Below are 72,089 nucleotides of genomic sequence, written 5' to 3'. Positions count from 1 at the left end.
AAGAAGATATTCCCAAAACTGCATTCAGAACTCGCTATGGGCACTACGAGTTTGTGGTGATGTCCTTCGGTTTAACAAACGCACCTGCGGTATTCATGGACCTAATGAATAGAGTATGTCGACCCTATCTAGACAAGTTTGTAATCGTATTCATCGACGATATCTTGATCTACTCGCGAAGCGAAGAAGAACATCGCCTACATCTACGCCAAGTGCTAGAGAAACTAAGAGCGGAGAAGCTTTATGCTAAGTTCTCTAAGTGTGAATTCTGGATTAGAGAAGTGGATTTCCTTGGACATGTGGTAAGTGAGAAAGGCATACATATGGATCCCTCCAAGATCAAGGCAATCGAGAATTGGTCAGCACCCAAGACGCCAACTGAAATTCGACAATTCCTTGGGCTTGCTGGCTACTACCAAAGATTTATACAAAACTTCTCCAAGATTGCGAAACCACTCACCACCTTGACGCAGAAAGGTGTGATATTCAAGTGGGAAAATAAACAAGAAACTGCTTTCCAAACGTTAAAACAAGCCCTATGCAGCGCACCGATCTTGTCTCTCCCAGAGGGAACCGAGGACTTCGTAGTGTACTGTGATGCTTCGAATCAAGGCCTCGGATGTGTGCTCATGCAGAGAGGGAAGGTTATCGCGTATGCATCAAGACAGCTTAAGACGCACGAGGTTAATTATACTACGCACGACCTGGAATTAGGAGCAGTGGTATTCGCTTTGAAGATCTGGAGACACTACCTCTACGGCACGAAATGCACTATCTTCACTGATCACAAAAGTCTTCAGCATATCCTCAATCAGAAAGAGCTCAACATGCGACAGAGGAGATGGGTAGAGTTGCTGAATGACTACGAGTGCGAAATTCGTTATCATCCGGGCAAGGCCAATGTAGTGGCCGATGCTTTAAGCAGGAAGGAGTACTCGGGCCGCCGAGTAAAATCCTTAACAATGACAATCCATTCCCACCTGACCATACAAATCAAGGAAGCTCAACTGGAAGCTTTGAAACCAGAAAAGGTGGCAGGAGAGACATTAAGGGGAATGGATAAAAACTTAGAAGTCAAGGATGATGGAGCACGTTATATCATGAACCGGATTTGGACACCGAAGTTCGGTGGACTCCGAGATGTTGTCATGAATGAAGCACACAAGACTCGATACTCCATCCATCCCGGGTCGGATAAGATGTATCTGGACCTCAAGAAATTATACTGGTGGCCGAACATGAAAGCTGAGATTACTACCTATGTGAGCAAGTGCCTGACTTGCGCTAAGGTCAAAATCGAATACCAGAAACCATCCGGGCTATTACAACAGCCGAATATACCTGAGTGGAAGTGGGAACGAATAACCATGGACTTCATAACCAAGCTGCCTAAGACATCGGGCGGGCTTGACACAATATGGGTAATCGTAGACAGATTGACCAAATCAGCACACTTCCTACCAATAAAAGAAAACGACAAGATGGAGAAGCTGACTAGAACGTACATCAGAGAGATTGTACGACTCCATGGTGTGCCCATATCCATTATCTCCGATAGAGATAGTAGATTTACCTCACGGTTTTGGCAGTCTCTACAAAAATCATTGGGAACTAGGCTTGACATGAGTACGGCCTACCACCCACAAACCGACGGACAGAGCGAACGAACCATTCAAACGTTGGAAGACATGTTAAGAGCTTGTGTGATAGACTTCGGTAAAGCATGGGATACCCATCTACCGCTTATCGAATTCTCCTACAATAACAGCTATCATACTAGCATCAAAGTCGCTCCATTCGAAGCTCTTTACGGTCGCAAATGCAGATCACCCCTGTGTTGGGCTGAGGTGGGGGATGCACAGCTAGCTAGGGGCAAGTCTCTAATAGCACCCTCACTGGCCCTGAAATCATAAGGGAAACCACAGAAAAGATCGTTCAAATTCGAGAAAGACTGAAAGCGTCTCGCGATCGGCAAAAGAGTTACGCAGACAAACGACGCAAACCCTTGGAATTCCAGGTGGGTGATAGAGTACTACTAAAAGTTTCCCCTTGGAAAGGAATGATACGATTCGGCAAACGCGGGAAACTAAATCCAAGGTACATCAGGCCATTCGAAATCCTTGCTAGGATTGGGCCAGTAGCATACAAACTTCGATTACCTCAGGAACTCGACAAAGTACATCCCACATTTCACGTGTCGAACCTAAAGAAGTGTTTGTCTGATGAGACACTCGTAATACCACTCGACGAAATCGAAGTTAACGAAAATCTCCACTTCGTGGAGGAACCAGTCGAAATCATGGATCGGGAAATCAAACGAACGAAACAAAGTCGTATTCCCATCGTGAAGGTCCGTTGGAACGCTAAACGAGGACCCGAATTCACCTGGGAACGCGAGGATCAGATGAAACAAAAGTATCCACATCTCTTCCCAAACTCTTGAAATCCCAGTCAAAATGAAAATTTCGGGACGAAATTCCTTCTAACGGGGGGATGATGTGACAACCGTCAAATTTCGGTCAATTCAAAGTCAAACAAAGTCAACAAGTCAAACCGATCAACTCCAATAACCCTTGTATGTTAGGGTTTACGTTATGTAATCACTATACAATTCGCTATTTTAATGAGAAATCATCATTTGGAAAGTTCATGTGTTTGATTTTCCTTAGCCTTAACAGTGCTAAACAACGAACCAAAGCGATAAAACACTATTGCACAATCATCGGGATTGTGTAGGACACTAAATCATGGCTTAACGGGGTTTACGGACCTTGCGTTTCAAAGCCAAACACTCAAAAAGGTCTCAAAAGAACTCTCTCTCAATCTCTTTCACTCAATCTCTCTCTATTAGAAATCTCTCCCAAATCTCTCTCAAAAGTTCCTTTAACTTTTTGTAATCATTCGGGTCATCACGACCCTTAACCGGGTCAAAAATCACTTGAAACGGGGTAAAAACGGGTAAAATAGCCTTAAGGACCCAAAACCGAAGCTTCAGGACCGAAGCCTCGCATCCGAAGTGCTCAGGACCGAAGCCTCGGACCGAAGCCTCGCATCCGAAGCCTCAGGTCCGAACCTCGGCCCAGGACCGAGCAACTTCGCAGATTCAGCCTTTTTTCCCGGTTTTCGACTACGACTTCGTTTTAACTCCGTTTTTCATTATTTTAACGTGAGATTTTCACCCAAAACTTTATTTTATAAACTAAGGCCCCAAAATATATAAATCTCCAGGGTTTTTATAAAATATATTAAAAGAATTAGTGGTTGAACTAATTATTGAGGGAATATTTGCTTTTCCTTAATTTATGGCAAAAGCAAACCACCACCACCTCACTCTATGATTAGCCACTCTTTCCCACTACCACTTGTCTCCTTAGTGGACCTTTACACCCAATCTCCAGCTCTTCCCACGTTCTAAGAGCTGGAGGATTGATCCTCTCTCCTCATTCTCCATAAAACTCTTTCATTCTACACTTAGCAACCAAGAACACTCTCCAAAATTCTCTCATCTTTTCTCTCAACTTCAAGAACTTCAAGGCTTTCTCCAGGGATTTCTTTCTTCAATTAGTAAGTATCTTCATCATTCACATAATTATTAAACTCCATTCTACTCAAATCATTGATATCTTACACAAGTTCCATCTTATTCGGTGTTAGATTCTCGAATCATCAAGACATCTTCTTAGTGTTCTTGGGTTGAACACTTCCTCTCTCTCACTTTCATCTACTGAAACCACATAAGGTGAGTTCATACCCCTACATTTACATGTTTTTCTTAAGTTTTAAGGGGGGAATACAAGTAAAATCATCAAGAACACAATTAAACTTTTTCTAACAGATTACATCAGAAAAGATGGACGTTAATCACAGACTATTTTGGTCAACTTAAATATTTTAGTTTTCAAAAATGTTCCAGGTGCAAGTAGTTAAAACTCTTAGCTTTAAAATGGCTACTTGCACATCTCCATATGATTTTTCTACAATTTATGGTGATTTTTACAAAACTGCCTGTCATTTCAGAGGCAAACCCGGACCAGTCTGTGATTATGAACATTTTCACCTCTGTTAGAGATCACTAAAAATCATGATAAAATTTACGAACAAACTAGACTCATATTCCAAACTCTCAAAATTTGCGGATTTGGATTTAGGGCTTTGATGATTTTTCTATAAATTTTCTAAGAACAGTAACAGAAACTGTTTTCAAAGAAAAGTTGCTGTTAATTTCATTTCACCTTGTAACATGTTGAGCAAGGTGTATATCTTTATGTGATTATATGTTATTGCAATATATGACATTTTATCTTAATATTTAGACACACATCAGTTTACAAATGGATTTGGTCATATAAAATATAAAGAATAAAAAGTGATTATAATCAAAGTACAATCGATACATTCAAACATTTAATAAACTATTTTGAATATAGTTTGCATACATTACCACGTACTACCCTTGGTTGATAAACTATAATATGTATAGTTTATGATACATTACATAACATATACATTTAAAAAGGGTACATTTATACAAAGGATATTTTCATTAAGCAAGGTACGGCCATACGGTACCAAGTTTTCATAACACGTAATTCCGTTAATGACTTTGTGAGATATTTACTTCAAATTACTATTAAGTCCTGTATTGTAACCAGAGTCTCCTTGAGGGAGAGCGTGATACTTGTGTATAGATCTATATTGGGTTTGACAAACCCACACCTAAACTGCATGCAACAGTTAGACCGATAGGTCTGGGTTGACAAATGTCATAACATTTCCGACGCCTGAAGAACGTCGTTTTAGGCAACCTTGGTCATAGTATGGTTATAATAAACTCACATAAAGTATTAATAAACATTGGAATTTACGGGAACTTCATTAAAATTTAACGAGTTTATGTCGATTTAAACTTGCATTGTTTTACTATAAATATGACAAATTACTTGTACATTTCGGTCTTTGGGTTTTAAGACTACATTTACACATTAAGGAAAATATTGGATTTTCTAACACAAATACTACTTTTACAAACGAAAGGCTTTTAATAATACCAAACAAAAGCTTATGAACTCCCCAACCTTTGTGTTGACACTTTTTCAAACAACTTGTATTCTCAGGAAATCATTAAACAGGTAATCAAGTGCTTTTGAGGATGGGACGCTAAGGCGTCTACTATTTCATATTTTATCAACATATTGTAATTGATTCGTAAACATGTAATTCATACAATGATGTAACTTTTTCAATTATATATATGTTGGTTGTGTTTGCTTGAATTACTATTACAATTGTTGTTATGATACTATACATGAAGTCCTCCACCCCCGGATGTTTCCGCCATCCTTGGTTTGGGGGTGTGACACTTAAGGTTGGTTAATATATTATAAGTTCTAATATATTAATAAGGTTATTTAATTAGTATTGATCAAGAATTAATTTGGAATTAATTAAGTGATCAAAAGGAGACTAATTAAATATATGGGTTGATTGTGTAAATCATTCATTCTTATATATGTGGGCTTGTGATCCAAGATTCCTTATGTTGGACTAAGTCCATGGGGTGACCCATGGATACTCCATGGAGGTTAAAATCCATGGAGCATAAGGAATGGGTAAAGTTATAAGTTACATGGTGTAACCCTAATAGCCACCATATAAAAGAATCACATGGCTCAAGAAATCGTGCACTAATGTGTGAGTGTGAGGGCTAGACGATTTCAAGGAGTGTTCAAGTTTCTCTCAAGTTATTCCAAGTGTATTTGGTGTTGTGTGAACCATTTGAGGTGTCACACTTGGGGCACTAGGCACTCAACCTTCATGAAGACATTCTACATCAAAGAGGTATGTATTCTATCTTGTTATATTTATTATTTTGTATGCTAGGTTAGGATAATACCTTGGATGTTCATAATTGTATATATAATAGAGAAAACATAGATCCAAGGTATTTAGGGTTGCATGTACACTTAGGAGTGTTAGAATGCTCATAACCCAACAGTGGTATCAGAGCCTAGGCTTGTTTTCTTGTTATACTTGCAAAAGTAGCTGAAAAATCGAGTTGGATGCATATATTCGATTGTTTTGGCTGGAATTGGACTAGGAACATTACCCTAAGATGTTTTTGGACTTATAAACTTGTTTTTGATGTGGTAATGTTCATGCTAATCCAATTTCTAAGATAATTGTCATAATTTCAAGATTTATATTAGTTTGTATGTTCATGCTAATTTCTTGAAGATTGATGATTTGAATTATCTTGTTCTTATGAGGTTCTTAGATTAATAGAAAAGTTGTGTGAAATAGTTGTTTTCAATCCATTTTAATCTAAGAGTTGATTCCAAAGTGTGTTTTTGTAACTTGTCCTCAAGTTATATGAAAAGTCACATTTAAGAATCATAAAACTCATAAAAGTTGGCAAATGTTACAAAATGAAGAGTCTAGTTATAATTAAATGGTTTTATGACTCCATAACTTGTCCTCAAGTTATGGAGGTTCAAGAGTTTCTTCATTAAATTAAAAAAAAATGTAACCTTAATTAGTTCCATAAGTTACAATAAAAAAAAGTTATTTTTTTTATTAATTAGTTTAAAGTCTTCCATAACTTGTCCTCAAGTTATGGAACTTGAAGAGTTTTTTTTTTTTTTTTTTTTTTAATTAAAACTACTTTAAACTCATAAGTTATGGAATTAATTAGTTTTGAATAGTTTCAAAACTTGCCCTCAAGTTTTGGAATTTGAAAAGTTTTCACTTATGAATACTTTAATTCCAAGTTAGCCCTTAGAATTTTAAAAGTTAAAATTCAACCCTTATACTTTATAATATTATAAGTTAATAATATTTATATATATGTATAAGAGTAAAGTCAGTCTTACCGTTAGTAGGCCTCATTCACGAAGCCGGTCTATAAGGGGGGTATAAGGTTACTGCCTATAAAATGGCAGTTTAATGGGTGTCCACTCTCACCCACCGCTTCCTTGACTGGTGGAGGGTCGTTAGTCGAACGGGTAGGACAAGGACTATAATTCTCCTTTCATTAAAAGTATTAATGATAAATACTAAGTAACTAAACTCTTATTAATACCCAATCTTAGTTACTTAGGAAAATATGAATTTGGTGCTAACCCATGAAATTACACTTTGCACTTTGCTTAAGTCGTTAGTGGAGCGTGTGTGGTTAACCGGCACAATAACCTGGACTTAACAAGGTAGGCAAAGGGTAACTTAATATTTATCATAGTATCGGTGGAGCGTGTGTGGTTAACCGGCACACTGATTAAGGGGTAAATATTAAGGGTACCAAGTATATTTGCATGGTTATTCACACCTTGTTTTGTGATCCTCGGCATCCCAGTCACAAAACCTGAAGGGCACACTCGAGATTGAAACATGCCTTTGAACAGTTCAATGAATCTCAAAGATCTAGGACTTCCAAATCCAATTAAAACCTAATAAATTATTTCGTTTTTCATGGTGGAAATTGGTGAATCGTCATTCACCTACCTTCAAGTATTTTATAGCTTGGATTACGGCATCCCTCTTCTAAGTTATAAAATAGTTTGTTGGGTCCTAGCCTTAATATTTCATATTGGGTGTCATATTAAGGACTTTAAATCAACTATCTTGAATATCTCCCAAAAAGATGTCTGGTCTAGATATTTATGATCTTCCCAAATCTCTTGAAACAAGCTTTCCTAAATGAAGATGATGTCCCATAGATATCATACTTCTTTCACCTCCTCCAATTATTCTCCCTAACCCACAAGTTCCTAAAAAGTTTAAGGTCACTCAAGCCTTATTGGCAAGGCAAGGTCTAGGTGTGATCACATCTTGGAGATGTTGTCACATATTGACAAGCCGGGAGAGTTGGGTGTCAAAGTCTTGAGAAAGTTGGTGGCTCAACTACTTTCTAAGTCACATAGTGAGTTCTATTGGGAATCCTATGAAACAGACTAAGACAAGACCCTTAATGATCTTATCTATTTGCTAAGATCAACTTCCTAAAACGCTATGGACATTGACAATGATGCCATTGGATATCCAGTAAAGCTCTCTCTTCCTAATGGAAAGGGATCGGCCATAGTCAACTTGGTTGACCCAATGGTAAAGAGAGAGGCGAAGTCTGAGATAGTCCCATTATCAAGGTTCCATAGGTAACTATTGCCAAAGGAAGGGGCATTGGTTACGAAGCTGCCAAATTTACCTAAGGATGTTAAAGTCAATAAGTTTGGCTCTACTTCAGGTAAAGTCCATTGTCTAACTCTATTAAGTACATGCTGATTCTGATCGCGAAGATGGATTTCAATCGCATGGTTCGGTGATTAGAATTTTGGGCTATTACTTAAGAGTTATGATATTTATATTGCTTAGGAATAGATAACAACAAGGTTTTCATATGGATTGTAAGGATAAGTTTTTCCGCAAAGTTTTAAAATAAAAGAAAAAGGTTTTGATTTTATTTATTTTAAGTATCCTTACAATGGCATTTGTGAAAAGTTGTTGCTTATAAGATTCCATTGATAGCAATATTGGAAAAATGGATTTGATTATTTCAGTTGTGGTAGTGTCTAATATTACCAAATAAGGAAAGATTCTCATCACCCAAGGTTCAATTGGACCGAAACTTGGAATCATGCAAGTTGTATAGTATGATGAATGAGAACTTTCAGCTTGGAAAATTAAGACTAATTCCTTATGTGAATAAGGAAAGGACTAAGGGATCGAGTACACATTCTTGTGCACTGGTCAAGTCCACCACAAAAGATCAAGAAGACTATTCGTCATGATTTACTTAAGTTCAGTAAATATGGTTATACTTATAAGTTTAAGTATAAGTCTGTAGCATTGGAGAAGTTTCAATGTGAGACAGAACGAATAAGAAGAATCAAAGTATGGCAGAAAGATAAAAGTTTCTCAAATCTAAAAAGATGGGAGAGTACTTTAGTATCATGTTTATGATCATCTTAATGATTAAGATACCATATCACAATTGGTCCTCTAAAGTCATCTTAGTGCATTCTTATGACTAAGAAGAGGAGTCATGAATTGTTGAAATGGTTAAATCAAAAAAGATGAGTCATACTTCGTTTCAAAACAATTCTTAGAGTCATACTCCAATATTGTAACTTGAGTGACATATCTTAAAGAGGGTTTGTTAACACTAGTCAAATGTAAGAGTAAAAGGTTATCTACTCTTGTACATTTGAAATTGGTAAGTTGTGATGTTTTGGATAAAACAGAGACCAACTTAGGCCAATTGTGTAAAGTGTTAGTCTTGATAAAGAATCTGGACTATCTCTTGAATATTTGACAAGGGAGTCTTATATGTCAAGAGGACAGTGGGAGTCTTAAAGCTCTTGAAAGTTTCAAGACTTAATCAAGAATAAAACCTAAAGTCCTTCACTAGCACACGACTTGAGGTTTATAACCTATCGTGTTGAAATTTTTGTGCCTATTCAAGTTGGCTTTGCATAGGAGTTTTGAGAGTTCTCAATTGGTTGCACAACTACTTGGAAGCAATGGCAGGCACCTGAGCTGCCAAATGGCAAGAATTTAAGATTGCACAAGTTTAATCAATATGAGTTTGGATTTGTCACTAACCTTGTCTTGTGATTATGGTTTTGACAAATTCACATGGATAAGAACACATACACTATTAAATCTAAGTGTCATAAGGTTTCTCTCCGATTCATGAAAATGATGGTGATGAAACACTTTCACTAAGTAGATTTTAGCTAGATAGCAATTGTGATATTTGCATTCTCAAAGTCGTTAGTGGAGCGTGTGTGGTTTACCGACACACTAACATGGACTTGTGAGAAGTGGCAAAGGTCTAAACAATTGAGACTATGATTACGACATCCCTTTTCATAGTTCTAAAATTGTTTAGACACACATGTGAGCTATCTAAGAGAGGTGTATGATTTTGATAAAGTTTTATCAAAACAATCTAGTATCAGAAATCTGAACTTTGGTAAGAAAGTCAGCTGATTTCTGAGTACATGTCAAAGCTAGTGGGAGCATAAGTGTTACGCTAATAATCATCATGTTAGTGGGAGCATCATAATTATGACAAAGGTTGCAAGTTAGCAATGTTAATTATAGAAAACAAAAGTTTCAATTCGTGAGGTTGCAGGGGTTGAAAAAGTTGTTTTGCTATAATTAAGGGAGAGGAAATTATACTTCATTTCAATTCTAAAAGCTTAGATTGAGATTTTAATCGTATTTAATCAAGGATATATATATGAATTTCATGTTGGAATGGCTCAACATAAGGAAATTCTATATATGGGTCCATTATTTACGTTCTAAAATTCGATTATGATTACGGCATCCCTTTTCATAATCTGAATTTTGAGAACTTGGCAAATTGAAATGGAAATATTATAGCAAAAGACTGGTTTAGTCTTTATATGAGACATCATGAATCGTGTCCCATATGCTTCAGATATAGGATCGATTACATGTGCTATATTCATCCTTTCTAAAATTTTCCAAATGCCTGGGGCATTATGAAGGGAAAAGGTCTAGAATTGGATATGACTAAAATGATTAAGCAATTGTCGAGGACAATCTAAGGTTTACCAAAGATTGGTTGCTCAAGGACAGTTGGAAGTATAATGTTAATTCTGGAAGGACCACATTGACATAATCTGTAAGGTGGCAACTCTTGTTCAGAAATGATAGTCAAAATGGAATATGGAAATGTTTCAAAGTTAGAAATTATTCAATCTGTGTAAGATTAGGAAACTTAATGAAAGAAGGATGTTTCCAAGGAGCTGATCTCCTTTGGAATGCTCTGTAATGATTGTTGTCAAGTCTTTCTGACTTTGTGCATAATCATTAAGAGGATCAATGCATATAAGTTTAGAATCTAACAGATTTCAGTAAATGGCATGAATTTGGAATTCTTGCATTTGCAGTAAGGATTTGGGACTGTGAAAAGAGGATCATTGGAGTGATGTTCAATTGATCTATTAAGATCATAGACAAACATAGTATGCATACTTGGTGTATGGCATGACTAGTGTTTAGAAAACATAGTGTACATGCTTGGAGCATGGGACAACTATTGTTTTAAATTCAAGTATAAAGTTGATAAAACCGAAACAATGAATAATGAGTAATCAGTATGGTGATAAATAAAAGTGTTTATTTATATTCATAGGGTTTGATACCATATTTGATTCATTTATTCTTGTGTTTCACTTTGCATGTTTTGGCTTCCAGAATCACTAAGTCGCTCTTCCTGAATGATTAAGTTATTCAAACCATCCACAGTCGGTCATATGTTGGAAGTAGATATGAATCAAGACTGTCATGGGTTGGTTTGTAGAGGTCCAAGTTGGTGGACAAAGTGGTGCTACAACACTCATGAGTACTCATAAGTTCTGAGTATTGGATTCAACCCGCGCTCATTTGAATCACTTCATGGATTTTATCACGAGTGATCATGAGACGATAATATCTTATATTCTTCAAACCTAGAGATATGAGTTGTTACTATGAGTTGGTTATACATTGATTGCACGAAAACGCATTGGTAACTCGATGTTATAAAACGTGCCTTTGTGTATGATTCAACAAGTAGTAGAACAAGCCATGTGAGTCGAAGTTTATCCATTCCTTTTACCTTCGGGATAAAAGCGATATCTGTGGGCCCCTCGATGATTTAAAGATGATACATGTGAGTGCTTGGCCAAGCCAGGACTGATTTGATTTGTTCAATCACCAAGCCAGGACTGATTTGATTTGTTCAATCAGTCAGTCATCATGAATCGGAAATCGGGAAACAACAAATGGACAGAGAGAATGATTGATAATCCATGTCTCAGTCCATATGATATCTAGAATGGAGGAATATATGATCCCTTATCTAATGGACAAGTCATTGACAAAGGTCAGAGTTCATCGACAAGGTCAGAGTTCGCCAGAAGCTTTTGAGAGCTACGATTGCTGATCGGTTTCTGAAGTCATACGCAATAATAGTTTTAGACTTATCCAAGTGGGAGACTGTTGGATTAATGTCTAAGTCCATAACTATAATTGGTAAGACTTGACCCGACCCGGCATGGTCCATTTGGGTTGCATGGCATCATGCATTTGGATAGACTATAATGAGAGAAATAACACTTAAGGTTGGTTAATATATTATAAGTTCTACTATATTAATAAGGTTATTTAATTAGTATTGATCAAGAATTAATTTGGAATTAATTAAGTGATCAAAAGGAGACTAATTAAATATATGGGTTGATTGTGTAAATCATTCATTCTTATATATGTGGGCTTGTGATCCAAGATTCCTTATGTTGGACTAAGTCCATGGGGTGACCCATGGATACTCCATGGAGGTTAAAATCCATAGAGCATAAGGAATGGGTAAAGTTATAAGTTACATGGTGTAACCCTAATAGCCACCATATAAAAGAATCATATGGCTCAAGAAATCGTGCACTAATGTGTGAGTGTGAAGGCTAGACGATTTCAAGGAGTGTTTAAGTTTCTCTCAAGTTATTCCAAGTGTATTTGGTGTTGTGTGAACCATTTGAGGTGTCACACTTGGGGCACTAGGCACTCAAGCTTCATGAAGACATTCTACATCAAAGAGGTATGTATTCTATCTTGTTATATTTATTATTTTGTATGCTAGATTAGGATAATACCTTGGATGTTCATAATTGTATGTATAATAGAGAAAACATAGATCCAAGGTATTTAGGGTTGCATGTACACTTAGGAGTGTTAGAATGCTCATAACCCAACAGTCTTTTGTAGTATACCTTGTTCGCAGCAGTAGTCTTGTAGTTAATCTAAAGTACTGTAACTCTGTTAAAAGTTGCACTTTCGTGTTTTGTCTGTAACGCCTTTATGATCAAAACTAGTGCCTTTATTTCCGAGTGATTCCGATATTATCATACAACTTTAGTCAATTCGATCCGCACAATACCAGTTTCGTGCGCAGTCTCTTTCTCGAAATCGCCTTTCTAGCGAAGCCGTCATTCCAGAACTCCGAAGTACTCATGCATAGAGTGCCTCATGTTTCGTAACTTTCCGAAGAAACCTCAGAAAACCTCCCCGGAGTACCACTCGTACAGTACGTCAAGTTCAATACAAGGACCCTTACGGTTGATCTATCTCTGAAGAATGTATACGCAAGGGTAGTATATAATCAAGGTTCTACAGGTTTAGAATTGATGATTCCGCTTTAACTTCTTTTCCTTGTATTGATGTGAGCTTCAAGGAGAATCATTTATTCGACTACCTTTTCAATATTAATTATATACGACTCGTATACACGAGACTGTGATTGATGAACCATGTATGACTTCTAATATGAACTTCAGGATGGAGACTACTCAAGACTATGAGTGATCGTGTAGTCTTGCGAATAAACGTAGAATCTAGTCGAAGGATACTCCTGTAACCAGATCGCCCTATAGTCTAACACCTACAGAGATGCAAGAACTGTCAAGTCAAACTTAACGAACTACTCAGCAATGGAATTGAAAGACCAAGCTCCTCGCCCTGGAGAGCTCCAGTCTTGTTCTTAAAGAAGAAGGACGGATTGTTTCGTAGGAGCATCGACTAACGGAGACCTCGATGAGATTCCCATTAGAAATCATTACCCTCTGCCTCGCATAGGTGAGTCGGTTGACCAACCGCAAGGAACGAATTACCTTTCAGAAATAGACCTGAAATCCGGATATCACCAGTTTCGAGTGTTAGTGAAGGATGTCCCGATGACGACCTTCCGAACTCGATGCGGACGCTACGATTCCGTAGTGATACCCCTCGGATAAGACAGATGCGCCCTTAGTATTCATGAACTAAATGAATAGGGTATGTCATCCTTACTTGGATCAGTTCGTCATTGTCCTTGTAACTGACTTAATTATCTACTCACGTAGTAAGTAAGAGCAAAGAAGCATCCATGACTCAACTTACCCCACAAACTCAGCAACGTACATTTTACCTCTCTGCGTCTCGAACTTGAAAAAGTACCTTTTCGTCAGGACTCTTGTAATCCCACTCGACGAGATCGAGATCAACGAGAGCCTCAACTTCGTGGAAGAACCTGTAGAGATCGTGGACCGAGAGGTCAAGCAAATGAAACAAAGCCGTATCCCGATAGTGAAGGTTCGCTGGAACGCCAAGCGAGGACCTGAATTCACTTAGGGAACGAGAGGATCAGATGAAACTGAAATATCCTCATATTTCTACTTAGTTAATTGTAATTACTTATTTGCTTAAACTCCAATTTTGGGACGAAATTCCTTCTAACGGGGGGACGATGTGACAACCCGAAATTTCTATTCTGTACAACCATTCACTTTAATAGAAGTCAGAACTGTTTCTGCTAACTTTCAAGCTTTCTGGAGTCAGTTTGAGTGTTTTAAAGTTAGTACTTCAAGAGATGTCAGGAGAGAGGATGCCCTAGGGTTTATTGTGCAACAATAATGTCCCAAAACTCCAAGAGTTTGGAGTTTACGGCCTAAACAAAGGTGTTTACGGCCGTAAACCCTAAAAGAGGGTATAAATATGACACTTGGTCATTATTTACCACTTTTCACATTTTCAAGATCCAAAACCCATTTCTCTCTCAAGTATCATCCGACTTTTCTTCAAGATCTTCAACTTTGTAAGTATTTCTAGCCCTAAAAAGTTGATATCTTGCTTAATCTAGTGATCTTACATGATTCTATCCGTGAAACCAATCCAAAAGTGTAGATCTTCAAGTTTCACCAAGAACACCAAGAACACACACTAGTGTTCTTGGACTTCTAACACCTTTTCAAGCTTCTACCTAGTAAGTACTCTTACCCTAGTGTGTTATAAGGCTTGTTACACTTCTAAACATCAAGAAAACACCAAAGAATCAAAGGATCAAAGGTGTTTACGGTCCAAGAACACCTTGGACCGTAAACCCTAAAAAGGGTGCCAAAGGGTGCCCTAGTCCCTTACCAAGCCTTGGAAACTAGCCTAGACCCTTCCTTGATGTGCTTAGTACTTGAAACATCAAAATGACCATAAACCATTTGGGTTTACGGCCGTAAACCCAAAGACAAATGGTCCAAGGACCGTAAACTCCACAAAGGAGTGAAATGGTGCCCTAAACACTTCCTAAGGCTTAACCGTGAAGTAGGAATGCTTCTTATGATCTTTAAGGCTTCAAAACACAACATGGTCAAAGAACCATGAGTTTACGGCCGTAAACTCATGGGTTTACGGCCGTAAACTCATGGGTTTACGACCGTAAACTCATTGAGTGATGGTCACAAAACCGTAAACTCAAAAGGAGTTTACCCTTGAACCCCAAACTCAATAGCAATGTCCTACAACACTTAGATGCAATCCTTAGCACTTATAACACTTATATAAGGTGTTTTACATGTCCTAGGATGTCTTAACTTTGTTAATTTGTTGTTTAAACACTAATTGGATACATATATGTGTTATTATATGTTAACTAGGATCATTGTGTGTGTACAAGTCTTCACTTGACACCTAGCATCCTATACATTCCGTTCATCCAAACCACTCACTACAGGTGAGTTCATACCCCTTAATTAACCTTTTAAATGTTTATAAATGCCTTTATGGGGGGGGATACAAGTTGAATCATGCTAGTTAGTACATCAATCACATGTGATTAATAACTAGCATACAAATGGATTACTACGCTTTTAGCTGTTTACTCAGTATACTACTTCCAAAGGGCTTTCCCAAAACGTTTTTACATGTTAAAACTCTTTATCAAACTGTCTTACATACTGTATGTTTCCTTTCAAACTCTGTTACAATTGTGTTTCAAACAAAGGTTTTTCTTATACTTAAAACTATTCTTATCAAACAAACTGTTTACAAATCGTTTTAGAAACTGACATCAAGTCATCATTTCTTAGTTATTAAACTTTTCAAAGGTTTTACAAAACTTCTTTTATAATTTTATATTGTCAAATGCATGCCTATATATGTATAGTTATATAAGCAATGTTTAAAGGACTTAGGACGGCTAGCTCTCTTTAATTCCTTTTCCTCGTTTGGATGTGGCCTTAGGGTATCGGTTATTCGTCCGAATGTCGTCTAAATATTAGTTATATATCATGTATACATAAATAGACATAAAGGTTCCATCAGTCAATTCAGCACCTTTGGTAGCAAAGGCATACTTTCGGTTATACACGTATATTGCTAGTAACTATAATAGGTATAGTTAGGAGATACTACTTACTATTCCAAGTACAAGGAATCACACAAGAGTCAGTTCATTCATGAGTCTATACTAATACATTACATACTATATGAAGAGATACAATTACAGAAATACGAACACATTACATACTATATAAAGAGATACAATACTAATACATTATATACTATATGAGGAGATACTAATGCATACAATTACAAGACATATAATTACGAGACATACAATTACAAGATAGACAATTACAGAGATACGTTTACATAGATACTATTACATAGATACTATTACATACGTTTCGGGACTTACCATTCCACACCCAAGGCTGTTAGCTACAGTAGGGAAAATGCACATCAAAGGGTGTCTACGGTTGTACTGTTCAGCGAGTTTCCACGCCGTGAATATCCTCGTGCAAAAGGATACAATTTCAGTTATTATATTATTTTCCTTATTACCTTTACTTTGTGTCACATTCACATAATCGATGAGGTAGATTAGATTTGAATAATAATAGTTGTACAAGGAAAAACCTTCGCTTATGTAGAGGTGCAAACCTTCAAAGCAGTCGAGTCTTGGTAGAAGGCTACTTTCAAAACAGTCGGGTCTTGGTACAAGACTACTTTCAAAACTTCTTTTATACTAGTAGGAAATATGGGATTTTCTAGGGTTTCATACTTATACAAACTTTTCCTCAAAACAATTACAAGTCTTTTATTACAAGTTTTACTTACAAATCAATGACATTAAAATACTTATGAATTCACCAGCTTTATTGCTGATTCTCGCTTTCAAAATAACTTGTATTCTCAGGTCACAAATAGACAGGTACGACGACCAGGTTTTGTGAAGACGGAGCAGTCAAGACTCGTCTTTTATTTTGAGTAGTCATTATGTTGTTTTATACTATGAAAGAACACACTTGTAAGTAAAATTATACTATTAATTCAATGGATGATGTTGTTGCTTGTTTACTACTTTACATTGTTGTGATACATTACATGACGTCCTCCGCCCCAGAACGTTTCCGCCGTTCTCGGTTTTGGGGTGTGACATTGTAAATATTATTTTGTCTTTTTTTTTCTCTGTTTTGCTTTACAAAGACTAGTTATGTAATAGGCAAAGTTCATATGAGTTTTGAACAATGGGAATATGGTATTCCAATGTGAATTCCAATTCCAATTCCAATTCCGATATTAATTGAGTTTCTTGTTGGTATTGCTTTTCAAGGTCATCTCAAAGATGTTGTAAATCAGAACCAATACACTCGCAAAACCGACAAATAATATTGAGAATTATATGTCGATTAGTTGCGAATAATAATTCCAATTATTATTAATATGATTACCAAGTTTCTTCCAGAAACCATATCAATCCTTATCGATTAGATCTGATTATAAGAAATGAGTAGCAGCAGACGGTCCTGTTGTCGGACAAAAGTAAAGACGAAACAATAATGTAAAACCAACCTGTCGACGGATGATCTTGATCGTAGAATAACTGCACGGATCAGACTCCTGTCCTTAAAGGTTTTTACTTCGCTTCTACCGGCTGTAAGCAACAGAATAAAACCCCGGAATTTAATGTAGATTTACCAAGTTTCCAACAACATTGGAAAACGATAAACACAAAGTGAATACTTAAAAACCGGGAAGAAATCACAGAGAGAATGAGGGAGCGTAGAATTTTCGTGAGTATTGAATACAGCTCCGAGAGGGCTATATTTATAGGTATCAAAACCCTAGAAGGCAATAAAGGGGCCCCTCATGGGCCGCCCCCTAGAAACCCTAGGGCAACGACTTGCTCTCTAAGCAATCCATTTTTTGAACCTTCCAGAAGATTTCATTATGAAACATCTCAAAAATACAGTCCAAAAATTTCGTTATTAATTATTAAGAAAACCATAGTCATCAAACATCATATAAAAATCATAAGTAGTGTATCATAAAATATCATAACATCTGTCAAAACATATATCAGAGTATAACATCACAAGCTAAACAAGTGGTGTGTGCACTGCAATCATCCCGAGCTCTTCCCCTTGATAACGGAAGTACCTGAAACCAAAATTGGAAACTGTAAGCACGAAGCTTAGTGAGTCTCCTCAAACTACCACATGCCATACACGTAATCACATAATAACATACATTGGGCCTTGACCGCTATATCGGGCCCGCCCGACATTGGACCGAAGTCCGGCATCGGGCCCCGCCCGGCATCGGACCGGAGTCCGGCATCGGGCCCCGCCCGGCATCGGACCGAAGTCCGGTATACATATAACATATCAACAAGCATATAACATAAGCACATAACATAAACATACAGACATTCCTCAGGCTTGCCCCGACATCGGACCGAAGCCCGAAACATATAACACATAACATATAAGCTAACATTCCTCGGGCTTGCCCCGGTATTGGACCGAAGCCCGGATCACATAAACAAACACATGATGTAACACCCATAAATTTCAAACCAATTTAAACTTTCAAAAACAACCCAAGTTCCATTAGTTATTACAAAAAAGGTTTCCAAATAGTTTATTATCAGAGTATCCCAGAAACAGAATCATAAAAAGTGAGGAGCGGTACGATCACGCCTTTGCCTTGCCACGATCTCCTGATTTACCTGAAACAATAATCGATAAATGTAAGCTCGAAGGCTTAGTGAGTTACCCCCAAAATACCCATACACGCAACCATACTCATAAAGCAATGAACAACACACTATGGGTCCAGTCAACCATCGGGTTGGAATACCCCTGGCCCTCAACCATCGGGTTGGAATGCCAACATACTACGAGTCCAATCATCCTCGGGATGGAATACTCTCGGCCCACAACCATCGGGTTGGAATGCCCACACACCTACACATACAACAACTACTACAGGTCCAATCATCCATTGGGATGGGATACCCCAAGCCCTCAACCATCGGGTTGGAATGCGAACCTACTATGAGTCCAATCATCCTCGGGATGGAATACTCTTGGCCGACAACCATCGGGTTGGATTGCCCACATACTATGAGTCCAATCATCCTCAGGATGAAATACTCGCGGCCCACAACCATCGGGTTGGATTGCCCATATAACCAATCAAACATGTGCACCTATATCAGATAATCATATAACAGTCTACTAGACAACATACTAGCGCCCTATCATCCTCGGGATGGGATACCCTCCACTACTGCTCAATCATGTGCACATATAACAGGTAATCTCCTACCAGCATACAGACAGTCAGACCACTATAGGTCACTAAGCATAACCACATCCGATCTAACAGGATACAGATCTAACCGATCATACAAACATATAACCATCCTATCTACCAGGATGTCGAGCTAACATATCGCAATAGTAACTATCTCAAATAACAAATCAAAGGGTCGGCCTTGGTGCCTTAGACCCTTGAGTATAGTGAGGATAACTCACCTTGCACGTAGCTCGGAAGGTAGTGTCAAACTCCTCCAAATGTAGCTCCAACTCCAACACCTATATTCACCCATGTCCTTTTCTATAAATCTCTAATTTATCAAAATACCCTCAGAAGTCAACTGGTCAACCCTTGGTCAAAGTCAAAGTCAACTGTCAAGGTCAACAGTCCATGTTGACCTTAACTCGTCCAGTACTCCTAGCTACTCGTCGAGTTCCTTGCATAACTTGCCTACCCGTCGAGTCACTCGTCTGACTCGTCGAGCCCAAGGCATTCTTCATCGGACTCGCCGAGTCGTTCATACACCTCGCCGAGTCTACGACAATCTTCATCGGACTCGCCGAGCCGTTTATGGCACTCGCCGAGTCCCTTCAGTCCTTCATTCATACAAACGATTTTAAGCTGCTTCAAAGCTCCAAACAGTATATCTAGGCTCCCAAGGCATGTTGATCACGTAAAGTTGCAATCTTTACGTGCATGTAAGGTGATAATGGCTCAATACAAGCTAGAGAGAGGGTTCAAGACAAGAATGCTCACATACATGCAAAAAGGCTGATACTTTATGCCTCCATGGACCAAGACAAGTCTAGATCTGAAGTTGCGACCTCAGATCTAGTCCCAAAACCCAAAATGGATCCTAAACATGCTAAATAGCCCCAAATCATCATCCATGATTAGATCTAGAAGGGAAGAGCTCAAGGCAACGACTTGTTACCTCCAAAGTGTGCCCAAGCTGAAGTAGATTTTGGATCTACACGAATTCCTTGATTCTAGCCTCTTGATCTACAAGCTTCCTTCACTAGAATCACCTTCCAAAGCTCAAAAACTCTCACTAATGGCTCACACACAATTTTAGGGTTTACTGACTCTCAAGGGGTAACAAAGAGGCTGGGGTGAGCACATAAGGTCCTTTAAATAGGGTGCAAACCCTAAAATTTAGGGTTTTCTCTTCCCAGCACTGATTCGTCGAGTACAGCCGCTGACTCGGCGAGTCGGGTCACTTAACACGTGCCCAACACCACTCGACGAGTTAAGATACCTACTCGTCGATTCTACTCCTTTATTTACACATAACACCCCGAACTTATATTCCTGAATTTGGGATGTTACAACTCTCCCCCACTTAAATTAGGCTTCGCCCTCGAAGCCTGCTGTAGCACACAATTTCGGATAACACTCCTACATTGCAGCCTCCGGTCTCCCAAACCAGCCCAAATCTCTTCAGGCGCTACTACCGCGTCCCTTCTAAGGACAACTCCTTCCTGTCATGAACACACTTTCGTGACTTGCGAAAGTTAGATACTACTATAATTCACTAGGCTCTCTCACAAAACTAATCTATCTTCCCCTTTCCAAAACTGGCGATAACCCGAGTAACTTGCAATATTGGAAACTCATCCTGTCCCCTTCCTGAATCAAGTCCCTTTCTGCGCTGACAGGATGATGCATCCTTCAGCTTCCGGGCAACTCCCATGAACAACCAGCTATATCACATAAATGCTCATACCTGGCCCAATCAGCCTCGGGCTGGAATACCAGGTATGCCTATGACGGGTCCAGTCATCCCTAGAATGGTATACCCTCGTATCCTGACGCATGTTTGGCCCAATCAACCCTCGGGTTGGAATACCAAACACATCAGGTCCAATCAATCATAGGGTCCGGTCATCCCCATGATGGAATACCCTAGATTGGAATACCACCACATTCATAACCCATGTCTACAACCATACTCGGAATCCAAGGATTTATCCTTGCATCTCCTTCAAACTTCTCTGATTCGACACAATCGAGCACAGCTCGCCCAAATCTCGACAGTATGTCCAATCCGAACGTGCTCCTACAACAAACATAATCACACAATCTCTATGCCCACAGCCTATGACTGGAATACCATTACGTGGTCCTCAGCATAGGTCTGGATTGCCTATGAGCCCACATCATGAGTCTGGTATGCCCTCCCCGGCCCTCGGCTCATGACCGGAATGCTCCCGATGACAGATCAACACTACCGTCGTCACTTCAGTTGCCAAACACTCCGACCCTGCAGGTATCCACTTTCCTCCGCCACTCGAAGGGCCTAATCGATGCTCCTCTCATCCACAAACAATATACGATACAAAAACTACTACCACACACGAATCACGATAACTCAAACCATCAACAACATACCTACCACTACCAGCCAACCAGCACGACACTCATATCTAACCCATATCACTCCCTTCGGGTTAGAATACCAACATGTCTAATCAATTCAACTATCGAGTCGAAAATTCTCAGGGTTTGTTGGCCTACCGCCTCAATCCTACCGCTCCCTTCGAGCCTCCGTGCCTACGACTTACAGTCGGCCCGCACCGGGTATCTTGGCCTACTGCATAGAGCAGGACCGCCTCAACCCCATCCAAATGCCATAAACGATCAAGAAAAGGTCTAACCCGGTTCCTAGAACCTGAATGACAGGATATTCAAATCCCAAACCTTCCCAAAACTGACTAATACCCATTCGGATTCACTCTCAGTCCCCAACTGGAGTATTACCCGATCCAAGAAGATGAAACCTCGGAGACACTCCGAACTGATGGAATCACCAAGATCCTTTGAACTCCGTCCGACCTCTAATAACAACTTCCAATCATCCAAAATACACCGGAGTCCTCAATATACCAGACCACCTTATTGCACCCCTCTAGTAACCGTCATCCAAACTGCACCAGGCAGCATTTTCCAGAGCAAACGCCGCATCCGAGAATTTCCAATTCTCCCCCACTTAGAGCACTAACTATTGTCTACCGGCGGCGAAGCTGGTACGCGACTCAATTGTCCCTATCCGAGGCAACGAACTTCAAAGAATCCGAGCTCCTACTGATGATTTCTGAATCCCTAAATCATGGATGCTCGTCCTGGTCTGGCGATTTCTATGTCCTATCTCTTTCTCTTGAATGCACCACTGGGTCCTACCCATCTAAGATCTCTTAACAATACATTCCCCCTAGCATCTCCTATGCCATAATAACTCACGCAGAAAGAAACGGAAACTCATAATACAAATATGAACAAAAGATAGGAAGAAAGACATATCGGCCGTCACCTCTGGCGCTGTCCCGGTCTCCTCGGCCATAAGCTGATAGGCATGCCCTTGAGCCTTCGGAGGCTCTGCTCTACTCTGACCCCCGTCAGTAAGCCTCAAGGTGGCTGGTGCTGGGGCCTGCACTGGCCTGGCAGCCAAAAGAGGACACTGGGCCTTCATATGGCCCACCTGCTCGCAATGATAACAAAGTCGGACTCCAGCAGCTGGAGTCTGTTGTCTGCAGTCCCTGGCTATGTGACCTTCCTTACAACACTTGTGGCACCCAGAAGAAGACCGACAACCTCCATCATGCACCTTGCCGCACTTCCCACAAGTGCGAATCCTCTGACTTCCCTGTCGATAATCAGTGGCCCTCAACTGTTTCGGCGAAGGCTGTGACTGCATCGGGGCCTGTCTCTGCTCCCTCAACTAGAGCTCAATCCCTAACTCGCGCCGCCTGGCGGCCTCCTGCAACTCCAACAAAGTATCACATCTCTGTGTGGACACAAACTGTCTGATGTCCCTCTTGAGCATGCTCAGATACCGGGTCATCCGAGCCTGCTCCGAAGCAAACTCAGGGCAAAACATCGCCCTCTCCATAAGCATCCTGGTGATCTCCGTCACCGACTCTGAATCCTGTCTCAGCTCCAAAAACTCCTAAGCCAATCTCTCCCGCTCTACCCGCGGAACATAACGAGTACTGAACATATCCCGAAACTGATCCCAAGTCACCACAGCTTGCTGCGCGTCAGAGTATGATCCTGTAGTCAACCTCCACCAGTCCTTCGCCCCGAGCCTCAAAGGGTTCAGAGCACACCTCACCCTCTGCTCAGCAGGGCACGAACACGTGAAGAAACATCCCTCCACATCCGACAACCATCTCATAGCAACGATCAGATCCTGAACCCCGTCGAAGGTAGGGGGCTTCGTATTATCGAAGTCCCGGTACTGGAAGCCCCGTCCGGCTCCTCCCCCTGCCGCTGCTACAGCCGCTATAGCTGCCGCGGCAGCCATCTCAGTAAGAGCTACATAACGATCATCGAAGTACTCCATCATAGCGGTCTTGATAGACCCGAACATTTCCGGTAACTGAGCCCGGAACATAGCAGCAACCTCATCATGCAGGATTTCACGAATCTTGGCATCCAACTCATCTGTCCTCATCTGGCCAACGACCTCGGGTGGTACTGATCCATCCTGACCACCCTCTCTTGATCCTGATCCTGATCAGGATCCCGCCCCGACACGTCTCGTAACCACCATACTAAAAATATAAGAGGAAGATATCAGACAATCCGCCTAGATAACTGGGGACCAACTCCCTTCTAAACCCTAGGGGTTGTGATTTCCTTGCTACGTGTATGGGTCCTGTGCTTTCAGTAGTACGGGCCCATACTACCTTCCACACCTACCCATATTTGTCTCAAGTATCATCACAACACCCTAACACTATACATATACACACATACTGGTTGCTCGACCTCACCCCTAGAGGAAGGCTAAATATCACATAACTGGCCTCTCGGCCTCTCACGACTCACCCTACCACCAACTGCCACACGACCCTCCATTGGTGCCAGTTAACTATTGCATGAATACAATCACATGCCGCACGGCTTAAACAATCTTAGGCTAAAAGATTCAATCCTACAACGGTTGGACTCAGACAAGAGCTGCGCAGTAGGACCGAATCCCTTACCCTAAGACCATTTAACCCCTGTAGCATGTGACTTAGAGTATTCACCCAATAGTTAGTTCACACACGAAAGAGTCATACAACACTCGATGAAGTACTCTACATAAGATAAGGCATCAAAGGTAAGGGAGTTCTATCATACAATTCCTGAGGATCCCTATCTTATCACTAGCATGTTGTTCTAACATATTACCTAATCAAATAACTGTATGGTATTTTGGGGTCTACTTACTGGATCCGGCTGATCGTACACCCTGCATCCTCCTTTACTTATTTTGAAAACCATTTTTAGAAATCATTTTGAAAACCTTTCCTTGATTTGAGACTGGGTTCACACGAATGTTCCTCCAATTCACTCAAATCAAGGCTCTGATACCAACTTGTAACATCCATAAATTTCAAACCAATTTAAACTTTCAAAAACAACCCAAGTTCCATTGGTTATTACAAAAAGGTTTACAAATAGTTTATTATCAGAGTATCCCAGAAACAGAATCATAAAAAGTGAGGAGCGGTACGATCACGCCTTTGCCTTGCCACGATCTCCTCATGTACCTGAAATAATAATCGATAAATGTAAGCTCGAAGGCTTAGTGAGTTACCCCCAAAATACCCATACACGCAACCATACTCATAAAGCAATGAACAACACACTATGGGTCCATTCAACCATCGGGTTGGAATACCCCTAGCCATCAACCATCGGGTTGGAATGCCAACATACTACGAGTCCAATCATCCTCGGGATGGAATACTCTCGGCCCACAACCATCGGGTTGGAATGTCCACACACCTACACATACAACAACTACTACAGGTCCAATCATCCATTGGGATGGGATACCCCAGGCCCTCAACCATTGGGTTGGAATGCCAACCTACTATGAGTCCAATCATCCTCGGGATGGAATACTCTCGGCCCACAACCATCGGGTTGGATTTCCCACATACTATGAGTCCAATCATCCTCGAGATGGAATACTTACGGCCCACAACCATCGGGTTGGATTGCCCATATAACCAATCAAACATGTCCACCTATATCAGATAATCATATAACAGTCTACTAGACAACATACTAGGGCCCTATCATCCTCGGTATGGGATACCCTCCACTACTGCTCAATCATGTGCACATATAACAGGTAATCTCCTACCAGTATACAGACAGTCAGACAACTATAGGTCACAAAGCATAACCACATCCAATTTAACAGGATACAGATCTAACCGATCATACAAGCATATAACCATCTTATCTACCAGGATGTCGAGCTAACATATCGCAATAGTAACTATCTCAAATAACAAATCAAAGGGCCGACCTTGGTGCCTTAGACCCTTGAGTATAGTGAGGATAACTCACCTTGCACGTAGCTCGGAAGGTAGTGTCAAACTCCTCCAAATGTAGCTCCAACTCCAACACCTATATTCACCCATGTCCTTTGCTTTAAATCTCTAATTTATGAAAATACCCTCAGAAGTCAACTGGTCAACCCTTGGTCAAAGTCAAAGTCAACTGTCAAGGTCAACAGTCCATGTTGACCTTAACTCGTCGAGTACCCCTAGCAACTCGTCCAGTTCCTTTCATAACTTGCCTACCCGTCAAGTCACTCGTCTGGCTCGCCAAGCCCAAGGCATTCTTCATCGGACTCGCCGAGTCGTTCATACAACTCGCCGAGCCTACGACAATCTTCATCGGACTCGCCGAGCCGTTTATGGCACTCGCTGAGTCCCTTCAGTCCTTCATTCATACATACGATTTTAAGCTGCTTCAAAGCTCCAAACAGTAGATCTAGGCTCCCAAGGCATGTTTATCACGTAAAGTTGCAATCTTTACGTGCATGCAAGGTGATAATGGCTCAATACAAGCTAGAGAGAGGGTTCAAGACAAGAATGCTCATATACATGCAAAAAGGCTGATACTTTATGCCTCCATGGACCAAGACAAGTCTAGATCTGAAGTTGCAACCTCAGATCTAGTCCCAAAACCCGAAATGGATCCTAAACATACTAAATAGCCCCAAATCATCATCCATGATTAGATCTAGAAGGGAAGAGCTCAAGGCAACGACTTGTTACCTCCAAAGTGTGCCCAAGCTGAAGTAGATTTTGGATCTACACGAATTCCTTGATGCTAGCCTCTTGATTGACAAGCTTCCTTCACTAGAATCACCTTCCAAAGCTCAAAAACTCTCACCAATGGCTCACACACGATTTTAGGGTTTACTGAGTCTCAAGGGGTAACAAAGAGGCTGGGGTGAGGACATAAGGTCCTTTAAATAGGGTACAAACCCTAAAATTTAGGGCTTTCTCTTCCCAGCACTGACTCGTCGAGTCCAGCCGCCGACTCGGCGAGTCGGGTCACTTAAAACGTGCCCAACACCCGCTCCGACTCGATGAGTTAAGATACCTACTCGTCGAGTCTACTCCTTTATTTACACATAGCACCCCAAAATTATATTCCTGAATTTGGTATGTTACACATGCAAGAATCACAAAGACATCAAGCATACAAACATTCCTCGAGCTTTCTACGGCATCAGACCGAAGTCCGAAAACATATATACTACCTCGGGCTAACCCCGGCATCGGACCGCAACCCGACATATGCTAACATACATAAACGGGCCGGCATTGGTGCCTTCGACCCGTTCCTACTGGAGGAAAACTCACCTCAAATGTCGAGTAAAGTTGCTAAACGTCTATGCTCCTGCAACCGGCTCTAATCACGTCCTATACAAAACAACCCCTTAGATACCATTCCTTTCATCAAGACCCCTTCACGAGTCAACCTTGGTCAAAGTCAAGGTCCAAGTCAAAGTCAACGCTCAGTCAAAGTGAAAGTTAACAATCCAAGTTGACTCAAATCGTCGAGTCATGCCCCTGACTCGCCAAGTTCCCTTGCTACTCATAGTCGTGATAGAACAAGTCAACTCGTCGAGTCCCTTCGCAGACTCGTCGAGTACGACCTTGTACAAAATCAGGACAAATGGACACAACTCGTTGAGTCCCTCTTTGGACTCGTCGAGTTCCTCAGTCTGTTTGGACCATCTTAATGGATTAAGCCCCAAATCTTCAGATCTAAGCTTCATACTTCTCATATACCCTGAAAATGTCCTTTTAAGGGTAAAGTTTCCAACTTTACCCGTTAATACCTTTTCTTGATGGGTTTAGCTCAAACCCTAACCCCTTAGGACCTAGATCTTGGTCCACAAGCCATCCATACTTCAAACTAAAGCTTACAAACAGAGATCTAAACCCTAAACACTACATGGACATGTAGATCTTCCACCTTTCTCTACATGCATGGCCTTTTGGAGCTAAAAGGCCAAAATGATATCCTATGGCTTGCATGGGGCTTTAATGGCCATAAAGTTTGCACCTTTATGCCATGAAAGCCCTCTATAATTCCAAATCTGAAGGTATACTCACTTGGGACGTCCATATCCCAAATATCAAGCTTCTTGAACCAAAAACCCAATAAAGTGGAAATAAAGAGATCTAAGAAGCTATTAAGCAAGTTTGAGACTTGATTACTAGATAATGATGAGGAAGAAATGGACTCTCTGGATCTACTATCTTCTCCTTGAATCCTCAAGGTTCTCCTTCCTTCACAAGCTTGAAAACACACAAAGTTCACTCAAAAATGTCTCACAAGCTCCCAAATGCATTAGGGTTTCTAAAACTAAGGTTTGGGACTTGGAGGCTGGAAATGAGGCCAACAAGTGGGGATTAGGATGCTTAAATAGGGTGCAAAACCCTGAAATTAGGCTTTCATTCTGGCAGCCTAACTCGTCGAGTTGAGGGCTCTCAACTCGTCGAGTAGGGTACTTAAAACCCCACATCCATTCTGGTTTCCACTCGACAAGTTTGGGGCTCCTAACTCGTCGAGTTGCTCTACAAAAGTGAATAAATTATGATTAAATGCGTACCAGAAACCAGACGTTACAATTCTCCCCCACTTGTCTTAGATTTTGTCCTCGAAGTCTGCTTAGTCGGGAAACAACTCCAGGTAGTGCTCCCTCATCTCCTCCTCGGGCTCCCAATTCCACTCTAAGCCCTTGCAGAGCTGCCACTGCAACTTCACCAGCTCAACCCTTTTGTTCCTCAGCTCATTCGTCTTCTTTTAAATAATAGATACTGGTCTCTCAATGTAGTTCAGGCTGTCATCAACCTGTATATCATCTAGAGGCACAACTGCGGAGTCGTCCACTAAGCACTACCGCAGCTGGGAAACATGAAAAGTGTTGTGGATCTGGTTGAGCTTAGTTGGAAGGTCCAATCTATACGCCACCTTGCCCACCCAGGCTACAACCCTGAAAGGACCGATGTACCTGGGGCCCCGCTTGCCCCGCTTCCTGAACCAGATTACACCTTTCAAAGGTAACACCTTCATGAGAACCATGTCGCCCACCTGAAACTCCAAGTCTGAACGACGCTTGTCGAGATAGCTTTCTACCGACTCTAAGCAGTCTGACACCTGCTCCGGACCTGCTGGATCCTCTCAGTGGTCTTGATTACTACCTCCATACTCCCCATGACCCTATGACCGACCTCGCCCCAATAGATTAGGGTCCTACACTTCCTCCCGTAGAGCATCTCGAAGGGAGGTCGATCTATACTAGTGTGGTAGCTATTGTTATACGAAAATTCTGCTAACGGAAGATACATATCCCAACCGCCACTAAAATCCAATACACATGCGCGTAGCATGTCCTCGAGAGTTTAAATCGTCCTCTCGCTCTGCCCATCCTTCTGAAGGTGGAAAGCGGTGCTGAAGTGGAGACGAGTACCCATCTCGTCGTGAAACCGCTTCCAAAATCGGTAAGTGAAGCGAACATCCCGGTCTGACACCACCGAGACAGGCACTCCATGTCGTGCCACCACCTCATGTACGTAGATCTCGACCAGCTTCTCAGCCGATATACTCTCCTGGATCGGAATAAAATGAGCACTTTTGGTCAACCGATCCACGATGACCCATATCGAATCTACTCCACGTGCGGTCCTGGGAAGCTACGTGATGAAATCCATAGTGATATCTTCCCATTTCCACACGGGAATGTCTAACGGCTACATCTTGCCGTGTGGTCGCTGATGCTCGGCCTTAACCTTCCTGCAGGTCAAACACCATTCTACATACCATACTACGTCCCGCTTCATGTAGGGCCACCAGTAATCAGGGCGAAGATCCCGATACATCTTTGTTACCCCGGGATGGATGGAGAACCTCGAATTGTAGGCCTTATAAATCAGAACCTGTCGCACTCCACCCTAGTACGGAAGCCAGACCCTCCCATGCAGGGTCAACAACCCACAGTTGTCATAATCAAATGAGGCCACCTGGCCTACGATTCGCTCGCACTTCTGGCACTCTTCCTTCAGGCCCTCGACCTGTGCCTCTCTAATCCACTACAACAATGGAGTAATCACTGTCATCCTAAGACATATGTCTCGAATCGGAGCCGCCACTGCCTTGCGGCTCAGGGCATTGGCCACTACATTGGCCTCGCCCGACTGGTAAAGAATCTCACAGTCATAATCCTTCACCACATCTAACCACCGACACTGCCTCATGTCCAGATTCGGCTGATCCATGAGGTACCTCAAGCTCTTGTGGTCCATGTCAATGGTACAACAGGCCCCATAGAGGTAATGCCGCCAAATCTTGAGGGCGAAAAGCACAGCCTGCAGCTGGAATTCGTGCGTCGGATAGTTCGCCTCGTAAGGCTTCAACTGCCTCGAAGTGTAAGCTATCACGTGACCCCGCTGCATCAATACCATACCCATGCCTGTGATCGAAGCGTCACAATAAGCCACAAAGTCATCGACGCCCTCTGGCAAAGTCCGAATTAGTGCCTCGCATAACCGCTGTCTGAGAGTCTTGAAGGCTGCCTGCTGCTCAGGCCCCCAACGGAATGTCACCGACTTCTTGGTCAGTCGGGTCAAAGGAACAACGATCTTGGAGAAATCCTGGATGACTCTCCGGTAATAACCCGCTAGACCAACAAAATTCCGAATCTCAGTTGGAGACCTCGGAACCTCCCACTGCATCACATACTCTATCTTGGCCCGATCGACCAGAATGACCTTATGGTTGACAAGGTGCCCCAGAAACCGCACCTCGCTCAACTAGAACTCACACTTGGAGAACTATGCAAAAAGTCTCTCCTTCCTCAGTGTCTCCAGCACCTCCCTCAGGCGCTCCTCATGCTGCTCCTGAGTATTGAAGTAAACCAAGATGTCATCAATGAAGACTATCACATATCCAACATCGGTATGCACACGCGGTTCATGAGGTCCATGAACGCGGCTGGAGCATTGGTAAGCCCAAACAACATAACCACAAACTCATAGTGACCATAGCGAGTCCTAAAAGTTGTCTTTTGCACATCGTCGTCTGTGACTCGCATCTGTGATAATCTGATCGCATGTCAATCTTGGAGAACCAAGATGCGCCCTGTAGTTGGTCAAACAAATCATCAATCCTCGGGAGGGGGTAACGGTTCTTCACTGTTACCTTATTCAGCTCCCGGTAGTCTATGCACATCCGATGTGACCCGTCCTTCTTCACAAACATGATTGGGGCTCCTCATGGCGAACTAATCGAAATTTTAAATCCCTTGTCTATCATCTCTTGCAGCTGTGTAGACAACTCCTGCATCTCGGGAGGAGCCAACCGATATGGTGCCTTGGCTATCGGAGCCGCATCAGGGACTAGGTCAATCCTTAACTCAACCTGTCTCTCTGGAGGTATCCCATGCAAATCCTCCGGGTACTCTCGCACGATTGATATGTCATCGACTGTCGCCTTACCCTTATCGCAGGTATCCATGACATAGGCGACATAACCTACGCAACCCTGTTGAAGGTAGCGCCTCGCTCTCACTGCTGAACATAGAGTCGGTCCACCCTGCGGCCTCTCGCCCTGAATCACTAACCCTCTCCCACTAGGAGTCCGAACTCTCACTAGATGCTGCTCGCAGTCGATCACTCCCCCATTGGGGCTCAACCAGTCCATACCAACTATAACCTTATTCCCTCGCAGGGGAATAGGGACTAGATCCACAGAAAACTGCTCATCGAACAACTGTAGTGTACATCCTCGGTGAACCCTCACGACTTAAACGGTCCTGTCATCTGCTATCTCTACATCAAGTGGGCAATCCAGATCCCCTGGAGCCCCTACGAATCGCTTGCTGAGCACGAGCGACACAAAAGATCGGGTAGCCACCGAATCAAAAAATACAAAAGCAGATATACTGTTCACAAGGAACGATCCTAGAATGAAACACATAAACATAAGCAATAATCAACATAATTAAAGAGATAAGGAGAAGATACATACTTGTCACCACGTCGGCAGCTGCTCGTGCCTCCTCTGCTTTCAACTGAAAGGTCCTGCTCCTCGCCATATGCGCCTCTTCCCGGCCCTGACGGCCGTCTGTAATCCTCAACGTAGTAGGAGTGGGTGCTGCCACATGTCCTGTCGCTGCTAAACTCGGGCACTAGTACCGCTTATGTCCCATCTAATTGCACTGAAAGAAAGTCAGATCTGATAATGTCGTGGTGGTGGTAGTAGCTATATAACCTCTGCTCACATGTCCAGTTCGGCCGCACTTAAAGCAACCTGAACTCCCTACCTTGTACGTCCGCTCGTGCAACTTGCCGCATTTGCTATAACGGTTGCGGCCCTGCTGGCTCCTAGGTCTGTGGTCTGGTACCTCGGGGTTCTTGCCCGCACTCCCTAACTAAACCCCCTCGGGTTTCCTCTTCTTCTCCAACTCTAAATCCAACTCTCTCTCTCTCTCTCTCTCTCTCTCTCTCTCTCTCTCTCTCTCTCTCTCTCTCTCTCTCTCTCTCTCTTTCTCGCCCTAGCAATCATATCCTCCAGCGTCTTACAGCTATATCGGCTCACAAACTGGCAGATATCACTCCGTAACATCTCATGATATCGAGCCTATTTCATCTCCTCGTCCGCCACGTACTGCGGAACGAGAAAGGCCCACTCCCTGAACATAGCGGTGATCTCGGTCACCGTCTCAGTCGTCTGCTGGAGATCCTGGAACTCCCTAGCAAGTTGATGGACCTCAATCACAGGTGCAAACTCGGCCCTGAACCTGGCCGAAAAATCACTCCATGTCATCGCATCTAGAACTGCATCATCTCCAATGGCACGTCCGACCTCCTCCCACCAGTCACATGCTCTGTCCTTGAGAAGACAGGAAGCAAGTCAGACCTTGTCCCCCTCTGGACTTTGGCTCGTACGGAAAGCGTTGGTGACATCAGCCAACCATCTGCTGTTAGCAATGGGGTCCCGAGCCCCGTGATAGTCTGGAGCTCACCACGCTCGGAACTCCCTGCACATCAGCATGCGCGACCCCATCATGGCCGCCACCTCAGTGCGAAATGCACTTAGTCTCTCATCCAAAAGCTCTAGGATACCCTCCTTGATCGTACCGAATATCACAGGAGTCTGGTCTAAAATACTACGCGTGACCTCAGACGAAATGAACTCTCTGGTCTACTCGTCGAGCTGCCCGACTCCAGAGCCCGAGCCTGATCCCTCACCGGCACCTGAACTGCCGACTGGCCTAGTGCGTAGCGTCACCATGCTGAAAATACACCATAACAAACATCAGAATACTCATCATATCTCGAGGGATAATATATAATACAAGTTTCCTGGGTTCATCTCATCCTTCCTTGATTCGAGTACGGATCCTCTACTTTCAGTAGTACGGGCCCATACTACCTTCCACATCTATCCGTACTTTCCTCATGAACTGCCTTGACTCCACCAAGTACCTTCTACTGCTACTGTTGTTCTCATGCTAATCTCATCCTAGGCTTGCCCTAGGGTAATCACCATCCCACTCTCTGTCATCAGCTGCATAAGAAGTCCCTGCTATCTCCCCCTAGCTAGCTCGCAAATACCATTACATATCACTAAGACCAGATAATTCTTCAAATGAGAGGTCCTACCCTACAATGGTTACACTCAAACAAGAGTTGCAGAATAGAGCTAAACCTAACCTTATGAAATTATTTAGTCTTTGCAATATGTAACTTAACATATTCGTTTACTAGTTAGTTAGATATAACCAGAACTCCTAAAAGCACAAAGCAAGCAACATTCGAGCATTGAGTACACATAATCAAGCATATCCTAATCAGGCCATCATATCACTGACTAATCTGTACTAGCATGTAGTTCATAAAGTTGATACACATATAGCAGCCACATAAGGCATCCTTCCTAGATCCTTAGCCCTAATCTAGCATGCAGTTCTCATAAGCATATCATAACATAAACTTGTATGGGTAATTTGGGAGTACTTACTTGAGCACGGCTGATTGCATACACCACACCCTTTTCTCTTTCCAAAATTCCTTTCTCTTTTCAAAATTCTTTTCTCTTTTCAAACTTCTATTTATAAAAAGGAATTTTCTTTTGAAAATTTTCATACCAAGTCCTCAGTTTGAGTCCAGACACACCCAGAGTATGCCCGAATCCCTCAAACCAAGGCTCTGATACCAACTTGAAACATCCCAAAAATACAGTCTAAAAATTTCGTTTTTAATTATTAAGAAAACCATAGTCATCGAACATCATATAAAAATCATAAGTAGTGTATCAAAAAATATCATAATATCTATCAAAACATATATCAGAGTATAACATCCCAGGCTAAACAAATGGTGTGTGCCATACAATCATCCAAAGCTCTTCCCTTTGCTACCGGAAATACCTGAAACCAAAACTGAATACTGTAAGCACGAGGCTTAGTGAGTCTCCCCAAAATATCACATACGATACACGTAATCACATAATAACATACATTAGGCCTTGCCCGCTACATTGGGCCCCTCTTGGCATCGGACCGAAGTCCGGCATCGGGCCCAGCCCGACATCGGACCGGGGTCCGGCATCGGGCCCCTGCCCGGCATCGACCTGAAGTACCGTATATACATATAACATATCAACAAGAATATAACATAAGCACATATCATAAACATACAAACATTCCTCGGGCTTGTCCCGACATCAGACTGAAGCCCAAAACACATAAATAAACACATGCAAGAATCACGAAGACATCAAGCATACAAACATTCCTCGGGCTTTCCCCTGCATCGGACCGAAGTACGGAAACATATATACTACCTCGGCCTAACCCCAACATCGGACCGAAGCTCGACATACGCTAACATACATAAATGGGCCGGCATTGGTGCTTTCGACCTGTTCCTATTGGAGAAAAACTCACCTCAAATGTCGAGTGAAGTAGCTGAACGTCTCTGCTCCTACAACCGGCTCTACTCATGCCCTATACAAAACAACACCTTAGATACCATTCCTTTCATCAAGACCCCTTCACGGGTCAACCTTGGTCAAAGTCAAGGTCCAAGTTAAAGTCAACGGTCAGTCAAAGTCAAAGTCAAAGTCAACAATCCGAGTTGACTCAACTCGTCGAGTCACCCCCTGACTCGCCGAGTTCCCTTGCTACTCATAGTCATGATAGAACGAGTCAACTCGTCGAGTCTCTTCGCAGACTCGTCGAGTTCTACCTTGTACATAATCGGGACAAATCGACACAACTCGTCGAGTCCCTCTCTGGACTCGTCGAGTTCCTCAGTCTGTTTGGGCCATCTTAATGGATTAAGCCCCTACTCTTCAGATCTAGGCTTCATACTTCTCATATACCCTGAAAATGTCCTTTTAAGGGTAAAGTTTCCAATTTTACCCGTTAATACCTTTTCTTAATACTCAAACCCTAACCCCTTATGACCTAGATCTTAGTCCACAAGCCATCCATACTCCAAACTAAAGCTTACAAACAGAGATCTAGACCCTAAACACTACATGGACACGTAAAGCTTCCACCTTTCTCTACATGCATGGGCTTTTGGAGCTAAAAAGACCAAAATGACATCCTATGGCTTGCATGGGGCTTCAATGGTCATAAAGTTTGAACCTTTATGCCATGAAAACCCTCTATAATTCCAGATCTGAAAGTATACTCAATTAGGACCCCCATTGTGACATCCCCAAAATCTCGGCCAGAAAAGACCGGTTTCATTTATGCTTTTAAAATAGTTTCAGAGTAAATCCATTAATTTAAAAGAGTTGCGGAATTTGTCCCCAAAAACGTTACATGATAAAATAAGGTTTATCAAAGCATTTCTTAAAGAAATGTATTTTCATTATATATCAAAACTCGGGATGTCATGTTTCGATACGGACACAAAAGCATAAACAATAAAACATAGACCATACAATAATTATATAAAACAACATGTCTATAATCCAAAAACAACTTGACAAGTCATCCAACTTATGCTCTGGCGCCACTACCTATAATACAAAGAAAACTGAGTGGGTCAGGCTTGGGAGCCTGGTGAGCATATAGGGTTTTCAACCCACAATAAATAATTATATTTAATTCCACCAACCAACAATAACCCAATTACCCATTCCAGTTATTCTCACTTTACGTCCCTAAGACAACTAACATAAGGGACCTAGTCTAAGAATATTTCATCGGGGCGACAACACATGCATTCGGGGGTTTCCCAGCAATATATGTCAAATAAGGCAACCACGAGGGGGATGGAGTACAACGAAAGAACACACAAGTTCATTAACACCTACAGGTGGCGAGCCTGCTAGCGTTCCACAAGACTGTCTAGAAAAGTCTGTGGTCGTCATCTAAACTCCGATAGATGACTAAATCGAAAACATCGAGGCCTCTCATCTTTTTATCACAAGACAACTATCTACCCATGTTCTACCCAACATTTTAGTAGATAAAATATACATTTTTATACATAATTTAAAACGTGTATAGTATGTTCATTCAAAACACATTCCAGATAAAAGATGAGACACATAAACATAACACGTATTTCATAGAGAATAAATCATATCTATGAGCTTAGAAGATAACATCGATACACTCACATAACACATATACTTAGTAAGTTAAATCGATACTTGTATAAAATCGTGCCTTTGAAAGAGATTATGTACCCCCTTCAAATCAACACCAATATACAAACACATAACACATATTTCATAGTAAATACTTTGTATTTATGTATTAGAAGAAATTAACTACACACTCACTTGATCAGAAGATGATCGGACAGCACTACGGCTTGTAGAAGTAGTATTCTTCGGTAGATCTGGAAGATCTTCACAAAAACCGGGCTTCTCGCGGGCAGAGCTTCGGCTCGGGAATTGCACTTCTCGGGATCTTTGGGGCTTCGAGACTTGCTTCGGGTCTCGGGATTGATACCGGGGCTTCGGGATATTTCTTGCACGAAAAACGAGGTAAAACGGGAGAGAGAGAAGAGAAAAGGAGCAAAAAGGCCGGCTGCCCTCACATCCTTTATATAGGGGCAGAAACCTCGCATTACGCTGGGCGTAATGCTCAGCTACGCAAGGCTTAGTGCTTCGGAATCGTCATCGCTTACGTCATCGGAGCACTCGAGTCCGAGGCGGTTCATGCACCGAGGTACGCTGGGCGTACTCAACTATGCTGGGCGTAGTTTGGATAGGATCAGTGACTCCTTCGGATATTATCCGGAATTCTTAATTAAATATATATTTTAATTATTTAATAAACTTCAAAAATTCATATCTTCCTCATGCGAACTCCGATTCCGACGTTCTTTATATCCTCAAGTAGGTGAGACTACGCTCTACAACTTTCGTTTAGACTCTGTCGGCTAATTTTGACTTTATTTTTATTATTTACTTTTAGTAGGCCGGGACAGGAAAACTCCGTTATAAATTCATAACTCCTTCATCCGGCGTCCGTTTTCGTCTGTCTTTATATCGTTGCACTACTAATGACGAGATCTTCGATTCTCGTTTAGATTGCTTTGGCTAAAAATCACTCGATCTCATATTCGAGATTCGGGCTGCATACTGCTAAGCTGAAACTTCAGAAAATCATAACTTCCTCATACAAAGTCAGATCTGGGCATCCTGTGACATCCCCAAAATCTCGGCCAGAAAAGACCGGTTTCATTTATGCTTTTAAAATAGTTTCAGAGTAAATCCATTGATTTAAAAGAGTTGCGGAATTTGTCCCCAAAAACATTACATGATAAAATAAGGTTTATCAAAGCATTTCTTAAAGAAATGTATTTTCATTATATATCAAAACTCGGGATGTCATGTTCCGATACGGACACAAAAGCATAAACAATAAAACATAGACCATACAACAGTTATATAAAACAACATGTCTATAATCCAAAAACAACTTGACAAGTCATCCAACTTATGCTCTGGCGCCACTACCTATAATACAAAGAAAACTGAGTGGGTCAGACTTGGGAGCCTGGTGAGCATATAGGGTTTTCAACCCACAATAAATAATTATATTTAATTCCACCAACCAACAATAACCCAATTACCCACTCCCGTTATTCTCACTTTACGTCCCTAAGACAACTAACATAAGGGACCTAGTCTAAGAATATTTCATCGGGGCGACAACACATGCATTCGGGGGTTTCCCAGCAATATATGTCAAATAAGGCAACCACGAGGGGGATGGAGTACAGCGAATGAACACCCAAGTTCATTAACACCTACAGGTGGCGAGCCTGCTAGCGTTCCACAAGACTGTCTAGAAAAGTCCGTGGTCGTCATCTAAACTCCGCTAGATGACTAAATCGAAAACATCGAGGCCTCTCATCTTTTTATCACAAGACAACTATCTACCCATGTTCTACCCAACATTTTAGTAGATAAAATATACATTTTTATACATAATTTAAAACCTGTATAGTATGTTCATTCAAAACACATTCCAGATAAAAAATGAGACACATAAACATAACACGTATTTCATAGAGAATAAATCATATCTGTGAGATTAGAAAATAACATCGATACACTCACATAACACATATACTTAGTACGTTAAATCGATACTTGTATAAAATCGTGCATTTGAAAGAGATTATGTACCCCCTTCAAATCAACACCAATATACAAACACATAACACGTATTTGATAGTAAATACTTCGTATTTATGTATTAGAAGAAAGTAACTACACACTCACTTGATCAGAAGATGATCGGACAACACTACGGCTTGTAGAAGTAGTATTCTTCGGTAGATTTGGAAGATCTTCACAAAAACCAGGCTTCTCGCGGGCAGAGCTTCGGCTCGGGAATTGCACTTCTCGGGATCTTCGGGGCTTCGGGTCTTGCTTCGGGTCTCGGGATTGATACCGGGGCTTCGGGATATTTCTTGCACGAAAAACGAGGTAAAACGGGAGAGAGAGAAGAGAAAAGGAGCAAAAAGGCCGGCTGCCCTCGCATCCTTTATATAGGGGCAGAAGCCTCGCATTACGCTGGACGTAATGCTCAGCTACGCGGGGCGTAGTGCTTCGGAATCGTCATCGCTTACGTCATCGGAGCACTCGAGTCCGAGGCGGTTCATGCACTGAGGTACGCTGGGCGTACTCAACTACGCTGGGCGTAGTTCGGATAGGATCAGTGACTCCTTCGGATATTATCCGGAATTCTTAATTAAATATATATTTTAATTATTTAATAAAGTTCAAAAATTCATATCTTCCGCATACGCACTCCGTTTTCGATGTTCTTTATATCCACGCGTAGGTGAGACTACGCTCTACAACTTTCGTTTAGACTCCGTCGGCTAATTTTGATTTTATTTTTATTACTTATTTTTAGTAGGCCGGGACAGGAAAACTCCGTTATAAATTCATAACTTCTTCATCCGGCGTCCGTTTTCGTCTGTCTTTATATCGTTGCACTACTAATGACGAGATCTTCGATTCTCGTTTAGATTGCTTCGGCTAAAAATACTCGATCTCATATTCGAGATTCGGGCTGCATACTCCTAAGCTGAAACTTCGGAAAATCATAACTTCCTCATACGAAGTCAGATCTGGGCATCCTTTTTATGCACGCTCTTGGTTTAACGAAATCTACAACATTCGTTTAGATCACTAAGGCTAAATATCGCTCTATCGTAAATTTACTTTTTACGTCATTCAGCGTCGTGCCGGTCCTGTCGCGAAACTTCGACAGATCATAACTTCTTCGTTATAACTCGGATTTTGGCATTCTTTATATCTCCGAAATCCTTGTTTCAACCACTACATCTTCAAGCAAAGATATCGGGCTTATCTCACACTTTACTTTTGACACTTATTTTATTCTTAATCCGTTAAATTATAATAATTAAGAAAACAAACACGTAAATCACATAATTCACATATTACTCAAATATTTCATCATTAATACTTCAAATAGAGTTACAAAGGCTAACCTAGACTATTACATCAACGACAATGCCTAGCCTGGAAACGCGGGCGTTACAATTCTCTCCCCCTTAGGATGATTCCGTCCCCGGAATCACACATCAACAAACAAATGCGGATAGCGACTCAACATGTCACTCTCCGTTTCCCAGGTGAGATTTGGCCCATTCGAATGTTTCGAACGGACAAGCACTAATTCGACCATCTTGCGTCGAAGCTTCTTAGTCTTTCGGGCAACAATTTCCTCTGGTTCTTCAATCAACCTCTTGTTTTCATCAATTCTCAATTCAGAAATTGGAATTATATCGGGAACTTCTCCCGTGAACTTTCTCAAATAACAGACATGAAAAGTGTTATGAATACCATCCAGTTCTTCTGGTAGTTCTAGCTTGTAAGCTTGGTTCCCAATCCTCCGAAGAACTTTAAACGGTCCAATAAACCTTGGACTCAACTTTCCCTTTTTACCAAATCTTATAAGTCCCTTCCACGGCGAGACTTTAAGTAAAACCGAATCTCCAACTTCAAAAGTCATCGGCCTTCGCTTCTTGTCAGCATAGCTCTTTTGACGATCCTGAGCTGCTAACATTCTTTCTCTAATTATTTTCAACTTTTCAGCGGTTTGTTGGACCATCTCGGGCCCCATAAACTGCTTTTCCCCAGCCTCAAGCCAACAAGACGGCGTACGACACTTCTGTCCATACAAAGCTTGATAAGGTTCCATCTTTATGCTCGAGTGGAAACTATTATTGTAGGAAAATTCTACCAAAGGTAAGTGTTCATCCCAGTTACCTAGGAATTCCAGGGTACATGCTCTTAGCATATCTTCAAGTGTTTGTATCGTCCTTTCGCTCTTACCATCAGTTTGTGGATGGTAAGCTGTACTTAAACACAACTTGGTACCCAATTCCTCTTGTAGACTTTTCCAAAATCTTGAGGTGAAACGGCTGTCACGATCCGATACAATCGTTAACGGAACATCGTGAAGTCTCACTATTTCCTTCACGTAAGAATTCGCAAGCTTTTCCATAGACCATTTCTCATTGGCTGCTATGAAATGTGCACTCTTAGCGAATCGATCAACGACCACCCAAATCATGTCGTGACCGCTCTTTGTTCTGGGCAGTTTAGTGACAAAATCCATGGCAATGTCTTCCCATTTACCCATAGGTACAGGTAAAGGTTCTAAACTCCCATATGGTTTCTGATGTTGTGCCTTGACCCGCGCACATGTCACACACTCGGCCACATACTTTGCAATATCAAGCTTCATCGTCAGCCACCAGTAGTAGGGTTTCAGGTCCCTATACATTTTAGTGCTGCCAGGATAAATTGAGTACATGGTTTTGTGAGCTTCTTCCATCAGAAGATCTCTGACTCCTCCTGACTTAGGTACCCAAATACGATCTTGGAATACCTTCAGTCCATGACCGTTTGTACTGAACACCAACGTTTTGCCCAAACGTTCTTCCTTTCGGTCATTCTTCTCAGAAGCTTCTTCTTGAGCTTTCTTTATACTTTCCACAATGGTCGAGACAACTTCAATTCTCAATGCTCTTGGCCTCTTTCTTTCAAGATTGACTTTCCGACTGAGAGCATCAGCAACAACATTAGCTTTACCGGGGTGGTAAAGTATCTCACAGTCGTAGTCCTTAAGTAATTCAAGCCAGCGTCGTTGCCTCATATTTAATTCTTTCTGTCTAAAGAGATATTGGAGACTCTTATGATCAGTGAAAAGTTTGCACTTTGTTCCATAGAGGTAATGCCTCCATATTTTCAGAGCAAAAACTACTGCTGCCAACTCCAAATCATGAGTCGGGTAGTTCTTTTCGTGCTTTTTCAGCAGTCGAGATGCATAAGCGATCACCTTATCTCATTGGGTCAAAACACAACCCAATCCAACCCAGACGCATCACTATAAACAACGAAGTCTTCAACTCCATCGGGTAGAGAGAGAATCGGTGCCTCACATACCTTCTTCTTTAGCTTCTCGAATGCTTCCTTATGCTTCTCGCTCCAAGCATAAGTAGCTCCTTTGTGGGTCAAAGCTGTTAATGGAGTAGCGATCGAAGAAAAGCCTTGGATTAACCTTCGGTAATATCCGGCTAATCCTAAAAAGCGTCGGATCTCCGTGGGACTTTTTGGTTGTTCCCACTTCATCACAGCTTCAATCTTTGCTGGATCAACCATTATCCCTTCTTGGTTGACCACGTGACCCAAGAATTGGACTTCTCGAATCCAAAAATCACATTTGTAGAACTTAGCATACAGCTTCTCCTTCTTCAAGAATTCCAACACTTCTCGCAAGTGTCTGCCATGCTCCTCTTGGCTTTTCGAATAAATCAGAATGTCATCTATGAACACTATCACAGATTTATCAAGGAACGGATTGCAAACTCTGTTCATTAAATCCATGAATGCTGCTGGAGCATTGGTTAGTCCAAACGACATAACCAAGAACTCGTAGTGTCCATATCGCGTTCTGAATGCAGTATTCTCTATATCCTGCTCTCTTACTTTCAGCTGATGATATCCTCACCTTAGGTCGATCTTTGAAAAATAACTCGAGCCTTGCAGCTGATCGAACAAGTCATCAATCCTTGGCAACAGATATCTATTCTTTATTGTTGCCTTGTTCAGCTCTCTATAATCGATGCACATTCTCATGCTCCCGTCTTTCTTCTTTACGAATAACACCGGAGCTCCCCAGGGTGATGAACTAGGTCTAATGAAACCTTTGTCCAATAACTCCTGAAGTTGCATCATCAGCTCCTTCATCTCTGTTGGTGCTAATCGGTACGGTGCTTTTGCTATTGGCGTGGTTCCTGGTAACAAGTCTATTCTGAACTCCACTTGTCTATCAGGTGGTAATCCAGGAAGATCTTCGGGAAGTACTTCCGGATAATCACACACCACTGGAATACTCTGCACCTCCTTCTTTTCCTTCTTAGCATCAATCACGAATGCTAGATACAATGTACATCCCTTGGCCAAACACTTTCTGGCTTTCATTAGCAAAATGATTCCAGAATTTACTCTGCGTTTATCCCCATACACCATAAATGACTCTTTCCCTAGTGGGTTTACTTTTACTATCTTCTTCTTGCATAAAATCTCGGCATCGTTGGCTCTAAGCCAATCCATTCCCAACACGATGTCGAAACCGTTAAGTTCGATAGGCAATAATTCCTCGTGAAAATTATTTCCATTTAAGTCAATTAAGATGTTTTTCATACGATGGCTAACAGGTACAAACTTACCACTAGCAACTTCGACTAATAAAGCATTATATAGTCTATCAACAGGCAAAGCTAGTTTTCTAGCAAATTCATGCGAAATAAAGGAGTAGTTGGCTCCAGAATCAAATAAAATTTGGGCAGGCAAATTGTTTACGAGAAAGGTACCTGAAGCGACATCAGCTTCATCCTTCGCAGCCTCAAGTGTCATCTGGAAGGCTCTTGCTTTCGACTTTGGGGGAATGTTGGGTTTTGTTGCCTCTTTCTTTTTCGGACAGTCCTTCAAAATGTGCCCCTCCTCGTTACAACCAAAACACATCCTTTTGTTGGACGAACACTCATTGGCAAAATGCCCAATTTTTCCACACTTGTAGCAAGTTACATCCTCACTACATTTCCCAAAGTGCTTTTTCTTACACTTATCACACCATTTTGCTTCGCCTCCTTTTCCTCCAAACTTCTTCGAAGTAGACTTCGAAAATTTGCTTTTCTTATTGGAACCTGAAGTTCCTTCAAACTTTATTTTCTCGCCAACTTCAACCTTGCTGGCGGTTCTTCCCGTGATCATGTCTTTAACAGACTTGGCAGCCCAAATAGCTGCCTCTAGAGTAGGTGCCTGACGTACTGGCACCGCGTACTCCCATGGGAGTCCCTTTGCGTACCGATCCACTTTTGTCAGCTCGTCGGGGACGATGCGCAAGGCAAACTCCATCTTATCCGTGAAGGCGTTTGTGTAATCGTCAACTGATATGCTGCCTTTCGTCAATGTCAGGAACTTGTTCTCCAACTCCAACAGATTTTGGGCTGAGCAGAACTTGCGCTTGAACTGCACCAAGAATTCTGCCCATGTCAATTGCAGTGGTTCATTAGGGTTTAGGGTCTTCCCCAGAGTGTTCCACCAACGAACAACCCCACCCCTGAACTGCCGTACTACAAACATGGTCTGCAGCTTGCCCTTGCAACCACACGTCATGAAGACCAGCTCCATTTCAGAGATCCAATCCATGACTCCGATTGGATCCTCCTTTCCAGTGAAGGTCGATGGTTTGCAAGTCAAAAAGTCCTTGTACTTGCATCCTAGTCCATTATTCCCTCCATCTTGGTTGTTTTGTCGAACTATCGGTGGGTTGTCTTGACCAATTATCCCACTAAAGTTCTGTCCTTTAGACCGCCCTCCATTAACTTCAGGCTCTTCCACGTGAATTGAAAGTTCTTCACGATTCTGCCTAAGCAGACGTCTCGTTTCATCCATCTGACGATCCAACATCGTCTGAATCATCAATTGTACCCCAGCCATTGTCATTGGCTCAGGTGCTGCAGCTACTACCGGAGCTTGCTCAATCACTGGTGGTTGAGGCTGTTGGTTCCTGTTTTCGTTAGCGTTTCCAACTCCGCTTCTTGTTCTTGCCATTCTTGATCTATACACTGAATAAGGTGAATTTAGATCCTTAATCACGATAGATAATCAAACCATCCTTATCACTCCGGAACGTTTACATGCTAGTTCTAATATCGTAGACGCACGCTTAGAATCCTACACACATAAGGTTTCCAGATCCGGTCGGCAACATATCATAGATCCGAACAACTAATATCATATATGGCAAACATGTAACATTTAGCACATAAAAGCATTTTAGGCAATTTTCCTAAAATAAACTAGTGCTCGTGTCTATAATTCAGCAGACACACAACTCAAAATCATCACTTAGCATTCTAAGTTTAAGTCTAGAAATCCTACAAATTCCTAGTTCGCTTAAACTAATGCTCTGATACCAACTGTGACATCCCCAAAATCTCGGCCAGAAAAGACCGGTTTCATTTATGCTTTTAAAATAGTTTCAGAGTAAATCCATTGATTTAAAAGAGTTGCGGAATTTGTCCCCAAAAACATTACATGATAAAATAAGGTTTATCAAAGCATTTCTTAAAGAAATGTATTTTCATTATATATCAAAACTCGGGATGTCATGTTCCGATACAGACACAAAAGCATAAACAATAAAACATAGACCATACAACAGTTATATAAAACAACTTGTCTATAATCCAAAAATAACTTGACAAGTCATCCAACTTATGCTCTGGCGCCACTACCTATAATACAAAGAAAACTGAGTGGGTCAGGCTTGGGAGCCTGGTGAGCATATAGGGTTTTCAACCCACAATAAAAAAATTTATTTAATTCCACCAACCAACAATAACCCAATTACCCATTCCCGTTATTCTCACTTTACGTCCCTAAGACAACTAACATAAGGGACCTAGTCTAAGAATATTTCATCGGGGCGACAACACATGCATTCGGGGGTTTCCCAGCAATATATGTCAAATAAGGCAACCACGAGGGGATGGAGTACAACGAATGAACACCCAATTTCATTAACACCTACATGTGGCGAGCCTGCTAGCGTTCCATAAGACTGTCTAGAAAAGTCCGTGGTCGTCATCTAAACTCCGCTAGATGACTAAATCGAAAACATCGAGGCCTCTCATCTTTTTATCACAAGACAACTATCTACCCATGTTCTACCCAACATTTTAGTAGATAAAATATACATTTTTATACATAATTTAAAACCTGTATAGTATGTTCATTCAAAACACATTCCAGATAAAAGATGAGACACATAAACATAACACGTATTTCATAGAGAATTAATCATATATATGAGATTAGAAAATAACATCGATACACTCACATAACACATATACTTAGTACGTTAAATCGATACTTGTATAAAATCGTGCATTTGAAAGAGATTATGTACCCCCTTCAAATCAACACCAATATACAAACACATAACACGTATTTCATAGTAAATACTTCGTATTTATGTATTAGAAGAAAGTAACTACACACTCACTTGATCAGAAGATGATCGGACAGCACTACGGCTTGTAGAAGTAGTATTCTTCGGTAGATCTGGAAGATCTTCACAAAAACCGGGCTTCTCGCGGGCAGAGCTTCGGCTCGGGAATTGCACTTCCCGGGATCTTCGGGGCTTCGGGACTTGCTTCGGGTCTCGGGATTGATACCGGGGCTTCAGGATATTTCTTGCACGAAAAACGAGGTAAAACGGGAGAGAGAGAAGAGAAAAGGAGCAAAAAGGCCGGCTGCCCTCGCATCCTTTATATAGGGGCAGAAGCCTCGCATTACGCTGGGCGTAATGCTCAGCTACGCGGGACGTAGTGCTTCAGAATTGTCATCGCTTACGTCATCGGAGCACTCGAGTCCGAGGCGGTTCATGCACCAAGGTACGCTGGGCGTAGTTCGGATAGGATCAGTGACTCCTTCGGATATTATCCGGAATTCTTAATTAAATATATATTTTAATTATTTAATAAACTTCAAAAATTCATATCTTCCTCATACGAACTCCGTTTTCGACGTTCTTTATATCCACGTGTAGGTGAGACTACGGTCTACAACTTTCGTTTAGACTCCGTCGGCTAATTTTAATTTATTTTTATTACTTATTTTTAGTAGGCCGGGATAGGAAAACTCCGTTATAAATTCATAACTCCTTCGTCCGGCGTCCGTTTTCGTCTGTCTTTATATCGTTGCACTACTAATGACGAGATCTTCGATACTCGTTTAGATTGCTTCGGCTAAAAATCACTCGATCTCATATTCGAGATTCGGGCTGCATACTGCTAAGCTGAAACTTCGGAAAATCATAACTTCCTCATACGAAGTCAGATCTGGGCATCCTTTTTATGCACGCTCTCGGTTTAACGAAATCTACAACATTCATTTAGATCACTAAGGCTAAATATCGCTCTATCGTAAATTTACTTTTTACGTCATTCAGCGTCGTGCCAGTCCTGTCGCGAAACTTCGACAGGTCATAACTTCTTCGTTATAACTCGGATTTTGGCATTCTTTATATCTCCGAAATCCTTGTTTCAACCACTACATCTTCAATTAAAGATATCGGGCTTATCTCACACTTTATTTTTGACACTTATTTTATTCTTAATCCGTTAAATTATAATAATTAAGAAAACAAACACGTAAATCACATAATTCACATATTACTCAAATATTTCATCATTAATACTTCAAATAGAGTTACAAAGGCTAACCTAGACTATTACATCAACGATAATGCCTAGCCTGGAAACGCGGGCGTTACACCCATATCCCAAAGATTATGCTTCTTGGACCAAAAACCCAATAAAGTGGAAATAAAGAGATCTAAGAAGCTATTAAGCATGTTTGAGACTAGATTACCATAAAATGATAAGGAAGAAATGGATTCTCTGGATCCACTATCTTCTCCTTGAATTCTAAAGCTTCTCCTTCCTTCACAAGCTTCAAAACACACAAAGTTCACTCAAAAATAGCTCACAAGCTCACAAATGCATTAGGGTTTCTGTAACTAGGGTTATGGACTTGGAGGCTGGAAATGAGGCCATGAAGTGGGGATTAGGATACTTAAATAGGGTACAAAACCCCGAAATTAGGGTTTCATCCTGGCAGCCCTACTCATCGAGTTGAGGGCTCTCAACTCGTCGAGTAGGTTACTTAAAATCCCGTGCCCATTATGGTTTCTACTTGACGAGTTTGGGCTCCCAACTTGTTGAGTTGCTCTACAAAAGTGAATAAATTATGATTAAATGAGTACCAGGAACCAAGCATTACACAATACCTTATTCACGAAGTTAATCGTTTGACCATATCGGTGAAACCTACTTGACCCGAACTTCGCAAAAAATAGAAGCTCCTCAGCTCCCATCGACCAATGTGTCGTGCGAAGTGCCAAGTGCGCTTAAATCGTGCCATTTCATGCACTCATGGTGCTAACTAGTGCTAGGCTAGGCTAGATGTGTGTGTGTGGGGGCTTGACTCATTCCTTTGATCCACTAAAACCTTTGAAGGCCTATCAAGGGAAAAGACTTATGAACCTACACAAGGTTTCTTCCCCCACCAATGTGGGATAAAGGAAAATAACCAACTTGCTATTATACCTTCGTAATTTCCAACAATCCCCCACCAAGTTGGAAATTTGCCTTTCACTCAGACATATGATGTCACTCGGGTGTCACACACATTAAACCCTAGTTTAATGAGAAAAAACAATAAGATACCAATTCAATGGTATCCTTATAGTTTTAAACCATGAACCTTGTGACCTCTCCGGTTTACCCCCACACATCACATGTCATCTTTGTGTTCTCCATGAGTGCTAATATAGCCATGCGCTATAAATCCTTTTCATGACCCTTTAGAAGATAAACCACTAATCTTCACTTGAGGTGGCACCACCTCTAGATCCTATAGGCAATGTTTTACAACATCTTTGTTCCTTAGATTTCTCCAAAACTTTGTTAAGAGTCATAACTCAATCTCGTTCTCGACAACGACGTACTATCTTACCTCACATGGATCTATAATTAATGATAGTACCTTCTATAGTTAGTGAATTCGTTGTTACCCTTTAAACTTGAGAATTAGGAGCACTAATACGAATTTGGGTTTCCATCACTAAGTGATTATGTTGTGGTTTTAGACCCATGACTCTCGTGGTAGATGTAACCAAATATCTTGTTAGAGGTTTGGTAAATGGATCTGACAAGTTTATGCTTGTATTCACATAAACAACTTTGATGTTACCACTTTCAATTAGTTTTCTCATAAAATTGCGTCGCATACCTACATGTCTTGACTTCCTATTATATACCGCATTATATACTTTAGACAGTGTGGCCTCACTGTCACACTACATGGGTATTGAAGGCATTGGAACATCCCACAGACGGATATCCATAAGTAGATCTCGAATCCACTCTGCCTCTTTTCCTGCTGTTGCAAAGGCAATTAGCTCTGCTTGCATCGTTGAATGAGCTATGCACGTCTGTTTCTTGCTCGCCCAAGAAATAGCACCGCCAGCTAGAGTATAAATCTAACCACTTGTGGATTTGGAGTCCTTGGTGAGATCTATCCAGCTAGCATCAGAATACCCTTATAGTATTCCATTTGATGACGAATACGTCAACTCAAAAGTACTTGTCCTTTTTAGGTATCCTAGTACTCTACCCACTGCCTTCCAGTGCTTCATCCCTGGATTGACAGTATATTTGTAACATTCACAAAATTTCATAAATTTTGAACTTTTCCAAACCAATCAATAATCATAAATGTTTGCATAGTAGTTTTCAAAACGTGTTTATCAACAGAGCTTTTCCCAAAATCCTAAAATATAACATGAGGAGGTGCACGATCATGCCTTCGCCTTTCCACGATCCTCTGAGGTACCTGAAAGATACCCAAAACTGTAAGCCCAAAGCTTAGTGAGTTTCCCCAAAATTCTACCACAACACATAATCATAGATATCACAACAAAAACATGCATACAGAACCTTCGGCATGTTTGGACCGTCGCACTGGGCTTTCAGCCTGTCTGCACCATTCTCCGGGCCTGTTGCGTGACTGGTCCGCCTGACAGGCCTTCAGTATATCCGGGTCGCCCTGGGTCTGTTGGCCTTCAGCACAAAGCAGGACCGCCTCAACCCAACCATACATACATGTCGAGATATACATAACTCATAAACATATAACCAGTCAACATACAAACAGGCATATCTTAAAGATCAATAAGTGTAGCATTATCCTATCTACCATGATATAGATCTAACATATCACTATAATACTCAATCATGCAATAATCAGGATAATCAATCCAAAAGTGCCGACCTTGGTGCCTTCGACCCAACAAGTATAGTGAGGAGCACTCACCTCACACTGGCGAATCACACAGAAAACCTCCGGCTGTTGGCCCGCTAAAATCCCGAACTATCACAACAAATAAACATCCAATTAAGAATTGAATTACCATCCTTGACTAATGACCAAAACTAGGGTAAATGGCCATTTTACCCTCTCCATAATTGGGCCAAGACCCAGGCCCAATTCCGATCCAAAAGCCCAAAGATACAAGGCCCATTATTGGCCAAATTTTCCAATTTGGACCCAAACCCCTTGTTGGGACTTATCCAAAGGTCCAACTCATCCCTTCGCCCAAAACATTCATACTCAGGTAGTCCATCATGGCCAAAGCATTTAATCCTAAAATATGGCCCAACACTCAAAGCCCAAAGTCTGAAAACCTATCAGATGGCGTACACTAGGCATACCCCGAAGGTACGCAGGGCGTACACGAGCCTCGCATTAACTGCATACGGGGACATTGACCAAGTACGCGGGGTGTACCTCCTCCTACGCGGGGCGTAACCTCGCAGAGCCCAAAACCTTGATAAGTGCTTAATGGCTTAACCACTTAAGCCCAAACCTCAGATCCATGACTCAAATGAACTGTAGAATCATAAAGTCTCAAACTTTAAGACTTTAGACATCCACAAAGTCCTTAATGCATGGTCTTAATTCATTAAGACCTCTTACAAGGAACATGGAGCCAAACTAGCTAAAGGGACCTCATTTTTATGCCTTAGAACCCATCCTCGGGTCTGAAAGGACAGCCCATCACGTCCAAAACAAAGCATGCATAACAATGGGACTTTTGGGACAAAAAGAACACCAAAAAGCTACCAAGATGAGATCCAAACAAACCAACAATAAAGGTGGAAACTTTTTACCTTCTGGAGCTTCGAAATGAAGTGATGAACTAAGATCTACTAGCTAGCTTCAATCCCCAATCACCTTGATGCAACTTCTTATTCTTTAAGCACACAAGAAACACAGTCTTAGCTCAACACACACACACACACACACACACAAACTTATGGGGGTTAGGGTTTGTCAAAAACGACTCAAGGACTTGGAGGCTGGAAAGATGAGAGTAAATGGTCCATAAAGATGCTTAAATAATCCACAAACCCTAAAAATTAGGGTTTTCACCCGGACACACGTACGCCCAGCATACATATGTGTACACCCAACGTACTAGGGTGTGCCTTAGTACGCTTAACGTACTCACATGTATGCTCATCGTACACCCCCTCCTTCCAAAATCACCATTTTACCACTAGGGCTCCTTAGGGCTACTTTTCACAATCAAGTGACCAAAATGCCATAACTTAAAACCAAAGGAAGGGTTTAAAAAATACCTAAAATCCAGGATGTTACAATATTGACTCAGTTTTCTTACAATGAATGCGATGTTAGGTCGAGTGCAATGTGTACCATACATCAAGCTCCTAATTGCACTTGCACATTCTAGTTTAACCATTGCTCATCCAGAATTCACGTTTAGTTTTACACTTGAATCAAATGGAGTGTTGAATTCGTTAATATTCAAATGTTGAAACTTTGTCAGAATTTTCTCTATATAATGAGATTGACTCAGAGAAATTTGACCGCCTGTCCTTTTCACTTTGATACCAAGAATTGTATCAACTTTACCAAGATCTTTCATCTTAAAGTTCGAGGATATGTATTTATTCGTCTCAATAATACCTTCTAAGTGAGTGCCAATGATCAACATATCATCAACATAAAGACATATTACTAGTATGTAATCAGATGTGTATTTGGAATAAATACACATGTCAACACTGTTGTGCTGAAATCCGAAAGCAGCTACACTGGTGTCAAATCTCTCATGCCATTGTTTGGGAGCTTGCTTCAACCCGTACCAAATTTTAATAACTTTACACAATTTATTTTCCTGTCCAGGTATCACGAAACCTTCAGGTTGCTCTAAGTAAATCTCCTCCTTGAGATAACCATTAAGAAAGGCTGTCTTCACATCCATTTGATGAATATACAATCCTTTCAAAGCTGATATTGCTATGAGAGTTCTAATAGAACTGATCCTAGCAACTGGTGCAAATGTATCAAAATAATCAATCGCTTCTCGCTGCTTGTAGCCTTTAGCAACTAATCTTGATTTATAGGCAAATATGGATCCATGAGGATGATATTTTCTCTTAAATATCCATTTGGATCGTATAGGTCTCTTCCCCTTGGGTAGATCAACTAACTCCAAAGTTCCATTACCCATAATTGAATCCATTTCGTCATTTATTGCTTCCTTCCACAAAGGAGCATCTCTAGACGTCATGGCTTCAGTAAAGGTCTTAGGATCATCATCCAAGTTGATGAAAAAGATGACCTCTCTTATCACTTTATTTTGTGTCCCTTCAACCAAATAAGAATAGAAATCGTCTCCAAAACTTTTCTCTATTCTAGTCCTAGTACTTCTCTTTGGTTCCTCCACAATAGGAGGAGGTGGGGGTATTTCTCGAGAAGTACTTGTAGATGTTGTATGACTGGAGTTTTCATCATCCCTAGAAAACATTTCCTTAAAGAATTTTGTATCTCTGGATTCCACAAAACACCTGATTCAATATCTAATAATCGGTAAGCCTTGCTATTGTGAGCATATCCAATAACTAAACTTTTATTAGTTCGTGTTCCCAATTTTATTCGTTTAGGATCGGGAGTTCGATAATAAGCAACACACCCCCATACTTTTAAATAGTCTAGGTTAGGCTTTCTACCTTTCCACAACTCATAAGGGCTTGTAGGAATTAAACGACTAGTGATCCTATTATGAATATAACAAGCAGTCAATAGTGCTTCCCCCACAGATTGTTTGGTTGACCCGATTGGTTCAACATATAGTTGACCATCTCACAATGGGTTCGGTTCTTTCTTTCAGCCAAACCATTCTGTTGGGGAGTATATGGTGAAGTTCTCTCATGTTTGATTCCATTCTATTCACAAAATGTGTCAAAATCTTGGTTGAAGTATTCTCCGCCTCTGTCCGAGTGAAGAATTTTGATGTGTCTTTCAAGTTGATTTTTGAATTCAACCATATATATGTTATATGCATCAAAAGCTTCGTCTTTTGATCTTAGGAAATAAACATGTAGATATCGACTGGAGTCATCATAGAATGTGACGAAATACTTTTTTCCTCCTCGAGTAAATATTCCATTTAATTCACATATATCAAAATGAATCAACTCAAGTAATGATGTATTTCTCTTAACGGATGGAAATAGTTTTTTTGTTAACTTTGATTTTACACAAGTTTCACATTTGTCAAAATCTTTTGAATCATATTTTAACATTCATTTAGTTTGCATTTTTTTAATGTTTTTAACATTAGTGTGTGCTAAACGTTTATGCCATAAAGAAATTCAAAAAACAAAATAACCAGAAAAATTCACTTCATTCACATTAGCAACCAATCCACCGATTACATCATTACTAGCAATACTAGACACACTTGAAATACTTGCACCATTACTATCGACACTACACCCACCTTCACTATCCTCATCACTATAGCACAAACGATACATCCTTGAAGAATTGTTCACCCTCGAAACATATCTTCTGCCATTAGTGATCACAATCCTCCCTTTCTCAAGCTCCATCTTGAACCCACCTTTGTCAAACTTGTCCGCAGACACAACCCCTTCAAGATAGTAGGAACATGAAGAACATCTTGAAGGGTAACCCATTCAGCACGTGTGAACTTCAGACGAACATCACCTCTTCCTTGAACTTCAGCTCTATGACCATCAACGCAGACTACTACCGTTCCTGGTGGCATTGGACAGTAAGTACGGAAGCACTCTCATTGCCCACAAACATAAATAGTGGCTCCAGTGTCTACGAACCATCCTCGAGCATAGATTGCTCGAGTAAGCGAAGAGATCATGAAAATCTCTCCAAGGATCACAATTGCCATCATATCAGTCACTTGCTCGATTGCATGTGCAGCTGGTCTTGATTTGGGATCTTTGAATTCTCTCACATAGTGCCCAATCTCTCTGCAGACATGGAAAGGTCCGACCCTCTTCGGCTTTGAGTTAGGATTCTGATGACTTGGTTTATTGAAGCATTACTTCTTGGGTCCCAAGTTCCTTTTGTTTTGTCCCCCAAACTTGGTCTTATGACTAGAACCCCTAGCTGATATCTGGTCACACTCGATCCGACTTTACCACGCTTGTCCCTGATGCGAGTTTCCTCCTCAACGTGAAGGCGTTTCATCCGATCATCCAAGGAGTAGTCCTCATATTTATGCATCATTCTCTTAAAGAAGTCTTTCCACGAGGGTGGCAGTTTTGCGATGATCACACCAACCGGAAAGAGTTTTGGTATCGAGATGGAGAGCACGTTCAGCTTGTTGACCATGACATGGAGTTCATGCACTTGCTCCATGATATGTTTGTCATCAGCCATTTAAAACTATAGGTACTTTGACACTAGGTTCTTCTTGGTACCTTCCTCATGTGCCTTGTACTTGAGTTCCAAACCACTCCATAGCTCTCTCAGATCTTTGACCGGCATGTAAAGACCATAGAGCCGATAAGACAGTGAATTCTTGATGTGACCCACACACAATTCCTCAGACACTCTACACGAAGCCCTTTGCTTTTCCAGATCAGAGATGATCTTTAGATCTACAATTTTCCCCACCTCAGGAATTGGATCAGCAGGAATTGGGGCCGGTTTTGGGTCCAAAACATAGGCAAGCTTCAGCACATGAAGCATGAACTTGACATTGTCAGCCTAACGGGTGTATTTCTGACCATCGAATCGGTCAAGCTTGGAAAACTCTTGGTTCATGTAGTGGAGACTAGTAGTTAGGATTTGGATGTCCATTAGTCTATTGATTTCTCAACACAAATAAAAACCTTTAAGATTGTTGTAAATCAGAACCAATAGACTCGCAAGGAAACCAACAAATAATATTGAGAATTATATGTCACTTAGTTTTGAATAATAAATCCAATTATTATTAATATGATTACCAAGTTCCATCCAAAAATTAGATCAATCCTTATTGATTATATCTGATTATAAGAAAGGAGTAGAAGCAGACTGTCCTGTTGTTGGATGAAAGTAAATACAAAACAATAATGTAAAACCAACCTGGCGACGACTGATCTTGATCGTAGAATAACTACACGGATCAGAATTCTATCCTTAAAGGTTTTTACTTCGCTTCTATCGCCTGTAAACAATATAGTAAAACCCCAGGATTTAATGCAGATTTACCAAGTTTCCAACAGTAATGGAGAACAATAAACGCGAAGTGAATACTTCGAAACTGGGAAGAAATCGCAGAGCGAATGAGGGAGCTTAGAATTTTCATGAGTATTGAATACGGCTCCCAGAGGGCTGTATTTATAGGTATTGAAACCCTAGAAGGCAATAAAGGGGCCCCTCATGGGTCGCCCCCCTAGAAACCCTAGGGAAACGACTTGCTCTATAAGCAAGGTGTTTTTTGAACCTTCCCGAAGATTTCGTTACCTTATTCACGAAGTCAATCGTTTGACCAGATCGGTCAAACCTACTTGACCCGAACTTCGCCAAAAATAGAAGCTCCTCAGCTCCCAGCGACCGATGCGTCATGTGAAGTGCTAAGTGTGCCTAAATTGCACCATTTCGCACACTCGCAACATCAACTAGTGCTAGGGTAGGCTAGGAGCACGTGTATGGGCTTGGCCCATTTTTTTGATCCACTAAAGTCTTTGAAGGCCTATCAAGAGAAAAGATTTATAAACTTACACAAGATTTCTTCCCCCACCCATGTGGGATAAAGGAAAATAGCCAACTTTCTATTATACCCTCATAATTTCCAACAAAAGATTCTACCCCAACATCATATCCTACTGATTTTTTGCAACAATTTGGTTGCAAAGTTGTTCTAATACAACACAAGTATACAACTAAATTAACTCGGGTCTTTTGTTTCTTGTTTTCACTGCCTTAAAGCGGATTTTGGTGCATCAAACTAGTCTTATAATCACAAAATGGAAAAAATAGTAATACAATTGCTTTCATTTTCTTTCAGGTTGCAATGTTATCTAACACCGTGTTGACAAGGAAATAGCTAGCTTTAAGTGGTTTAGCAAAATGTTTGTTGATTTCGTCTCACCAAATTGATAAAGAATCACTGCCTACTGGAAACTATAGAGGACACCCTTTTTGTTGATGTAGACTTTTTGGTAGTTTGATGTAACTTGTTATGCCTATGTAATGTAATGTATGAAGTAAATCTCCCGATATTATCATATTTGATGTGAAAGTACGATGCTATTAATTATAATGGCTAAAGTTTTGGTCTTTGTACCTTTTAATTACAATACTTACAGTGTTGGTCCTTAAAGTTTATATTTGGTATTAATTACAGTTTGACCCCTAGTGTTATAACTTTTGCAATTGTAACGTCCCAAAAATACTCACTAAAATTTCATTTTTAAATAAGTAAAAACCATTAATTCGCTATTCTAAAAGACAAGCAGACTTAAAGTATTCTCAATACATCAGAGTAAATTCATAAAAAGTTAATGCAAAAATAAATCTCCAGGGGATGCAGTGTGATCAAGTTGGGCCCTTCCTTTTGAAACCAGAAGTACCTGAAAACATTTTAAATATAAACCGTAAGCACAAAGCTTAGTGAGTTCCCAAAAATACTGCATACCATACATACATATCAGCTCGAAGCTGTAACAGGTCTATTTCACTTACGGGTCTATTTCACCCCCGAGTCTATTTCAACTCAATCTATATTTTTCAACCGAATGGGTTTATTTCACCCCCGAGTCTATTTCACCCCGATTCTATTTCAAATCAATCGATATTTTTCAACCGAACGTGTCTATTTCACCCCCGAGTCTATTTCAACTCAATCAGTATTTTTCAACCGAACGGATCTATTTCACCCATAGGTCTATTTCACCCCCACACACATATAGCATACAAGAATACATGCATACAACAAGATTCACAAAAACAACAAGCACATACGACACCTAGTGTCTTACAGTATTGTGAGAAAAATAACCTCAGTCGGTCAACGAATAGATCTCACACACGAGAAGTTGGTGCTAAATTCTCTCCCACTAAACATATCCAAAACCAAACCCTCATTAGCAATTAAGGTAAATACTCCAATTTAGCATGTCCAACTATCAAGATAAATCCTCATTCGGGCAAAAGACCATTTTTCCCTTCTAAGTCCTCAACCACTCACAGTTGACCAAAAGTCAAACTAGTCAAAAAGTGAACGGTCAATCTTTCGTTGACTTATACGTAGTGTACGTCTTACTCTACGTAGGGCGTAGAGTTCTATCCACAAAACAAGCAAGAATCAGGATATGCTAGGTGTAGCCCAAATTATGCCCCACGTTCGATATGATGTTTAGATCTAGTTCACTCCAGGCTCATAATACAGTAATACATTTCACTCGAGGCTTAGATCCAGTTCCTATTAGCTCCATAATAGATAAAGTTTCCAAATTTATCCATTAGGATGGTCCAAAAAAATAAGATCTAGTATTTAAGTCACAAAAGAACCAAAAACACATCTTTATCAACTTAATCCATTAAGTCCAAGTCTCCAACCTTCAGATCCATATCAATATGATGTTTAGATGGATAAATGTTCAAACATTATCTTTAACAAGGTCACAAACTTTCAAGATCTCAATTTTATGCACTAAAATGACCAAAAATATAAACACAACTTGCATGCTTTAATGAGCAAGCACCAAAGCACAACTTTCCAAGTCCAATAGGTCCCAAGAGTGTTCCATATAGCTCAAAAGGTGTTGGATTTACCTTAACTCCCAAAACACAAGCTCAAGGGGCCAAAAAGTAACAAATATTACAATTAACAAGATCTATGAATCCAATTAGAAAGTTTGAAGCTTTTTACTCACAATGGTCCAAGAATGAACTAACCTTGTTGGATCTATACTTGAACCCTTCTCCTATACACTTTTCCACAACCTTCTTCTTCCAGATTCCACCTTCAAATGTAGAAATAAGTTCATAAATAATGCCAACGCTCAAAACAAGTGAGAGGAGGATAGGGTTTCTCAAGGAATGATCTTAGGTGATCGAGGTTGGTCATGAGAGGGTTTCTCATAAGTTAGAGCCCTTAAATAGGGTGTAAAATCGAAGAATTAGGGTTTTGATCTGTCACGATTATGCCTTGCATAACCTAATTTACGCCATGCCTAGCTCATTACAAACACGATCCACACTTAGCAAGTTACGCCTTGTGTAACTCGCATGCGCCATGCGTAGGACAAAAACGCCAACTTCTAATTCAACTTCAAACAACCATAACTTCTTCGTTTCAACTGTGTTTCTAGTGTTCTTTATATGCATAGAAAGGTATTGAAGAGCCCCACAATTCTGTCTAATTACTTTTGACTTAAAACATACCGAACTAATATCCTTAATTTATGAAAGAAGTCTGAAGCATCACTTTTCCCATTTTACCCTTTGGTTCCAAGACACAAAGCAAGGGCTTGAATCACATAACCAATATTATCAACATCCAATAGGATCCTAAAACCTATTACCTTCAAGCCCAAGGCCTTTACTTGATCCATTTGTTGTTCACAATTTCAAAATAAGAAACTTCTCGAAACAGGATCCCACCCATATGAATGACTACGGGGTCCCACCCATATGAATGATACAACTAATGGTTCATGATACATCGTGACACCTTCTAAACACTAAAACGATAAGCTGACAGTAGTACGTCAATCTTGCCGTCATTCTATCATTGGCCTGAAGATTCACGACCAACACCACAGGGGCCTAAACATACATAACCATCAACCCATTGACTTGTTGGAACCCAATCAACATCCCTCAAAATACTAACCAAACACTACATGAGTCATACCCTTCTATAACGCACAATTCCTTTCACAGACAGGGTGCCACCAACGCAAAATTAGAAAAAAAAACATGGTCACACACAACCAGAAAATGAGATAGGTTGTTGTAATCTTATTCCAATTCAAAGGTTATAACCCAAACAAGAACCATGCATATAACTCGAACCAAGTGCTCCTTTGTTATCTCGTTTAGTCCACATAAACCCCCAACAATAATATCTAATGAACTTGCCTCAATACACACCCTAAAGAGAACCCAAAACCAACACTGGATTTATTGCATTCCTTTTGCCTCATAGCCTTACCCAAAGGGTGAAGTACCAATAGATCTAACAAAATGAATAACCTTAATCGTTAACAGAGATATCCTCATAAATGAATGAAACAAGGTCCTAGCCTTTGAATGAAACTGAACAGATTCCACCAATACATAACTAGATTGATAATACTACCAAAGTTATACAGAAATGCTGCTAAAACTCTGGTCAGATCAATCCAAATACCAACCCTGTTGACACGACATGTCAAAATTGGATTTTGTGTAAATCCAACGCCACACCTGTAAAACTGTACAATACTGCTTCGACGTCCAAACTCCCAATAACCAAGGACAGCTGCCAAACCCGAGCCCGCTATGAACAATATTTCCATAACCAACAACTAAGGGTACCTATACCTAGAAACCAAAAGGTACAATGTACAGATTTTGACTATAGGTTGACGCATCCATTAAAATTCCACTTATACAACTCAAAACTTTCGAAGAACCTCACCATTCACGATGAACAAAATAGCCAACGATCGAGAATGAACTAAAAACTAATCCATTGATCCAATACACTACTAAAAAAACCCATATGGAATTAAAAATACCCAACTCTGAAGCTGACTTACCGATCAACAACTGCCCAACCTAGACTATCGATAACAATCTATACAACGAGCTGAGAAATCCCTCAACAACCAATACTCAAGCTGAGTGAACCAAATGCCTCTTGATCTATTGATCAGCATCCCAAAAGGAATCATTGGCTACAACAAGCTCCTTGTCCAACAACTTCCTGCCGCGAAGACAACTCATGCATTCCCGAGCACATACATTTGATGGAAACTTTCTCTGCACCCCCGAATTGACCAAATCTTGAACCAAAGTCTCGCATACCTGGACCACAGATCTATATGAACCATTCTTATAAAACCATAAACTCTAATAGACCGATGATCCTCCAAGTAGGAATACCCAATTCTCCCCTACTTAGGGTTCGAACTACCACCAATTGCATTGGAAGCAGACCAAAACTCAAACCAACTCAACAAGATGTTGGATAAGGTGTCTAAGTCCATAACAATATTTGAGATGTATTTTACCCGACCCGACATGGTCCATTTGGGTTGCATTTCACCAGAACGATTTGTATGGATAATCTTTTGAGAATAGTATGTTCATGATTTATTAATATATTATAAGTTATAATATATTAATATGAAATCATATTATTTAATTAGTATTGATCATAAATTAATTTAGAATTAATTTGGTGATAAAAAAAGGTGACTAATTAAATATGGGCTCTTGTATTTTATGTAGTGTGGGCTAATACTCATTTGGAATGGGCTTGGCATGCATGGGAGTCCATGGATAGTCCATGGTGCTTTTAACCCATGGATCCTTGGAAAGGAAGAGTCATGGGTATCAGGGTTTACATGAATGTAAGCCTAATTCCCCACACTATATAAAGGAGTCTTTGGCACTTGATTTGGAACTTGTTGTGTGTGAACAAGAGTGGTGGCCAATTTCAAGAGTGAGCATTGTTCTCTCAAGAGTTTTCCAAAGTTTGTGGTGATTTGTGATTTCCATTTGAGGCATCCACATTATTGGTGCTAGGCTCTCAAACTCCAAGCAATCAACCACCACTAAAAGGTATGTCATTCTACTAGTAATTTTATGATTCAAGTTCCCCATGCCATGCTAGTTAGGATGTAAACCTTGGAAATTCTTATTTGCATGTATTTTAGAGAAAACATAGAGCCAAGGTTTATAGGGTTGCATGTATTCCATAGGAGTGTTAGAATGCTCAAATCCCATCAGTGGTATCAGAGCCTGGTTTGTTTTCTTGAATACTTGATGCAAACTGTGAAAAAAATTGAAATTATTGCTGTTTGATCAGTGGACTCGCCGAGTCCATGGGGGGACTCGACGAGTCCATGCGTATCTTCAACCAACTCGGTGAGTTAGTTCATGCACTCGACGAGTTGGCCAGTCAGAATGCAGATTTTCGACTTTTGCTGTTGGAAATGGACTAGAAACATTACCCTAAACTGTTTTGGTGTTTTAAAACTTGTTTTAGATGGTGTAATGGTTATGCTAATCCATTTACAATGGCTATTATCAAAATTTCAAGTTTTTTATGTGTTCATATGTTTCTTAAAATTGTTGATATGGATGTTCATGAACTTATGGGTTTTGTTAGATCATAGGAATTATTTGAAAATTGTTTGTTAGTTAATTCTTGATCTTGATGTGTTTTAATGGAATCCATAATTTGTCCTCAAGTTATAGATTACCAAAAGTTTTTCTTTTAAAGTCCATTAAAAACCATAGGTTACACAAGTTGAAGAGTCTTTTTCATCATAAATAGTTTTATGGACTCCATAACTTGTCCTCAAGTTATGGATGTCCAAGAGTCTCTTCATTAAAAGGTTTTTTACCTTAACTCATAAGTTATGAAAATCCAAAAGTTTTTGAATTGTTAAAAACTTGCCTCAAGTTTTGGAATTTGTAAAGACTCACACACACTTTAGTTCCAACTCTTAGAGTTTTAAAAGTTAAAATTCAACCCTTATACTTTATAGTATTATAAGTTAATAATATATATATATATATATATATATATATATATATATATATATATATGTGTGTGTGTGTGTGTAAGAGCAAGTCAGTCTTAACGTTAGTAGGCCTCATTCACGAAGCCGGTCTATAAGGGGGGTATAAGTTTGTTGCCTATAAAATGGCAGCTTAATGGGTGTCCACTCTCACCCACCGCTTCCTTGATCCGTGGAGGGTCGTTAGCCGAACGGGTTGGACAATGACTTTGAATTCTCATTAAAAGTATAATGATTATTATAAAGTAACTAAATGTTTTATAAATTCCCAATCTTAGTTACTTTAGGAAAATGTGAAAATGGTGCTAACCCATGAAATTCACACTTTCTACCTTACCAAGTCCTTGGTGGAGCGTGTGTGGTTAACCGGCACACTAACTTGGACTAGTAAGGATAACAAAGGGTGACTTAATGTTTATCATAGATCGGTGGAGCGCGTGTGGTTAACCGGCACATTGATTAGGTGATAATATTAAGGGTACCAATTGAATTTGCATGGTTATTCACAGCTTGTTTTGTGATCCTCGGCATCCCAGTCACAAAATTTGAGTGGGCACAATCGAGATTGAAACATGTCATTGAAAAGTTCAGGGAATCTCAAAAGACCTAGGAGTTTCAAACCAATTAAAACCTAATTTTATTTCATTTTTCATGGTGGAAATTGGTGAATCGTCATTCACCTACCTTCAAATATTCTATAGCTTGGATTACGGCATCCCTCTTCCAAGTTATAAAATATTGTGTTGGGTCCTAGCCTTAATATTTCATATTGGGTGTTATATTAAGGATTTTAAATCAACTAACTTGAATCTCTCCCATTGTAGATGTCTGGTTCAGACAAGTATGATCTTCCCAAATCTCTTGGAACAAGCTTTCCTCTTGAAGATGATGTCCCACAACATCATGCTTCACTTCCTCCACCTCCTCCAACTATTCTCCCCAACTCACAAGCTCGAAGACTTGAAAAGTTCAAACTCACTCAAGTCCTATTAGACAGTAAACACAAGGATGGAAAGCCAGTGTGTGCACATGTCTTGGAGATGAAGGCACATATTGACAGGCTAAGGATGATGGGTGTCGGGTTCCCAAGAAAGTTGGCTATTGACTGGATTCTTCAGTCACTTCCTGAGTCATATAGTGAGTTTGTTAAAGACTACTATGTGACAGATCTCGACATGACCCTGACAGATCTTACCTATTTGCTAATTGCTGCTGAATCAGCAATGATTTGGAGCAATGGTCAAGCAACTTTGATTGGAAGGTCTGCATCCCAAGCTAACATGGACATCCCAGAAATGATTCCTTCTCCTAAAGGGAAGGAATTCGCCATGGTCAAAAGTGATGATCATAAGAGAAAGGCCATTTCTGACACTGCTCTATGTACTGGCTCAGATGAGCCTGTATGTTTCTATTGCCAAAGAAAGGGACATTGGAATCGAAGCTGCCCTGACTACCTGAGATCTTTAGTCAGAATGTATGGTTCTGCTTGAGGTAAGTCCACTATCTAACTCTGTTAAGTTCCTAATTGTTGATTCTTAATACATGATGTGACTGGGTTGCATTTTAATGTTTTGCAGGATCAAGCAAAGGGAAGGAAGCTTAAAAGAAGAGTATGCTAAATCTGATCGCGAAGATGGATTTCAATCGCATGGTTCGAAGATCGGATTCTTGAGCTACTACTTAGGAGTTATGATAGATTGCTAGGAAATATGTAATAGCATAGTTATCATTTAAAGTTGCATTGTAAGGAAAAAGTTTTTTCCGCATTTTATAAATAAATAAAATTTTTGTTTTACTTTATTTTGTATCTCCTTGCAATGGCATTTATGGAAAGTTAATGTTTGTATATTTTTAGCAATAATGAATTTGATTCTTTCATCTGTGGTAGTGTCTAAATTTACCAAATAAGGAAAGATTCTCATCACCCAAGTTTCAATTGGACCGAAACTTGGAATCATGCAGTTTGTATTGCATGATGAATGAGAATTTTCATTTTTGGAAAGTTAAGACTAATTCCCTGACCACATGTATATGTGATTCAGGTGAAAGACTAAAGGATCGGGTACACTGGGTGTGTGCAGGTCAAAGTCCACCACAAATCTCAATAAGGCTATTCGTCATGATTTACTAAAGATTAGTAAATATGCTTGTACCTACAAGTTTAAGTACAATTCTGAAACATTGGAAAAAGTTTCAATGTATCGCAGGGCGAATGTGAAGAATCAAATTTGGCAGAAAGATAAAAGTTTCTCAAATCTGAAAAGATGGGAGAGTACTTTAGTATCATGTTTTATGATCATCTTAATGATTGTGAGACCATATCATAATTCATCCTCTAGGAACATCTTAGTGCATTTGTATGGCTAAAAAGAGGATTCATGAATTGTTGGAATGGTTAAAATTAAGAAGATGAATCATACTCCATTCCAAAACAATTCTTGGAGTTATACTCCAAGATGTTAACCTTGAGTGACATAAAATAAGGGTTTAAAACACTTATCAAATGTAGAGTAAAATGTTTTCTACTCTTGAACATTTGAAATTGGTAAGTTGTGCTGTCTTGGATAAAACAAAGACCAACTGAGACCAATTGTGTTAAGTGCTTATCTTGATAAGAATCCGCACTGACTCTTGAATATTTGTTTGGTTGTCAAGGAATGGTTCTTGACAAAGAAAAACTTATATGTCAAGAGGACAGTGGGAGTCTTAAAGGTCCTGAAAGTTTCAAGAGCTAATCAAGGATAAAACCTATAGTTTATCACTAGCACACGACTTGAGGTTTGTAACCTATCGTGTTGACATAATTCTTGTTTCTGTGCCTATTTCGATAAAGTTGACTATGTATGTGAGTTGTGTGAGTTCTCAATTATGTGCATAACAACTTGGAAGCAATGGTGGGCCCTTAGGATACCAAGAGGCAAGAAATCAAGATTGAACAAGTTTAATCCATATGGTTTTGAGTTTGTCACTAACCTTGTCTTGTGATTACGGTTTTGACAAATTCACATGGATAGGAACACATACACCATAAAATCTAAGTGTCATAAGGTTTCTTTCCGATTCATGAAAATGACGGTGAGGAAACGCTTTCACTAAGTAGATTTTATGTAGATAGAAATTGTGATATTTGCATTCTCAAAGTTGTTAGTGGAGCGTGTGTGGTTAACCGGCACACTAACATGGACTTGTGAGAAATGGCAAAAAGGTCTAAACATTATGATTACGACATCCCTCTTCATAATTGTTTAGACACACATGTGAGCTATCTAAGGAAAGATGTATAAGTTTGAGAAGCTTAGATAAAGTTTTGTCGAAGCATCTCGTATCAGAAGTCTGAACTTTGGAGATGAAAGTCAATAAAGTATTGATTTCTTGAAGTCGATTTCTGAGTATATGTCAAAGCTAGTGGGAGCATAATTGTTGTGCTAAATAACTATTATGCTAGTGGGAGCATAATCAATTATGATAAGTAGTGTTAATTAAGGGAGAGGAGATTATACTTCATTTCAATCCTAAAAGTTTAGATTGAGAATTCAATCATATTTAGTCAAGGATATATATATGAATTTTATGTTGGAATGGTTCAACATAAGAGAATTCTATATATATGGCGTTCTCAAATTCGATTATGATTACGGCATCCCTCTTCATAGTCGATTTTTGAAAACATGGCAAATAAAAAATATTGTAGTAAAAGACTGATCTAGTTGTTGGGTTATGAGCATTCTAACACTCCTAAGTGTACATGCAACCCTAAATACCTTGGATCTATGTTTTCTCTATTATACATACAATTATGAACATCCAAGGTATTATCCTAATCTAGCATACAAAATAATAAATATAACAAGATAGAATACATACCTCTTTGATGTAGAATGTCTTCATGAAGCTTGAGTGCCTAGTGCCCCAAGTGTGACACCTCAAATGGTTCACACAACACCAAATACACTTGGAATAACTTGAGAGAAACTTGAACACTCCTTAAAATCGTCTAGCCCTCACACTCACACATTAGTGCACGATTTCTTGAGCCATGGGATTCTTTTATATGGTGGCTATTAGGGTTACACCATGTAACTCATAACTTTACCCATTCCTTATGCTCCATGGATTTTAACCTCCATGGAGTATCCATGGGTCACCCCATGGACTTAGTCCAACATAAGGAATCTTGGATCACAAGCCCACATATATAAGAATGAATGATTTACACAATCGACCCATATATTTAATTAGTCTCCTTTTAATCACTTAATTAATTCCAAATTAATTCTTGATCAATACTAATTAAATAACCTTATTAATATATTAGAACTTATAATATATTAACCAACCTTAAGTGTTATTTTTCTCATTATAGTCTATCCAAATGCATGATGCCATGCAACCCAAATGGACCATGCCGGGTCGGGTCAAGTCTTACCAATTATAGTTATGGACTTAGACATTAATCCAACACTAGTATCAAGTCTTTAGTTATTCTGGAAGTCAAAACATGCGAAGTGAAACACAAGAATAAATGAATCAAATATGGTATCAAACCCTATGAATATAAATAAACACTTTTATTTATCACCATACTGATTACTCATTATTCATTGTTTCGGTTTTATCAACTTTATACTTGAATTTAAAACAATAGTTGTCCCATGCTCCAAGCATGTACACTATGTTTTCTAAACACTAGTCATGCCATACACCAAGTATGCATACTATGTTTGTCTATGATCTTTACTTTGTAAAATAGATCAATTGAACATCACTCCAATGATCCTCTTTTCACAGTCCTAAATCCTTACTGCAAATGCAAGAATTCCAAATTCATGCCATTTACTGAAATCTGTTAGATTCTAAACTTATATGCATTGATCCTCTTAATGATTATGCACAAAGTCAGAAAGACTTGACAACAATCATTACAGAGCATTCCAAAGGAGATCAGCTCCTTGGAAACATCCTTCGTTCATTAAGTTTCCTAATCTTACACAGATTGAATAATTTCTAACTTTGAAACATTTCCATATTCCATTTTGACTATCACTTCTGAACAAGAGTTGCCTCCTTACAGATTATGTCAATATGGTCCTTCCAGAATTAACATTATACTTCCAACTGTCCTTGAGCAACCAATCTTTGGTAAACCTTAGATTGTCCTCGACAATTGCTTAATCATTTTAGTCATATCCAATTCTAGAACCTTTCCCTTCATAATGCCCCAGGCATTTGGAAAATTTTAGAAAGGATGAATATAGCACATGTAATCGATCCTATATCCGAAGCATATGGGACACGATTCATGATGTCTCACATAAAGACTAAACCAGTCTTTTGCTATAATATTTCCATTTCAATTTGCCAAGTTCTCAAAATTCAGATTATGAAAAGGGATGTCGTAATCATAATCGAATTTTAGAACGCAAATAATGGACCCATATATAGAATTTCCTTATGTTGAGCCATTCCAACATGAAATTCATATATATATCCTTGATTAATTACGATTAAAATCTCAATCTAAGCTTTTAGAATTGAAATGAAGTATAATTTCCTCTCCCTTAATTATAGCAAAACAACTTTTTTCAACCCCTGCAACCTCACGAATTGAAACTTTTGTTTTCTATAATTAACATTGCTAACTTGCAACCTTTGTCATAATTATCATGCTCCCACTAACATGATGATTATTAGCCTAACACTTATGCTCCCACTAGCTTTGACATGTACTCAAAAATCAGCTGACTTTCTTACCAAAGTTCAGATTTCTGATACTAGATTGTTTTGATAAAACTTTATCAAAATCATACACCTCTCTTAGATAGCTCACATGTGTGTCTAAACAATTTTAGAACTATGAAAATGGATGCCGTAATCATAGTCTCAATTGTTTAGACGTTTGCCACTTCTCACAAGTCCATGTTAGTGTGCCGGTAAACCACACACGCTCCACTAACGACTTTGAGAATGCAAATATCACAATTTCTATCTAGCTAAAATCTACTTAGTGAAAGTGTTTCCTCACCATCATTTTCATGAATCGGAGAGAAACCTTATGACACTTAGATTTAATAGTGTATGTGTTCTTATCCATGTGAATTTGTCAAAACCATAATCACAAGACAAGGTTAGTGACACATCCAAACTCATATTGATTAAACTTGTGCAATCTTAAATTCTTGCCATTTGGCAGCTCAGGTGCCTGCCATTGCTTCCAAGTAGTTGTGCAACCAATTGAGAACTCTCAGAACTCCTATGCAAAGCCAACTTGAATAGGCACAAAAATTTCAACACGATAGGTTATAAACCTCAAGTCGTGTGCTAGTGAAGGACTTTAGGTTTTATTCTTGATTAAGTCTTGAAACTTTCAAGAGCTTTAAGACTCCCACTGTCCTCTTGACATATAAGACTCCCTTGTCAAATATTCAAGAGATAGTGCAGATTCTTTATCAAGACTAACACTTTACACAATTGGCCTAAGTTGGTCTCTGTTTTATCCAAAACATCACAACTTACCAATTTCAAATGTACAAGAGTAGATAACCTTTTACTCTTACATTTGACTAGTGTTAACAAACCCTCTTTAAGATATGTCACTCAAGTTACAATCTTGGAGTATGACTCTAAGAATTGTTTTGGAACGAAGTATGACTCATCTTTTTGATTTAACCATTTCAACAATTCATGACTCCTCTTCTTAGTCATAAGAATGCACTAAGATGACTTTAGAGGACCAATTGTGATATGGTATCTTAATCATTAAGATGATCATAAACATGATACTAAAGTACTCTCCCATCTTTTCAGATTTGAGAAACTTTTATCTTTCTGCCACACTTTGATTCTTCTTATTCGTTCTGTCTCACATTGAAACTTCTCCAATGCTACAGACTTATACTTAAACTTATAAGTATAACCATATTTACTAAACTTAAGTAAATCATGACGAATAGTCTTCTTGATCTTTTGTGGTGGACTTGACCAGTGCACAAGAATGTGTACTCGATCCCTTAGTCCTTTCCTTATTCACATAAGGAATTAGTCTTAATTTTCCAAGCTGAAAGTTCTCATTCATCATACTATACAACTTGCATGATTCCAAGTTTCGGTCCAATTGAACCTTGGGTGATGAGAATCTTTCCTTATTTGGTAATATTAGACACTACCACAACCGAAAGAATCAAATCCATTTTTCCAATATTGCTATCAATGGAATCTTATAAGCAACAACTTTTCACAAATGCCATTGTAAGGATACTTAAAATAAATAAAATCAAAACCTTTTTCTTTTATTTTAAAACTTTGCGGAAAAACTTATCCTTACAATCCATATGAAAACCTTGTTGTTATCTATTCCTAAGCAATATAAATATCATAACTCTTAAGTAATAGCCCAAAATTCTGATCACCGAACCATGCGATTGAAATCCATCTTCGCGATCAGAATCAGCATGTACTTAATAGAGTTAGACAATGGACTTTACCTGAAGTAGAGCCAAACTTATTGACTTTAACATCCTTAGGTAAATTTGGCAGCTTCGTAACCAATGCCACTTCCTTTGGCAATAGTTACCTATGGACCCTTGATAATGGGACTATCTCAGACTTCGCCTCTCTCTTTACCATTGGGTCAACCGAGTTGACTATGGCCGATCCCTTTCCATTGGGAAGAGAGAGCTTTACTGGATATCCAATGTCATCATTGTCAATGTCCATAGCGTTTTAGGAAGTTGATCTTAGCAAATAGATAAGATCATTAAGGGTCTTGTCTTAGTCTGTTTCATAGGATTCCCAAAAGAACTCACTATGTGACTTAGAAAGTAGTTGAGCCACCAACTTTCTCAAGACTTTGACACCCAACTCTCCCGGCTTGTCAATATGTGACTACATCTCCAAGATGTGATCACACCTAGACCTTGCCTTACCAATAGGGCTTGAGTGACCTTAAACGTTTTAGGAACTTGTGGGTTAGGGAGAATAATTGGAGGAGGTGAAAGAAGTATGATATCCATGGGACATCATCTTCATTTAGGAAAGCTTGTTTCAAGAGATTTGGGAAGATCATAAATGTCTAGACCAGACATCTTTTTGGGAGATATTCAAGATAGTTGATTTAAAGTCCTTAATATGACACCCAATATGAAATATTAAGGCTAGGACCCAACAACCTATTTTATAACTTAGAAGAGGGATGCCGTAATCCAAGCTATAAAATATTTGAAGGTAGGTGAATGACGATTCACCAATTTCCACCATGAAAAACGAAATAATTTATTAGGTTTTAATTGGATTTGAAAGTCCTAGATCTTTGAGATTCATTGAACTGTTCAAAGGCATGTTTCAATCTCGAGTGTGCCCTTCATGTTTTGTGACTGGGATGCCGAGGATCACAAAACAAGGTGTGAATAACCATGCAAATATACTTGGTACCCTTAATATTTACCCCTTAATCAGTGTGTCGGTTAACCACGCACGCTCCACCGATACTATGATAAATATTAAGTTACCCTTTGCCTACCTTGTGAAGTCCAGGTTAGCGTGCCGGTTAACCACACACGCTCCACTAACGACTTAAGCAAAGTGCAAAGTGTAATTTCATGGGTTAGCACCAAATTCACATTTTCCTAAGTAACTAAGATTGGGTATTAATAAGAGTTTAGTTACTTAGTATTTATCATTAATACTTTTAATGAAAGGAGAATTATAGTCCTTGTCCTACCCGTTCGGCTAACGACCCTCCACCAGTCAAGGAAGCGGTGGGTGAGAGTGGACACCCATTAAACTGCCATTTTATAGGCAGTAACCTTATACCCCCCTTATAGACCGGCTTCGTGAATAAGGCCTACTAACGGTAAGACTGGCTTTACTCTTATACATATATATAAATATTATTAACTTATAATATTATAAAGTATAAGGGTTGAATTTTAACTTTTAAAATTCTAAGGGCTAACTTGGAATTAAAGTATTCATAAGTGAAAACTTTTCAAATTCCAAAACTTGAGGGCAAGTTTTGAAACTATTCAAAACTAATTAATTCCATAACTTATGAGTTTAAAGTAGTTTTAATTAAAAAAAAAAAAACTCTTCAAGTTCCATAACTTGAGGACAAGTTATGGAAGACTTTAAACTAATTAATAAAAAAAATAACTTTTTTTTATTGTAACTTATGGAACTAATTAAGGTTACACTTTTTTTTTTAATTTAATGAAGAGACTCTTGAACCTCCATAACTTGAGGACAAGTTATGGAGTCATAAAACCATTTAATTAGAACTAGACTCTTCATTTTGTAACCTTTGCCAACTTTTATGAGTTTTATGATTCTTAAATGTGACTTTTCATATAACTTGAGGACAAGTTACAAAAACACACTTTGGATCAACTCTTACATTAAAATGGATTGAAAACAACTATTTCACACAACTTTTCTATTAATCTAAGAACCTCATAAGAACAAGATAATTCAAATCATCAATCTTCAAGAAATTAGCATGAACATACAAACTAATACAAATCTTGAAATTATGACAATTATCTTAGAAATTGGATTAGCATGAACATTACCACATCAAAAACAAGTTTATAAGTCCAAAAACATCTTAGGGTAATGTTCCTAGTCCAATTCCAGCCAAATCAATCGAATATATGCATCCAACTCGATTTTTCAGCTACTTTTGCAAGTATAACAAGAAAACAAGCCTAGTCTCTGATACCACTGTTGGGTTATGAGCATTCTAACACTCCTAAGTGTACATGCAACCCTAAATACCTTGGATCTATGTTTTCTCTATTATACATACAATTATGAACATCCAAGGTATTATCCTAATCTAGCATACAAAATAATAAATATAACAAGATAGAATACATACCTCTTTGATGTAGAATGTCTTCATGAAGCTTGAGTGCCTAGTGCCCCAAGTGTGACACCTCAAATGGTTCACACAACACCAAATACACTTGGAATAACTTGAGAGAAACTTGAACACTCCTTAAAATCGTCTAGCCCTCACACTCACACATTAGTGCACGATTTCTTGAGCCATGGGATTCTTTTATATGGTGGCTATTAGGGTTACACCATGTAACTCATAACTTTACCCATTCCTTATACTCCATGGATTTTAACCTCCATGGAGTATCCATGGGTCACCCCATGGACTTAGTCCAACATAAGGAATCTTGGATCACAAGCCCACATATATAAGAATGAATGATTTACACAATCAACCCATATATTTAATTAGTCTCCTTTTGATCACTTAATTAATTCCATTAATTCTTGATCAATACTAATTAAATAACATTATTAATATATTAGAACTTATAATATATTAACCAACCGTAAGTGTTATTTTTCTCATTATACTCTATCCAAATGCATGATGCCATGCAACCCAAATGAACCATGCCGGGTCGGGTCAAGTCTTACTAATTATAGTTATGGACTTAGACATTAATCCAACACTAGTATCAGGTCTTTATGTGAGACATCATGAATCGTGTCCCATATGCTTCGAGTATAGGATCGATCACATGTGCTATAATATTTATCCGTTCTAAATTTTTCAAAATGCTTAGAGCATTAAGAGGGAAAAAGGAATAGAACCGGATATGA

This window comes from Lactuca virosa, chromosome 7 (assembly GCF_052849685.1).
Source record: "Lactuca virosa cultivar CGN04683 chromosome 7, Lactuca_virosa_CGN04683_v6, whole genome shotgun sequence".
In the NCBI taxonomy this organism is placed as follows: Eukaryota; Viridiplantae; Streptophyta; class Magnoliopsida; order Asterales; family Asteraceae; genus Lactuca; species Lactuca virosa.
The sequence above is the reverse complement of the archived record's forward strand: the minus strand, read 5'-3'. Positions refer to the sequence as shown.